The 60,948-nt window shown below is 36.7% G+C and overlaps 5 protein-coding genes, 1 long non-coding RNA gene and 1 pseudogene across 8 annotated transcripts; 3 read left to right on the top strand and 4 right to left on the bottom strand.

Moving 5' to 3' along the window:
- The first annotated feature begins 3,150 nt into the window (after positions 1–3,150).
- Positions 3,151–5,306, top strand: LOC143614213 (uncharacterized). Its single transcript, XR_013150257.1, has 2 exons — positions 3,151–3,268; positions 5,014–5,306. It is a non-coding gene; the product is annotated as an uncharacterized LOC143614213 (long non-coding RNA).
- A 1,262-nt stretch (positions 5,307–6,568) lies between these two features.
- LOC143614206 (ACD11 homolog protein-like) lies at positions 6,569–11,378 on the bottom strand. Of its 2 annotated transcripts, none has more exons than XM_077087708.1 (5): positions 11,197–11,378; positions 9,716–9,938; positions 7,978–8,150; positions 7,741–7,886; positions 6,569–6,860 (listed from the first exon to the last, which is right to left on the bottom strand). In XM_077087708.1, the coding sequence occupies exons 1-5, from the start codon at positions 11,229–11,231 to the stop codon at positions 6,754–6,756; spliced, it is 684 nt and encodes a 227-aa protein (XP_076943823.1). In that variant the 5' UTR covers positions 11,232–11,378; the 3' UTR covers positions 6,569–6,753. The 2 variants fall into 2 exon arrangements, with proteins under 2 accessions (XP_076943823.1, XP_076943822.1); XM_077087707.1 differs by having other exon boundaries at positions 9,716–9,941; positions 11,197–11,376.
- Positions 11,379–13,825: 2,447 nt separating this feature from the next.
- LOC143614211 (heat shock cognate 70 kDa protein-like) lies at positions 13,826–17,212 on the bottom strand (annotated as a pseudogene). Its single transcript, XR_013150256.1, has 2 exons — positions 16,371–17,212; positions 13,826–15,490 (listed from the first exon to the last, which is right to left on the bottom strand). The product of XR_013150256.1 is annotated as a heat shock cognate 70 kDa protein-like (transcript).
- Positions 17,213–17,317: 105 nt separating this feature from the next.
- Positions 17,318–22,661, bottom strand: LOC143614212 (protein NRT1/ PTR FAMILY 3.1-like). Its single transcript, XM_077087712.1, has 4 exons — positions 22,540–22,661; positions 21,560–21,777; positions 19,810–20,363; positions 17,318–18,310 (listed from the first exon to the last, which is right to left on the bottom strand). The coding sequence occupies exons 1-4, from the start codon at positions 22,616–22,618 to the stop codon at positions 17,422–17,424; spliced, it is 1,740 nt and encodes a 579-aa protein (XP_076943827.1). The 5' UTR covers positions 22,619–22,661; the 3' UTR covers positions 17,318–17,421.
- A 29,655-nt stretch (positions 22,662–52,316) lies between these two features.
- On the top strand, positions 52,317–54,329 carry LOC143614217 (uncharacterized). The gene is made up of 3 exons (XM_077087716.1): positions 52,317–52,335; positions 52,440–53,629; positions 53,679–54,329. The coding sequence occupies exons 1-3, from the start codon at positions 52,317–52,319 to the stop codon at positions 54,327–54,329; spliced, it is 1,860 nt and encodes a 619-aa protein (XP_076943831.1).
- A 160-nt stretch (positions 54,330–54,489) lies between these two features.
- Positions 54,490–54,813, top strand: LOC143614216 (uncharacterized). Its single transcript, XM_077087715.1, has one exon. The coding sequence runs from the start codon at positions 54,490–54,492 to the stop codon at positions 54,811–54,813; it is 324 nt and encodes a 107-aa protein (XP_076943830.1).
- A 5,435-nt stretch (positions 54,814–60,248) lies between these two features.
- LOC143614215 (uncharacterized) lies at positions 60,249–60,725 on the bottom strand. Its single transcript, XM_077087714.1, has one exon. The coding sequence runs from the start codon at positions 60,723–60,725 to the stop codon at positions 60,249–60,251; it is 477 nt and encodes a 158-aa protein (XP_076943829.1).
- Between the last annotated feature and the right edge of the window lie 223 nt (positions 60,726–60,948).

Genomic DNA, 60,948 nt, shown 5'->3' with positions numbered 1-60,948 from the left:
ACATGTAACCGGCACCGGCCAATTCACGTCGACTTACCGCCTCAACACATGCGACGATAACGCTCGGGCTTTACCATTACATGGGTTTTAACGACCTTCCCGGCACAACACGTCGGATAAATACTAGTATTAGATAAATTGGTTGATTTGCATCGTGTTATCTTATATTACAAGGTCTTGATGTTCAAACAAGTGCACATCAGCTATAAGCTACATGTCTATAGAGAAACGCATGAGTTCGTTGCACATATTATTTTTGGTGGTCTCATATGTATGTATGCATGTATTTCTTTTTTTAAAGTGTTTGTTTTAGGTAATCTAATGCACAATATATTAATGTGATGATATAGGTCAGTACCACGTTACCCACTTTAAACAATCATTGATCAAAGAAGAAAAATAATACGGAGTATCAATTATTATTAAGTATTAAACGACACAAACTACCTAAAATAGTTACGCGAGACGTAACAAGTAAAGTTAACACATCGACTCACATAAGCGGTTCACTACCACGTTTTATTATCACTATTTCGACTAATAAATTAATAATCGTACCACCTAATTGTGGCACATTGGCACAGAAAAGAACAAACTTATTAAAAATATCAAACTTTTAAACAGTTTGGTATATATGTAGGGGTGAGCATATTAACCGTCATAACCGCAAACCGAACCATAACCGACATAACCGAACCAATTTTTACCAATAACCGATAAAACCGATGGGTCGGTTTAATGAATTTTTCAGAACCACTAAATGTGGGTCGGTTTTGGTTAATGTTCATTCCAAACCCGTCATAACCGAACCACCCATTTATGTAACTGTTAATCGAGAAATAAGAGTTTGAAAATTAGAATTAGTGCATGAGCAGGATATTTTTACATATTTATTGGTTGCCATATTTATTCCAATGTTCCATAATTGTCGTTCTAAATTTTCATCTTTTTTTTTATCTAAATTAAATATTTTATATATAACACAAACCGAGCTACATCTGGATAATGGGTAAGCGAGCAACAAGTTGCGTCGTTATCCACTTTTGAATCGCAAAGCCTATTCTACTAAATATAAATCCTTGGTTCCTCGGGCTCTGCGAGTCACTGTGGACCACCTTCTGCACCCGCTCCAAGAAGCGAACCGCCTCGGGAGCTAGGGATCCAAAAGTCTTGAAGGCAAATGGAATGAACACGTGCTGATTCTTCAAACACGCTGTCTCATTCTTAGCAACCTTCCTAAATTCCGCTCTCAAAACCGCCTGTCCCAGTACGAAGCCACTGTCTCTCAGCCCCACCAACGGGGACACCCCAGTGAGGTCAACACACGCATGCTTACCCCTTGCCCATCCAAACACAAGAATATCCGCAGGCCGCATGGTAGATCTTCCTTCTCGCGGATCAGTCAAAAAGTTAACAGGTGCCTCTTTCTTGGCTGAGATCCCGGCACGTCTAAGCACATCCCATAAGACATCTCTAACCCAGTCATGACGATACTTGAATCCCGGCAATTCCTTACAGCGGAGGGCATGCTCACAAAATCTATCCAAATAAGCTTTTTTACAAATGTGGCATGATTCATCTGGAGGGAAAAGAGGAATCATAAGCCGGTATTTAAGGATGACTCTGTATTGAATTGCCGACATCCGTTGCCCAAGACCTTCAATGGGCACAACAGTCAAAAAATCCTGGGCATGAGCCCCCTTGAGACAAGCTAAAACTGCCTTTTGTCTCGGGGTCATATCGAATCGCTCCTCTAAATCATGTACGTGTTTACCATAAAGAGCACTCGCCAAGGTTTATTGAGGTTTCTTGGGGGCGGTCTCCTTATCAGTAAAATCGCCTATATCAAGGTCCGGGAAAGTTGTTCCAATATTACCAAGTGCAAAAGAATAGTCATGATCTACCCCCATAACACCAGCGTTTCGCAGGATGTGGTCCTGCAATTTCCACGCTGAGACCTGAAAGCCACAAAGGCATATGCGGAGACATCCTCAGCCGAGAAAATTCCTAAACCTCCGCAACGCATAGGGAAGGAAGCCAACCTCCACTGGAGGTCCCCAAAATGCGATCCTCCACACATAACAATATCTTCAATTGCCCCCCGCAGTCCCGCATCAAAGATGGACATAACCTCTTTAACATGTTTAGGTTGACAGGTCCGGAGCCCAAACACTAACTTAGCAACCCCCATGCACGAGCGCAACGAAAGGAGCTCACTTTGGGGGTCCCTCAGGTCCGGCAGGCGTTTCATAAGTTCAACCGCCCTCAAAGCTCTTTTAGTTGCCAAAGACCGAATAAACACTGCATCCCGACTAAACGCTCCCCCCAGGAGTTTAACTCCCGTCACAAGCCTGCTAATCTCTCCAGGGAATAAACCTGACACTTTCTTCGAATCATCACATGACGGCAAAAAAATCTCCTTTTTTCGAATATTAAGCCTAAGCCCTAGAGACGCCCCCTCTGAGCGAATAATACCCAGCGCTCTAGCGACCTCCTCAGCCTTACCAATGATAGTGCCATCGTCTAAATACCAAGCATGGAAGGGCAAGGAACAGGTCCCCTGCACCCTAATGATGAGCGGATGAAGGACCAACGCAAAAAGAAGAAGGCCAAGGGGGTCCCTTTGCTGCACCCCAGTAAAAACCCCAATTTTCATCCAAATTGTCATTTCAATTAGATTGTATATTCCATAAATTGCAGTAAAAAAAACGAAAATATATATGAATTTCACAATATAGTTAGCGACTATTCAGTGTTCACAATTATACAGAAGGATTGTTTACTTTAATCACGTTAACCGACCCATAACTGACTCGTTATAATCATAAAAACCGATTAACCGAAACCGCCATGCCAGATTAGTTATGATTATGGTTATCTATTAACCGCTATATCGGTTATGGTTATGGGTTTGACCAAAAACCGCCCCAAACCGATCCATACACACCTGGATACATATACAATACCCACTTATTTACCAATTCACCTTACAAACCAAAAACCCTAGCTATAAAAGGGTGTTTGGCTGAGCTTATTTTTTTTGCTTAAGCAAAAAAAATAAGCTCAGCCAAACACCCCCTAAATATTATCATTCTCCACTATTCCTTTATCATGCTTACCAAACTACACCAACCAACATCTTGAGAGAGACAAAGAGCCAGCCGGATCTCCGGCCAGCGGCTGTAACTGGCGCGTGGATGGTTCTACTATGTAGATCGGTGACCTTTGAAGCCATCTCAAGTAAGTGTGTTCATTTTGCTTCATATTGGTATAAACACACGCTTAAATATTTTTATTATATAGTTTTAAATTAGTTATATTATAAATTAAGTTGATGAAAATAATTGTTAAACAACCAAACAGTTAACGGACAAACATTGGTAAATTATAAATCTATAATGTATATAAACGAAAACATAAAATTCCTATGTGTCGTGATGTGGTCGCTCCCCTTTTTTTTGGAGTCACCAGATTTGCTTGATTTTTAAATGGAGGCTTCTCATGCATTTGACCCGAATTCATGGGTATAGGTCTTACCAAACCCAGATATTTCTTAAACGGGTTATAACATCTCCATAAATAAAACATTATTCTCACCAAATTATTGATGTAAAAATCCTATAAAATAGGATATACTAAAAATTAATATCTTATTTATTTTAACAAAGATATATATATTATTTAAATTAAAAAACCAATTCGATAATAAAAAAAATAAATGGGTCTTGGATCTCATTAAACCATAAGTATATTATTAACTTTCAAAAGTATACTGAGTACGATGATGATGATGATGATAATTAAAAAAACCAATTATATAGTAAAATAAATAAACGGGTCTTGGGTCTCATCAAAACCATATAGTTTTTAAACCGAGTTATAAATCTCATTTATTTGTCAAACAATTTATCATCAAACCATAAGTATATTATTAACTTTCATACAATAAAAAAATATAAATACAAAAAATAAATAAATATTAGAACAAATAATATAAAACAACCCCCGTAATACAGGGGATAAAAACTAGTAAAGTTATATTTATTTACGCGTCTAATTCTATTATTTATCTTAATGATGATTATTATTATTAGTAGTAGTAGTAGCAACACAAATAACGTCGTTACTCGTTAGTTAATGTTATTGATATTATTTTGCCAACTTATTTACAAACCCTACTACAAAACACATGGCACCTAAACTTAAGTTCTCGGCTATACCCACGTCCAAAACGAGCATAGACACCACCTCAGAACCACAAGATGTAAGGCTTAGTCTCGATGAGGACCATTTTGGTCATGTCATGCCATCCTTTTACCTAATAGGGATTGTTGTCGCGGTGGAGACGATCGCTGAGAACACAAAGAACGAAACCCCCTTCCGAAAGCAGTTTTACGCCTGACGGGAATGGACCAAAAAGGTCCTCATCGATACCAATCCTTACGTCTTCTGGTTTTGAGGTGGTGCCTAACAGATCTGGGCTTGGGTATACAGAACTTAGGTGCCATCTGTTTTGTAGTAGGGTTTTACTTTGCTACATTATATATACACTTACTTATCTTTACCTTAATTATTTCTTATTAATTGTTTGAGCTTTGCGTTTTAAGTTTGTTCTGCGGTTTGGCTATGTCTTTAGGTTGTTTGGTCCAGTTACTGTATAACAGTATGATTTAAGGTAACATAATTTGAAGAAATGGATGAAACTATAAGGAAGACATTAAACGACAATAATTATCTATTTGTTCAAAGTATGTTAATTTCACACAACACTAAAAGGACCTGATTAATTTGTTGTTTACTAAATTTGTAAACATAAACATTTTGCTTTCACTTGAATATGGTCTGCTTGGATATCTTTTTTAAATTCTCGGTAATTTTGTTGCTAAACTGTAATTAATTTACAATAAAAGCCGTGGTGATGTTTTCCGAATTGTAAGCTCTATAAAAACCAAGAAGCGCTTTCCCAAAGATGGTCAAGATGAAGTGATGTAGGTGGACGACAACGACAACAAGCGCTTTCCCAAAGATAGTCAAGATGAAGCAAATCAAAGCTGCCGTTTAATTTGAAGATAATATTCTTCGAATTGTATAGCGATTTCTTACCGCATACCATTGATCTCGACAGATCTGAGTGGAAGCGACAACATCATTCGAAAATCCAGCAGTTTGCATTTGAGTTATATGCTTAACCATCGTCGAGATTTAAAGCATGGTACTACAATAGTTGACAAAAATGTACAATAGTACAATGTATTATATAAACAAAATCTCAGGAAGTGTGATTACAAGAGGTTTTATAGGTTGTTTTTCTTATGAGTTATATGTGTTTTGTATCACAAATTTAGCATGCTATGGCCGCCTAGTATCGTTATTATATGCTAATTTTGCATAGAGTTATACAAAATCTAACGTATTTGTAAATTCCGGTTAGGGTTTTTCTGTTGAATAACTGGGTACTAATCGAGCCGATTAACCGGTCTATCCTGTTTTTATTATGTGAAGAATTAACCAATTATTGGTTTACCGGGTATCGCGCAAAATTATTTCTATAAGAAGATTATGCTCCATGCGAAATTAAAAGCAAATGCAATTAGTAACATCATAAATGGAATTAATTAAGTTTTTCATTGGTCATGAAGGTTAGTTTAAATCTAACCCATAAGAATATATGGCCCACAAATGTGATTCAAATCGAACTAAATCCATGGGAATAGATGGACTATATACCCAATTTAATAATAATCATTATGATATTTTTTAAGTTTTTTTTTTCTCTTAATTAGAATTCACAAAATTTGTGTTCACCGTATTGATTATCAGCAAACCTTTTTTTTATAATTATGATAATTTTTTTTTTTTTTTTTTTTGACAATTCACACCATATTGTTTCAATACAAGTTCGAGGGTTAGTTTATCAACGGTTACCGGTTATTCACCAGCCCATGAACACAAAAGGGTGCATATATTGTGACAGAGTTAGACACCGTAACCTTAATTACACGTAGGGGTGTGCGTGGTGCGGTTTTGAGCTAAACCAAACCAAAAATCAGAACTTCGGTTTTTGATTTTTTGAAACCGTTCGTTTTCGGTTTTTGCCATTTGAGCTTGAAAATTTAAGGCCGAAAAAAAAGTGGCAAAAAATATTTAAGTTACATATTTATTATATTCTTATAAATTAATTAAAATAAAAAATAACAAAACAAAAATTTAAGAATTAAGTTTGGTTCGGTTTTTACAAAAATATAAAACGAAACCATCGGTTCGGTTTTTTCGGTTTGAATTTTTCAATAAAAAAATAACAAAACAAAAATTTAAGAATTCGGTTTGGTTCGGTTTTTACAAACATAAAACGAAACCATCGGTTCGGTTTTTTCGGTTTGGATTTTTCAATTGTTCCGGTTCGTGCAAGAAACCGAAATAGCCAATCAGAAACCAGAACAATTGAAAAATCCATTGATAAAATCCATTGATTTTTCAGTTGTATAGATTTCTGATTGGCTGTTTCGGTTTCTTGCACACCCCTAAATTTACACGCGATCAAGAAGCAAAACATAGTATGAACAAAAGAAGCAATAACCAAAGCCATAAATACATATGGGTAATATGATTCCAAGAATGTCAAATTGTGATAGAAAATCTAGCTAATTCTAAAACAATTTACTAACCCTAGTAAAAAATGAGCAATATACAAAAAGAATAATAACAAACACACCTTGAAAGCATAAATAAACATAGAGATCTTGTATAACAACATTACCAATCCAATGTGATCCCCCTTGAAGTGTAAAGGTTATCAATATACTTTATAACCGGAAGTGACGTGCGTATATACCTTCTCATTTCATTCTCAGCCGATTCATCTGTAACACATCATAACTGTTATAACCGAAATGTAACCAAGATAACTGACGTAACTGAACCAAAACGACAGTTTGGTTTTATGTTTATTTTTTTTAAGAAAAACCTAAAACCAAAAAAACCGAAGATGATAACCGAAGGAAAACCTAATAAAAAAACCGACAATGCAGTTTTATCTTTTTTAAGAAAATCTAAAACCAAGAAAACCGAACATAAACTGAATAACTGATGGAACTAAACCCAATAAAAAAAACCGACAGTGCGGTTTTATGTTTCCTTAAAAAACTGATTTTTCGAGTCAGTTTCGGTTTTGCATCAACCAAAAACTGAATAAACCGAACCCAATAAAAACCGGCAGTGGGGTTTTATCTTTTTTCAAGAAAACCCTAAAACCGAAAAAACCGAACGTACACTGAATAACTGATGGAACCAAACCCAATAAAAAAACCGACAGTGCGGTTTTATGTTTCCTTAAAAATCTGATTTTTCGATTCAATTTCGGTTTTGCATCAACCAAAAACTGAAAAAAACCGAACCGATTGTAACAAAAAAAAAAGTAAAGAAAAACCAATATTAAGTAACTTACAAAACTTTAATAAGTGGTGTAGCCCAAAATTTTCATATTTAAATATGTAACAATCAATTAATCATTAACCCTAAATTTATTAACTCAGGCCATTTTTTGGCTCAAATTTTCAAGCCTAAATAGTAAAACCGAGAACTCAAAAACCTAACCACACCCATTGTCAACACCAAAAACCCTGAAATTGATCGGTTTTCAAAAGCCAAAAAATCAATTTTTTGATTTTTGGTTTCGTTTGAGCCCAAAACCGACCCATACACACCATCAATATTACATAAAAAGGAAGCTGATTAGCTTACCAGTTTCATTAAGATTCAACAAAAGTTGATCTCTAGTAGGAAGAGCACACATTCCAGCGGAAACCGCAGTCCTAACAGCCCATGTGTGATAAGGTGCACACACTTGTTTATAAGCAGATGAAGCAGCTTCTTTCAATGAGTAATCACTGCAACATTACAACACCACCATAATATTATTACATGAAAATAAAATATATTAATGTGTAGAACATGATGCTTAAATAAGTAAATGCATACTCTGTGGACAAAAAGTTCTGGAACAGCTCGCGGATGAGATCTAAACCTTGTCTGACTCTGCGAAGCTTGCGAGTCAGGCTTTCAGCTGCCTGCACGGTGTCGGTTTTCACATCGCAGTCGATTACTTTGCTTAAAGTGCCGTAAACAGTTGATGCATCCAAAAGATCATTAACCTGAAAGTAACAATAATGAATTCAAAAACTAAATACAGATGAGTAAACAGTGATCGTTAAACTAGCGTTTGTGGATTAATCAATTCAGATAAATTTGACGAAGAAACGAACAAACCTTGTATGAGTATTCCATTTTAGATCATTTGACTAATAGTTTTAGAGGTGTAAACGAGACGAGACAATTCAAAGCTCGATTTGTTTTAGTTTATGAGGACTCAAGCTCGAGCTCAGCTCGTTTAGAATTGCATTTCTAAAGCTCGAGCTCAACTCATAAGTAGTTTGTCAAGCTCGAGCTTGGCTTAGGCTCGACTCGGTTTTTATTTATTAATTACTTTATTTATATATTCTTATAATTATTTATAGATAAAGGACAGTATACAATAATCCTTAACGTACCTTAACGTACAAAAATACCTATATTCATGAAATTGATTCATGAAATCACAACTCAACATCTCGGAATCATCAATACATACCCAATTAATCATCGATTCACCGTAAAAAATAGATTTGGATCGTTAATCAATCATTTTTTTACTTTTCTTCACGAAACCTGTTTTGAGCGTATTATGATTTTCTTGAGCGTTTTTGTATTTTGTCTTTAAGTGTTTTGTTTTTGCCTTTTGAGCGTTTTGTTTTTGCCTTGAGTGTGATTCGCGTACGTTAAGGATTATTGTACATTAACCTGACTCATTATTTATATATATAATAATTATTATAAAGTATGCATAATATACTATGTATTATTTAATTAATTTTTTCATTGTTTATATATATATATATATATATAACCAATTAATTATATAAATACATAAAATAAAAATTATATAATTAAAAATATCGTTTAGGCTCGTGAACCAGTTCGACATCGATAAGTGAAGCCCCATATCAAGCTCATTTATTAAATAAGCCTTAATAAAGGCTCTCGATCCGAATTGTTAACGAGCCGATCGTCAAACTAGTGTTTGCGGATTAATCACGATTTTATTAACGAATTCAGATGAATTCGATGAAGAAACGAACAAAACTTGGATGTCTATTCCATTTTTAGCTAATTTGACTAATACTTCTAGGCGTATAAACGAGCCGATCCCGTGCTCGTTTTAGTTTTAGAGGGCTCGAGCTTGAGCTTGGCTCGTAAGTATTTTGTCAAGCTTGAGCTCGACTGGTTTAGAATTGCATTGCTCATGAGTTGTTTCTCAAGCTCGAGCTCAGGCTCGACTTGTGTATTATTTATTAATTAATTAATTTATATATTTTCACAATTATTTACATATATTAATAGTTATTATATAAAAAAATATCAAATAAAAATCATATTTTTAAAAAGCTCGTATGGGCTTTCGAGCCCGCTCAACATTGATAAGTGAAGCCCCATATCGAGCTAGTTATTAAATGAGCCTTAAAAAAGCTCTCGATCCGAGTTTTTAACGAGCCGATCAAGGATACAAAATCTAAATACAATTTCAATTATATCTTAATCCATCCTTACAATCACATTCAATGTAAATCAATCACAAAATCATTATAAAACCCATATGCATTCAATGAAGAGCATAACAAACCTTGGATGTGTATTCCATTTCAGCGAATTTGAAAGCGATTCCGAGTGATCCAAACAGTATAGAGATCAACGAACACGCCTCACAAAACGGTTTAAGATCAAGTTCAAACGAAGCATCCTTTATGTTGCCTGTTTTAATCGAATTCGATAACTCTTCGAATGCGTCTGCAATAAGAGAAAGAGCTGTTCCTTCTCCAGCATCTTCGAATTCATCGTCTTCAAAACTGCTGATCATAATATTTCACAGGTGAGCAAACGAGCCGCTCGTGAGGTACTCGAGATCGAAATTGATTAAAAAAAGATAAAAACTCGAAATGAGCCAAGCCGGAGCCTCAAATGATGCTTGTTTAGTTATCGAGTCTGATCTCGAGCTCTGTGTATTTTTTAAGTATGTGTGTGCATAGGTCGATTTGGTTCGGTTTTTAGGGTTTTTAAAACCGTTCGGTTCTAGTTTTTCAGAAATTAGTTTTGATTCATTTCGGTTTCGGCTTTTTTGGGTTGTATCATTTATTCATCTAGGCTTGAAACTTTTGGGCCGAAAATAAAAATCAGACAGAATAATGAATTTGTGCCTGTATCTTAATTTATCATAAATAACATATAAATTCAAAGTTAAAAATAAAAATCTATAAGTTAGGTTCGGTTCGGTTTGTTTTTTTCGGTTTTAGTTACACGCAGTGTTGCATAAATCCCGACTAGGCACCGATTAATCGCTAGTCCCCACCTCACTGATTAATTTTGGGCTAGTCGACCAATTAATCGGTCAATCGTCAAATCCGGCCAAAATGACGGTTTCCGGTGAGAATCCGACCAAAATCAGCTGTTTCCGATGAGATTCCGACCAAAATCAGCTGTTTTTGGTGAGATTCTAGCAAAAACCAACGGTTTCCAGCGAGATTCCAGCAAAAATCAGCGGTTTCCAATGAGATTCCGGCCAAAATATGTTTGTGTATGTATAAAACTGAAAATTACATACAAAAATATGTATGTGTATATATAAAACTGAAAATTATACATTAAAGTCCGATCCAATTAATCCCGATTAATCGCTACTCCACCCTACCGCCCGGCTAGCGACTAGCGATTTTTACAACACTAGTTACACGCAATACCGAAACAGAAAACCAAAAACCAAAAACCAAAAGTTCGGTTTTTTAAAGAACATAAAACAAAACCATCGGTTCTTGTTTCAGTTTTTCGAATTTGCACACAAGCTCGGGCAAGATTTGGCTCGTTTAAGATGTTGCGCACGAGCTCTAGCTCATTTAATGTTCTCCTCAACAAATAAATAATATTAAAGCCAAACCGAGTTAAGCTTGAACTTGAAAAAACGACTAACGCCAATCTCAAACATTAAAAAAAAAGCTCTAAACGAGCCGAGCTAGAACCTAGTCAAGCTTGGGCCCGGCTCGTTTACACAAAGTTAAACAAAATAATGATGAATAACATATTGAAATGGAGATTAATTAACAAAGAACTTACTTGTCAGATGTTGTGAAGTATGAAAAGATATCCATGGAATTTTGATATTGATGAGAAGTTGAAAATTGAGCCGTTTGAATAATAATAATATTATTATGTGATTGGTGTGGTGTATAAGGAAAATGGAAGACGTGTATATGAAGGTGGGTGGTAACAACTTTACAAGCCGGCCCAGAATATTATGGGGTAACCGCACGTCAGATTTGACTAATATTATATTCCACAATTATTAGAAGTTGTGTTGAAACTTGAAAGATCTTGTGTTTTTAAGTATTGACAAAATGAACCCTTGTAAATGTTATAACATTTGTTTTTGGTATGGGTGTAACATGTTTGGCTTGTGAAACTGAGTTGTTAGTGTTCAGTTTGTTGCAGAGACCATAAAGGTTGGATCATGAGTGATTTTTAAAGCTTGAGTTTGGATCGTTTTTTCATTAGTTGTTATTTATGTATATTAACAGTTTTATAAAGTGGCGAAGCTTTGAGATATACACCGAGTGAGTGGGTGGGTGGGGGGGGGGGGCTGAAAATTTTGGTAAAAACAAATAAATTTACATTATATATCAAAATTTTTAGTCAAAAAAGGATAAATTTATACTAGAGAGAAAAAAAACGGAGGGGGCTGAGGCCACCCTGATCTCAACTAAGCTACGCCCTTGGTTTGATATAACCGGAATATAATATCATTTAGATACTTTTACTATAAATATGTAACATGTATTGAAATATTAAATAAAAGTTATATAAATAATAGGCTTGTTTAACTGTGGGATCCTAGTAAAGCTTAACATGTGAGGCTCGAGCTCGTTTTATTTAAAGAGCTGCAATATAAACTGAAACTCATTTATCTTGGCTCGAGTGGAGATTTAAGTGATCTGATCTAGATTAGCTCGTGAGCAACTAGAATCATTTACCGGTGTCTTCATGTTCTTTTTGTGTGTGTGTGAGTGTTTTTTTAAGGTAACTAACATTAAAGAAAATTTGAATATTCATATACTCTTTAGAATTAAGATTTATAGACTATGATAATCACATAAGGGTTATCCTAATTAATTTTATTTCACTTTTCTATCTTTTGGACTAAATATAGTATCATTCAACTATGAGGTCCAAATATAAAATATACAAATAAAATTTATATTCATTATGTGGAGAATCTGCGTCTGTTTACTTTCACATTTTATGAGAATGGGATAACGTTAACTTTGGACCACTAGCCACATAAGTCTAGTTTCAAAACATAAAGGACTTATATTATATACACATATAAAACAATGGTATGTAATGTCTTTTCCTAAAATCATAAGGGCAATGGGTATCAATTATAGGGATTCTCATCATTTTGGCAGGCTGTGACAGTTGTTTTAGTTGAAACATATGCCACAAGAACATTATTTTCTCCAAAAGTATCTAAATTTAAATATCTTTTTAATTAAATTAAAAGTTTACTCAGATTAGTTGGTTTTTTAATAAACAATACGGTTTAATCAGTGGACAGATGATTATGGTCATATAAGATAATAAATCACATGTTATAAAATGATTAAAACCAGTTAGAATTTGAGAAATAATTTTGGAGTAATGATTGGGTTGAATACTTAAATGTAAAACAAGGTTATCTGATTTAATTGAAACTTTATACATGAATGAAATCGCACTTCCGCTCGGGTCGAGGCTGCCACTCGGCCCTAAGACGGATCAAAGAAGAGTGGGGAACCTCTTGCTGGTTTTTGGAATTCGACATCAGGAAGTTTGGACTTTAAGATTGATCTATATACCCAGGGGCGGATCCGTATAGAGCCCACTAAGTTCATTTGAACACGTTGAAGTAAACCTATAGCAGAGATTCAAGGTTGTGTATCGATAAACTCATTCTCTCTTAAATAAGTTCCCGAGTTACATTCATTATAAGGTTGGTTATTTGTATTTTTCGTTTGGTAAACCATCTTTATGTTATTAGCTACGGTTTTAAATGGCTAAAAAATGTTTCCACTCCAAACTTATACATTTCTAGTGACCTCGTAATTTTTATTGTGTATTTTTAAGTATCATATTGTTTTATTATGATATCGTGCTTATAATGTTTTATTACCGGACTCAAACATTTAACGTTCAGTAGTACGAAATTTGAACACCGAAGATGAAACAATAGAAAATAATCTTCAGTCCGCATTGCATAACATAATATGTAATGAAAAAAATAAGAATTAAATACATGAAAAACTATCTATGTGTTAGATGTGTGAAAATTCTGGGGTGGCCATATCATATTTCCATTGCTTTTGCTATTCTTACTGCATTTTATTTAATTTAAGTTATATACAACTTTGACACGATTTAAGTTAAGTAGCTCACCAGCAACTCATATCATGCATTTTATATTCTAGGAATACCCTGAAAAAATCTTGGATTCTTATCATCTTTATGTTGCCTCTTATATACCCTAGAAACCAAAGATAAGAAATTAACACACACATGATTAAAGTAAAAGAACAATTTTTTATGACTTACAAACCGTGATCAACTTGTTAGGTTTCTCGGTCACAACCGAAGGGATTGGGTGCGAACCACATCCTAATGACCGAGTAAATTTTGGGTTCTTAATATCTTATCAATGTTAGTATCTTATTGTTTGATACAAATAGATGTGTTGTTAATTAGATTATATACATCTTATCATGTATTTATAAAGCATATCCTAGTAAGCAAACTAAATGATTATTAGTAGCAAATGAAAGACCACTAGCATACTAATACATAGGTTACCAACAACCAAGTCAGAGAGACCAAATGAAACATCAAACATGGATTTCAATAATAACAAAAACAAAACCATTGCAAAAGATTGAATTGTTTGCACTTATTCATAAGTTTTTAGGTTTTAGTTTGATAGTAAAACCTTAAAACACACACACATCATTTATTATCTTTTCATAGCTTAATCCTTTTCGCCGTCTTCTCGATACCATCCTTCGACAAATCTCCACTCTTAGTAATCGTGATACTTCGTTTATCACCCGTGGACATCACCTCAGCCGAAACATTGATAATACCATTAGTATCAATGTTAAAGCAAACCTTAAGCTTTTCCACACCTTTAGGTGCCGCCGGGATGCGATGAAGAGTAAACGTGTCAAGAAAGATATTCTCGTTGACATCTTTTCCCTCGCCTTGATACACATCAATTATCACGGCTTCTTGGTAGTCATCGATAGTGGAATAAACCCGCTCCTTGATGACGGGTATGGGCGTGTTCCTAGGGATCAAAACATCCATTATCGTATTCGATTTTAGTGCAAGATTTTCTACTCTAATGCCAAGAGAAAGAGGTGTCACATCTAGTAATACCAAATCCTTAACCATTTTGTTCCCATAACCGCTTAAGTTAGCAGCCAAAACCGCAGCACCCTGAGCCACTGCTTCGTCCGCATGAATACTCTTGCAAAGTGGCTTCCCATCGAAAAACTCCATTAACATTTGTTGCACCTTAGGAATCCTCGTCGACCCACCAACGACCACCACTTCATGAACATCGCGTTTATCCATATTTCCGTCTCTCAAACAATTCTCCACATGCTTAATACACATGTAAATTTCGTCGTAAAATCAATTCCCTCGTGTAAACAATCGATTTCAATCGGAGTTTGCGTCGTTGAAGACAAATCCCTCTTTGCTTTCTCGCACACAATTTTCAACCTCATCATCGCTCTTGTGTTTTTACTAACGTCTTTCTTTTCTCGCTTTTTAAACATCTCAACGCAATGATTCACCATTAATTGGTCAAAATTCTCTCCGCCCAAATGAGTATCACCGCCCACAGCTTTCACGATAATAGCACCACCCTTGTTGATCTCGAGAAGCGACACATCAAAGGTTCCACCGCCTAAATCAAATACCATCACATTCTTCTTATTAACACTATTAACATCAACACTCTTATCTAGACCATAGGCGATAGCTGCTGACGTTGGCTCGTTGATCAAGCGCATGACGTTAAGCCCTGCCAATGCGCCAGCATCCATGGTCACCTGTCGTTGCTTGTCACTAAAGTATGCAGGGACGGTTATGACTGCGTTGATCACCGTTGTTCCAAGATACGCTTCGGCAGCTTCTTTCAAGTTTTTTAGAATCATTGAAGATATTTCTTCTGGTGAATGCTTCTTTTCTTCGGACTCGTGTTCAAATACAATGATCAGCTTCGCCCCTGGCCCTTCGCTTACCTTGACCGGTCTAGTACTAATGTCTTTTTGCACTACACCATCACTGAATCTTGTTCCCATTAAACGTTTCACATCTGCAAATTATCATTTGAAACAAAAAATACAACTTAAATGGTCAACAAATTAATATAGGGAAAATGACCATAGGACAAAGATGTTCCCGGCGCCGCCTGTTATTTCAAAACCGGGCGCCGGGTGGATTTTATAGGCGTTGAGTGGTTTTTTTCTAGGCGACTACTAGATTAATCTAGGCGCTGCCTAGTTTTTCAAATTTAAATCCTTTATATATTTTTTTTCATGAAATTGTTTATTATTATCATATTTGAATTTTTTTTTTCACAAAATCTGATATTATTAATATAAGATCCTTATTATTATTAAAAGATCATACAAAGTAAGTTATGAAAATCGTTTGGTTATTTTTTATATATGTAAGTATTCATATAGCATCAGATTCTTTTATAATATGAAAAAAAAAATCTTATTTCAATTGAAAACCAGCAACGCCTAAACTAATCTAGTAACCGCCTAGAATAAACCACCCGATGCCTAGAAAAATCACCCGGCGCCGGGAACATTTTTGTCACTTTCCCATTAATATTAATATAAAAATTTTTCCATAAAATTGTTTATAATATCATATTTGAATTCTTTTTTCATAAAATCTGATATTATTAAAATAAGATCCTTATTATTATTATTAAAAAAATTTACAACGTAAGTTATTAAAAATGTTTGGTTATTTTTATTAATATATGTAAGTATTCATATAGCATCAGATTTTTTTATAATATGAAAAAGAAATCTATTTTGAATTGAAAACCACGCCTAGATTAATCTAGTAACCGCCAAGAATAAACCACCCGATGCCTAGAGAAATCCACCCGGTGCCGGGAACATTTCAGTCATTTTTCCATTAATATTAATATAAGTTTTGATAATAAACCAACTTACCAAAAACAGTGTTTTTAGGGTTCCTAGTGCTTTGATTCTTAGCAGCCTCACCAACTAGAAGTTGCACTTCATCCCAAGCAACACATGAAGGAGTAATCCTGTTACCTTGTTGATTCGGAATGATTTTGACACGGTTGTGTTTATCAAACCAGGCTGCTACACAAGAATATGTTGTTCCAAGATCAATACCAACTGCTGTTCCTTCAACTCTCTTGGCCATTTTCTAACAAAATGAATATAATGAATTATAAATGTGTATGAAACTAAATGGTTATGTTAAGCTTTTCAAATTTCAAATATGTAAAGCAGTGGAAAAGGTAAGAGTTTCTTATTGTTCGGTTGGTTGTTGTTGTAGCATAAGGAAAGTATATCAGTAATTCTTTGGAGAAGATATGTAACAAAATTAATATTAATTCGGTAATGTACAACTTTTATTAATTAATAAACTGCTAACTTTTGATTATATTATCATTAGACTTCAAAAATAAAATTTGAACACAATCTTTAAGTTATCATGAATAGGTTTAGGGACCGGTACCGAAATCCCGATCTCGAAATCGCAACTTTTTTGTACCGGCACAGAAATATTCGGTTTGTTATCGGTTCGACGGTATTAAAGGCAAAATTCCGGAAATACTGGTACCGGTACCGTAGCGATACCGAAACTACAAACTTTGGTATCGACGGCACCGATTTCGATACCCAATCGGTATCAATACCGAATTTGGCCATCCCTAAATAGGTTACAACATGCATAACCTTATTAATTTTTTTTCAATATACATATATGACTTTTACAATTATAAAATTAAAATCCAAACAAAATATATAAATATTAGAAACAAATAATGTAAAAAAACCCTGTAATACGAGGGATAAAAACTAATAATATAATAAAACATTTATTAATAAGTTGGTAAGTTTTCATTGTGTAATTGTTATAAGATATAAATTCATAATCTTTAAGCCATCATGAATAGGTTACTCCATATATAACCTTATAAAATTTATTTCAACTATACATATATGACTTATGATAAAGTGATACAAATCAAACATTGTTTCCTAGCTCAATCTCATGATCTTGGTGACCATCTCTATGCACAACCTCAAGTGGCTTAAAAGTGTAAAACTTTGCACAAAGCAAGTAGTAAACTAAATTAACAACTTGCAACAATGTGATCATCCAATAAAAATACTCCAACTTTCCTTTATTTAAATTATCATCAGGCAACCAGTTTGATCCATCTGCCCCTTGGCTAAACTTATGCACCAAAGTCACCAAAAGTGTACTCATGTAATTCCCAGCCGAAATCGCCATCCAAAACAACGCAGCCGCCGTGCTCCTCATACTCTCGGGCGCTTGATCATACAAAAACTCTAGATGCCCGATCGCCATAAACGCTTCGGCTATCCCATGAAGACTATATTGAGGCACCAACCAGTAAACCATTATGGGAATTGTTTCATGCGGTTTATCAACCAAACCATGCGCTATAGCGACGTTTTTACGCTTTATTTCCATGAACCCGGCGATTAATGTAGCGAAGATCGATATAGTCAACCCGATGGCCATTCTACTAAGGAAAGAAACTCCTCTTTCCATCCCTGTGAACCTTTTCATGATGGGAACGAACATGCGGTCGTAAAACACAATGGTGGCTAGCATGGAGGTTAAGGTGAAGACGGACATGGACCCTGCGGGGATTTGGAAGGTTTTTGTGAGGTGTCGGTTCATGGTTTTCGCTTGTTGAAGGGAGAAAGTGTTTTGTTGGACATATGCTGTGAATAATATGATACCGGAAGCCCAGATCGGACCCATTCGGATTAAGGATTTGAGTTCCTCAACTCTGTGGACTGTGTTTAGTCTCCATAGGTTTGGTTTTGATTGGGATTTTGCTTGGTCTTTTTGTGTCACAATGGCAGCTTTGTCCAAGAACCTGAGTTACAATCACAAAATTAGATTTGTAAGTAGACCGAACTTTACACGAACGGTTAGATGAGAAGTTTGTTTATTTAATAAACAAACAAACATGACTAGAAATATCATTTACTTAATTAAATGAATGACCATAAAGAGTTGTGCCATTTATGTTTGTTCATTTAGTTTATGTTTCTTTAATGAGGGTGTGTAAACCGAAAAACCGAAAAATCCCCACCAAGAAAACCAAACCGAAACAAAAACTGACGGGTTGGTTTTATGTGTTTATAAAACCGAACCAATTGTTCGGTTTTGGTTTTCCATGTAATAAAAACCGAAAAAACCGAACCGAATCTAAAACCTAAAATTTAATTTTTTTATTATTTTAAGTAATTTATAAGAATTTAATAAATATGTAACTCTTATATTTTTGGTCAAATATATAACAGTCTATTAGTTAACTTTTTATTTATACTTAAATTAATTATTTTTTGCTAACTTTTTTTTTCAGCCTCAAATTTGCAAACTCAAGTGACAAAAACTGAAAAAACCGAAACCGAACCGAAACCAAATGAAAAACCGAAAAATCAAAACCAAAATAACCGAAACCGAACTGATTAAGAAAATCCAAAAACCGAAATTTTGGTTTTCAGCTTGGTTTTAGCCTAAAACCTTATTGAACCGCACCACGCACACCCTATCTTTAATGTTCTTTAAGGTCTGCTAGCATATGATTAAAAAGTTGAGTCCAATCTATATTGTTGTATACTTTAAAATATTAGATATTATTGACTCCTCTAATGTGACTCAAGATGATTTAGACACTAATTTGGTAGTGTTGTTTAACTCTAATTGGACTCCTAAAAAAACTCGCACTTTCTTGAGAAAAGCTTGTTCGAAGTTGACTCATTTGTGAGCGATCCAAGCCGCCTCGAATCGGTTTGTAAATAAGCCCGAGCCAAAGTAAGCTTGCTCGTCTGGCTTGTTTGAGTTAAATTCAAGTTTCAATACACACACATACATAATTAATAAAATCTTCATTATGTTAAAATATTACCCTTTGTTTTAAATACATAGTATTTAAAAATTACAAAATTAATTTTTAATACACGAGCTGAGCTGGCCTGACAACCCACAAGCTCTCTCAGGTTTTTTACGAGCCGAGCTAGAGCTCAATGTTTTAGCTCATTATAAAAAATGAACAGATGGGGCCCGGGCCCCGACTCTACTCTTCATTTACAACAACTTTTAATTGATGTTCACTTGTGTCAACACATGTTCGTCTGTATTCATTTATATTCTTTAGAATAATATTAACGAACAAACATAAAAAAAGACGAACACGTTCATTTTTTTAACGAAATAACACAAACAAGAAAATCCATTCATTTAAGTACTTTTCTTGCCCGTTCGTTTGTTCAGTTAAAGTTAAAACAACCCGATTCTTTTACATGCATGCAAAAGTGGCATGAACAAAAGGTGATACATAATAACATAAGAATAATATTATATACTTACTTCATTTGTTGAGTATGAAGAAGTCTCCCAGCAACAGAAATAGAAGCATCAATCTCATTATTCTCATAAAGCATCTTATCATCCAAAACCACCTTTCTCTTCTTATAAGCCGCCACACACACTTGCACCAACCGCGTAAACGGGCTACCCGACGGGTCCATATTTCTATACAAACGGTACCCAAGCACAAACGCAACAATCGATATAGCCATAGCTATAGACGGGACGCCAAGACCCCACCCCCACCCGACATAATCTTGAATATAAACAATTACCGTCACGGCCACAAGATTAGATGTCCCCATGCAAAAATAATACCAGTTGAAAAACTTCCATGTGCTAGCTTTTTGTTTTTCGTCGGTTTCGTCAAACTGGTCCGCCCCGAATGCCACCACACAGGGTCGGATCCCGCCTGACCCGATTGCGGTTAGTAAAAGGGATATGTATAATATTGCGAGTTGGCCCGAGTTGGCTTCTTGGCATACTTGTCCATCTTGGCATGGTGGTGGTCTTAAGTTTGGGAGTATTGCTGATATTGTTAGTGATATCATACCCTATATATAAGAATTGAAGGTTAAAAGAAAGACAGAATTACAAATTTTGTCCTTTTGACTAACTGGTATCCAAAAACCTCGTTAAGTCTTGGCATTTTAGGGCATTTAAGTCTTTTTACGCATAATATTTAAGTATTTATAATTAAATTAAAAACAAATTAAATATATCATTAGAAAAAGAAACTAAATTAAATATGTTAAACAAAAACCCCGTTAAGTCTTTGCATGTTTGGATTTAACCGAGTTTTTGGATGACAGTTAGTGTAAAGGACAAAAAACGAATGTATTTTGTCATATAAAGGACACCATCCGCAAATAAACTTTTTGAAGGACATGATCCATAAATCGTATATATTTAAGAGACAGAATTTGAAATTCTCTCTCAAAGAAATTATAGCTATGTTTCGGTCAACTTAAATTATAAAACGGGTTAAAATGGATCACTTTATAAGACTTGTTAAGTTAAAACGGGTTAATATGTGTCAGCGTCACCCATGACCATTGTTTGTCGTTGACAGTATAGTAATAAAAAAAGATATAGCAGGTGAAGCTGTTTTTGTACTTTATTTTTAAAAAGCGACTTATTTCAACCCAAGTTCATTTTGCTAAAAGAAAAAAACTTATTTTGGCCCAAACCAAGTTAGCATTTTTTTAAACAACCCGTTTGGTTAGGCTCATTCTGACCCGTTTCCTGATCTGACTGGCCCATTTGGCCAAGCTCACAACCAGTTACCAAGAAAAAGTCATGGATTGTGACACAAACCATGTTGAAAATTTTAAAACAGCCCGTTTTGCTCAGAACTCATTTTAACCCGTTACCTGACCTAACCGGCCCGTTTTGCCAGCTCAAAACCAGTTTCCAAGAAAAACTGCATAAATTTTGACCCGAACCAGATTAAAAATCTTAAAACGACCCGGTTTAGTCAGAACTTTTGTCTGGCCCGTTACTTGACCCGACTGGTCCGTTTCCCCAGGCTCACAGCCAGTAACCAAGAAAAACTGAATGAATTTTGACCCGAACCTAATATAACTTTTTTTAACACAAACTCTTTTGACCTAACTCGTTCTAACCCAACCGGCCCATTTTTCCACGCTCACAGCCCGTTACCAAGAAAAATCAAGTCAAAATTTTTTAAAACGGCCCGTTTTGCTTCTGACCAAGACAAACTACATGTACGAATTTAACGAAAACTTACAAGTTGATAAATAATGGAAGCAACCGTGATGGTCCAAAACCGACCTGCAAAAGAATCAGCGATAAAAGCCCCGGTCAAAGGCGTCAAACTAGAGGTACCGCCAAAGTTTGTCAACGTGTTAGCGGCTTTAGTCATCGGCATATTTAGTTGTGTTGTCAAATAACTGATCATATTGGTCTGAAAGCCCACCATAGCCAACTTCTCACACACCTCATTTGCTGCATAACATCAAAATATTAACCTTTAAACATCAACAACACATGCACCCTTTTTTGCATTTTATTAAAAAAGTTGAAGCAAAATATTATTATTATTATTATTATTATTTTATTATTATTATTATTATTATTATTATTATTATTATTATAACAATTTGAAACTTTGGTACCGCAAAGCGTTGATGGGACCACTTTGCAGCACCTTATTGGTGGTGTTTTGCACTTTTGTTTTTTTTAATTTGTTTGTTTTTTTTGTTGTAGTTTCGGTCTGTAACGAACGTAACGAAAACCGGCTGAATGCCAATTTTTTTATTTTTTGTTTTAGTTCATGTGTTGTAATGATCGTGACAGAAACTGACCGAATTCGCGTAAACTCAGTGCGCTTTGTTTTAGTTCCAATTCCGTAACGAATGTAATGAAAACCTACTGAATGTTAAATTTGTTTTAGTTCCAATATCGTAAAGAACACGACGAAACGACCAAATTTGAGTAGACTGACAACCTAAACACCAGGGTAGACAACAGTCGGGTTTTACCAATTATTAAGTTTTACCGACCGATGTCACCCCATTGGTCCAACTCTAACTAATTTTTTTTATGTTTTACTTTCAGTACAATAACGCACGTAACCAAAACCAACCGTCTCAACACTTGAGACCCACAACACTTGGTTTACCACCGCCTAGGTTTTACTAACATGTCCCGGCATAACACGCTGAGTTAAACACTAGTTAGTAATAAGTAGAAAAAAGAGTATTATACCAAATATGAAGGGCATGGTGATGAGTCCACCTTTGGGCTTTTTTCCATTTTCATGGTTTTTGTGTTGTCTCTCTTCCATTGTTGTGTATATAGTTATGAGTTATAGTTGCTAAAATGTGTACATATTTATAGTGGGTGGTGTAAGAAGTTAACTTTAGGATTTTGTCACTATTATTTTGTGGCCATAAATCTGTGTGAATGAAGAGCAAAATATAAAAATGTGCCAATATTTTGGATTTATTTGGTGGCTCATTTGATAGGTATAGGAATTTGATATTATCAACTTATCATTGTGGGTTCAAAATGTTTTAAGTTGTTATTGTTATTTGTCTTATATAAAGTAACAGAATACAAGGCTAAAACTTTTATAGCATATTATGTATACATATATTAGACAAAAGTGTATTATATAAAGGTTTTTAACATCAGGATAATTGAATAAATATTTTCATAAATTCAAGATGCATTTATGTTCATAAAGGAAAAAATCGAATTAAGAAAAATGGAAACCATAAACACATACGCAACGGGTAGTACATGTACATGTATTCGGTTACAGAATTAGGTATGCGAATAGTTATAAAATCTTTTGGTGATCAAGTATGGACGTGTGTTTATAGCTAGATTATTCAAAACCAATATTATACATATTTACTTGCATGTAAACCGAATATATTAATATATTATATAATTATAAAGATATAATAAATAGTATTTTAAATATATTAAAGTTGTTAAACACTTAGAAAAAAAATATTACCATTATACTTTCATTATTTGATATTATAACTTTTGGGATGAATTAAGATTGTTTTTTGTGTGACGGGAATTATAACAAGTAATTTGTATTCATTTAAGATCATAAACCCTAATACACGTAAAGAAACATGTGTATAATACGACCGTTAATTAATGAATAATCAGACATAAAATCAAGAATATCGAAAGCCATCTCAACCCTAACTTAGTGCCATCTTAGATTATATAGTGCATGTCATATTCACCTTCTAACTTTAAACGTATTAAATATAAACATTCAAAACATACACTTAATTGTATTTCGATTTTGATCGGTTAACTCATATGAATTGCTAGATTGGGCACTACGATAATATCAATATTGTCGGATTTACCTTGATTATTTATATTAAAACATGAAGAAAAATAATATAAATGTTTTAGTTAAAAGAATTTAAGTTCTTAGTTAAACATACAAGTAAATAATGATACATATATAGGCAGAACCAAAAGGGTCAAAAAGAGGTGTCTGCTTAACCCGATCATTGGAAACTTTAATATATTTTTTTTTTATAAAATGAAGTTTTCTAGATAAGTAGATATACATGAGTTTGACCAACTAAGAATAGTATTACCACTAACAAGATACATAGTTAGGTTAAAGGCAGTTTTGCTTTTACATCATAAATGTTAAAAGAATCTTTATCAATATAGATATTGTACAATGACATGCAAATGTAGTGCTTGTCAACACCTTTGAATAGTGCATGAGAGTCGACGTAACAACTTTCCAATACAAATGTTTTATTAAATTACATATAAATATTTCTGGGGCCATGCTAAAATAATAAACAAGAGATTTGATAGCAACTTATATATATATATATATAAATCATTTATTGTATTTTAAAATAATATCATGACTAATAATAAATTATTAAAATACGATAAATGACACATGTTTTAACTCTTAAACCATTTTCTTGACATTTTGTTATCGAGTCTTAATAAAAAGAAAAGACATTAAATTAATATGCATTGTTTGTTTGTTCTTGGTAGTATGTTAATAAAATGCCGCCATTTAAAAAAAAATATGCATTTTAAAAGTAAGAAAGTTTTAGAAGATAACAATAAAAATAAATATTTATGAGGAAGCACGTTCAGTGTTTCTGAGCGTTTTTGCATGCTCGGGGATGGTCTAACCATTTTGTAGGCCTATAATAAAACGGAAAGTCAAGTCATTGTTCGAATTTTATTGTTATAACGCTAAACAACTAATCACGAATACGTTTGTCATTTCAAATAACTTAAGAGTCATTTTCATCATTTAGTATGTTTTTTTTTATCTAAGTTGGACGCCCTATCCAAGTGTGGGCTTAGTTTACACCCCCTAGAGCCGGCCCTGTGCATGCTCTAGATAACTTGTATAACAACTTTTATGGGTTTGAAATATGTATGTTTTATGTGATACCAATCTAATTACTCAAACTCGTGTACCGGCATGTATCGAAACTCGTTATCCAGTTTTAAAAACCGAACCGTCAGATAACATGATAAGACGCCAGATACGATCTCCGACCCAGTTATGAAAACATTGGACACTAGAGCTAACAAGTAGTACAAAACTTAATCAAACTATTAGTGAGGTTGGCCGAAGATATTTGAGTTTGGTCTAAGAAGTGTGTACCTTATTTTGCCAGTTAAAAAGTGGACTGATAATATATTCTATGAGAATAAGTGTGTTTTCATGATAGAGCAATAACCTTTTTTAGTCACGATATTTTGCATTCCTTTTCTTTTAAAATAACAATTCTTTTACACCTAATAACCACCAAATCTTACACTTTGTAAGAAATTGAACCAACACCGATTTTGTGGGAAGCAAACACCAATTTTAGTGTTCATTATAACTAGTTTAATATATAGCTTTATAGCTTTAAGTTGGTTTAACCAGAAATAAATGCTCGAACGTCTTTTTTTTTTCTCGCATCATCAACAAAATATACAAAAATCACCATATGGGTGAACAAAGACTCGTGTTGTGACCGTTTTATTCGCATATATGACTACTTGTATTCTTATTTAAGGCATGACGTTTAGGCACATTTAAGCATCAACTTCATAACTCAAATAAACTAGTGAAACAAAGAAATTAGTATGCAACGCTGGTATTTTATCGACCAGGTTGATTCAAATATATCGTAGGTCTTTAAAATCACAGGATCAATAACTATTGTATCACTACCACTCATTGAAACAATTTTTTTTAATATGCCAAAATTGGTGTCCATTCTTCTAGTTTTTTGCTTGTTTGCAAAATTGTTGAAAATTTAATTTAATTTAAACTACATAACCGGATATTATACAGCATACACAACCAGTTTAAGTTATAGCATAAAATCCCTTTTCAAATTAATCATCTCGTGAACAATAGAGCTAACGCTAGACAGATCAATTTAGTTAAACGTGTTAGTAGATGAAGAGACACGGATCCACTCCCTGGGTATGGGTCCTGGATTCAGTGAGTCCACAGGGTACAATACGATAACTACTACCACGATATGAGTAAAACTCCCTATAGTCCAGTGACCGGAACCTGCTAAACAAACACCGTGCTATGACGTTTTCTAGGGTAAAACCCCCAGGTGTTACGTCAATGTTCCGTGACCCCGGAGCTGTGACTCGCTCAAGAGTACGGCCGGTTGTAGTCGTGATATGTGCAAAAACACTAAGACCCGGAGGTGCTTCTGTGTTAGTTACACGTGACTCAGTTGCAGGGGTTCCCGTCGGCCCTTCAGGAAGTTTACTCATATCAAACGAACCAAAAAACCAACGAAAACTATTGCTGTTCTAACTCAAATCATGGATGGCGCCAATGAAGAGACACCCAACCACTCCCTGGGTATGGGTCCTGGATCCAGTGAGTCCACAGGGTACAATACGATAACTACTACCACTATATGAGTAAAACTCCCTATAGTCCAGTGACCGGAACCTGCAAAACAAACACCGTGAGTCTCGTTACAGGAAGGACAAGTGGGGGGGGTCTTCCTGTAACCACCCTCCGGCGTGAGAATCAGTAACGTTCGTAATGAAGAAAATACTGAAGTACAGAGACTAAGTGTAGTCAGAATATATGTGAGTGAATGAATACCTAATACCGTTTGACAAGGTATTTATAGCCGAAGGATGATGAAAGATGATTGGGGCAGCTGTCCTCTTCTAGAAGATCTTTGATAACCGCCTGGACACGTGTCTTCTTGTGATAGGTTGGGCTATACGTCCCATGTGCATGGGTATAACAACCTGGACACGTGTCACCAGCTGATAGGGTGGATCGCACCCTGACCATGTGCACGGTTATAACAACCTGATCAGGTGTCCTTTGTTCATTGGTTAGTATGTCACGTATTCCCCAAGTAAGAATCATGAGTCTTTCTTCTAGAAAGTATTTGAATGGTGACAGCTGTCCTACTGGCACTGTCCTCCAGTTATTTATGCGGACATATGTCTTGTCCCGCGGACGACTTTTGAGGACGCCCGGATGCTTCCGCGCGTATAATGAGGACGTTCCTCCTCTATCTTGATATGTGGGTGATCCGTTTGTCCCGCGGGTGGCTTATAAGAGCATTCTCTGTGACCCGCGGGTGGTACTTAAGGGTATTTGGGTCTTTTTGGTACCCTACCTCTACAAGTCCCCCCAGTCCAGTGTTTCTTCCGTGTGAAGTCTTTATGCGGGTGAAATTCTGGACTTAATGTGTGTTGGGGATTTTTGTTATTCGAAAGTTAGGTAGAAAATATCTTCTGTTGCTATAGATAATCATGAAAAAGGACAAGTTGATCACTCACAGGCGCGTGAACAGGTGATGGAACGTTTTTTACGGCTGTCACTGTACCCGACTGTATAACTTTTTCTCTTTTTCGAATTTCCCGTGTGACGTGGCAATCACTGATTGGGTGATGTTTTTCTCTCTCTATTGTTCATATCCCATCGCATTAATTGCGATGGGTATAAATAAGGAGATACTCCTTCTTTTTGAAGTTTTATCGCTCTTTTGCTTTGATTATCTTCTTAATTTTTTCTTTGATAAAGCATTGAACTTTCTTGTATTCTCTCATCAAATCTTTCTAAGATGTCGAATGTTCAAACTGAGGTTGATGAGACAGAAGTGTCGTGGTACTATTCTGATTACGAGAAGTTGCTAGAGACTTATGGCATTCCACCGGAGTGGGGGCCAGAGTTCCCTGCTCCTGGATCCATAGCCAGTTTCCCACCGCCTGGGAAAATGGCTTTGTATGCCGATTTATTTTGTTCACGGGAATTTTCATCTTCCTATAACAAAATTTTTGCAGAGATTGTTAACTGCGTATGGGATCTACTTATCCCAATTGCATCCTCGTGCTATGATGTGGATTCGTCACTATGAATTTGTGTGCATAGCACGTGACATGATGCCACATGTTGACCGATTCCCTGTGTTTTATCGTCTTGCTAACCGTAATGGTTGGTATACATGTCAAGGGCTTTCCGATCGAAGTATCGGATATGAAGTTGAAAAAGGGTCCAAGGACTGGCGGAACAAGTATTTTTGGATTTCTGAGGACGTGGTGCCGTTAGATATGGTTCGCCGCCCAGTAAATTCCGCCCTTCCTGACGTTGTTACCGTTGCTCATGAGGGCCAAGAATGGTACCGTGTACTCACAATGGAACCGACACCCATGCGAGCCTTACCGGAAGAAGCTCTAGTGTGGGCGGGCATGAGCCGTTTGTGGCCAACAGAACTTATGGAGCCCATTTTTGTAGACTTGAATAAGCGTAAGTTTCCGTTTATTGTCTCTTTGCTTGCTTGAATATTTTGATAATTTGTTTTCTATCTTTTTTCAGGCCGAAGCTCTATGTTCAATGCCCTTTTTGAAAACAGGGGTTGTGTCCGCAAAAGTATCCGCGAGGCGGGGGACCAACCTATTCTTGAGAAAACTAAGTCCCAGTTTTTGTTTCCAAAGAAAGTTCGGGCTGAACCTGTGACTTCTAACGCCACCTTTGAAACAGGTGCGTACACTCTAAATCCTCCTCCCCTTACTGCTGTTACTTCCGAAGGAATGCTTGCCATCCTTTCATCAAGCGATGATGATGGGGATGTGCCTCAGTTTTCTGCTTCGGAAGAAGAAGAGGACTCTAATGAGGGTGCTTCTGAATTTTCCTCTGTCTCATCTTTATTAGCAGAATTTGAGAAGAAGAGAGCTTTCCTTGCTTCTCAGATGGGTCATACGAGTGTGAAGACTGCGGATTCTGAGGCGGGACCATCAAGGAAAAAATGGAAGATACACCGTCCCAAGAAGCCATGGTATAGCCTTGTTGACCGTATTGACATTGTTGAAGATACATGTTAGCCTTTAAATATTGTATTCCTTGTGTTAGTATTTTGCTAAGTATAAATTTTGTTGTGTAGATCCGTTGATCTTCAGTGAGGATATATCGGAGAAGTTGTCCACACCAACTCCTCAAACTGAAAAGCCATCATCCCCTTTTTCAAGGGGAGGGGCGGAGGATAAACCATCTACTCCGCCTGATGCTGCTTACGTGGAGGATCGTCCAACCTCCCCATTGGTTGAAGTTACTGCAGACGAGAGGATGCCGACTCTTCCAACTGATGTTTCAACGGGGGGGTCCGGACGATCAGTCCGGCCGTGATATCCGTTTTGATTATTTGTTTCAAGGTGGGGGTGGTAGTGGTGATCAGCAAGACAGTCCTACTGCTGAGGAGGAGCATATTCAGACTGACGAGCTTCCACGTCAACCTCCTTCTCAACAGTAGGGGTGTGCACGGTACGGTTCGGTTCGGTTTTTAGGTGAAACCGAAACCGAAACCGAAAATTTGGTTTTTTCAAATATACAAACCGATCGGTTTCGGTTCGGTTATATTCGGTTTTTTTTTTTAAATAATTTTTTTATTGACATTGCAAAAAAAATTCAAAATAATGAAAATGCATATTAGATTCAAAACACAAAAATAGGCATTTGTCACATGGAACCAAACGAATACAAACTTGAAAGAGTACTAGAGTTTAAATTTAACAAAGTTCTTAACAAAAAAAACACTAAAAGTTTAGTTCCAATCTTCATTCTTTTCTTCATATGCTTCATCTTCAAAGTTACTCCCAATCTTCATCAACGGTAGATCCTTTTGGTGTATTGTTTCCGGTCATAACATCTAAAAACAACACATATATTTGTATTAATATTTAAGTAAAAACTAAAGTATCAAAACACATTAAAAAATAAACATTATTACCAATTTCTATGTTCTCCAACTTTTCAATCAAAGTCTCTAATTGTTGATCATACACATTTGAATCGTGCAAATCCGTTGGTGAATACCGTAACCAATCTTGAGTACAAATCAATGCCTCGGCGGTCTTAGGGTTAAGAGAGCTCCTATACTTATCAATGACCCTACCACCGGTACTAAAAGCCGATTCCGATGCAACGGTTGACATACATGCTTAGTAATTTGAGATAGAATAGGGAATTTAACCGAATTTATCTTCCACCACCCTAAAACATCAAATTCTTCCTCTCTTTTTTTGGTCCCATCACGCAAATATATTTCTACCTCATTATCATCAACAACCCCTTGTTCATCTTGTTCCTTTAAATACTTTAAATAAGCTTTTTCCAAATCATCATCATCATCATCTTCATTATCATCAACCAAACTAGGTGTGGAAGATGATGTATTCTTTCGCTCTTTTGTTTTCTCAATTTTTGACTTATAATGACGATACAACTCCATTAACGTTTCCTTCACTTTATCTTTGACTTCATAAATTCTAAAAGAATCTTTACCATACATCAAACTTAGAAAAACCAAGATGCTTCATCTTATTTCGAGGATCTAAAACCGGTGCAACATATAACAAGACATTCATATTGTCCAAGTTATCCCAATACTTGTCAAATTTTGTCTTCGTAGACTAACCCATTTCCCTCTCATTCTTTTCGGCATGTAAAGACATTTTTGTTATACTTGAATGCATTTTGCAAAGCTCAACAAATAAAAAATTTGCGGTCACATACTTAGACCCCGAAATCTTCTTTGTCACATTAAAAAAACCTTCAAAAACTCTATAAATAGCCTATTAAAACAAATCATTAAAATAAATCACTTTTAAACTCAAAATATATAATAATATTATTAAAAAAATAAAAACAAAATTAATAAACAATATTACCTCGCATTCTCCCAATCATTTTCATCGGGTGCTCCCAAAACTTTATCACCTTTCTTTCGTTTTTTTGTAGTTGTTTCTCCATCCGCAACTTCACTATCAAAATATAATCTATAATTGAAATCCACCTCTTCAAGTCTATTAACAAAATAAGACATAACATATTAGTATTAAACAAACAATAATATGATATAATTATCAACAATAATAAGAAATAATAAGTACCTATCAAACGCCCTTGAAAACTTGTGTGCCGTTTCCAACATTAAAAATGTTGAATTCCATCGAGTATCTACATCGAGACATGGTTTCCTTTTGCAATCAATCTTTTCTTTCTCAACAAAATCTTTGAAGTTTTGAAACCTAGAAGGAGATGATCTTATATATCTTACCGCTTCGAATCCGAGCTATGGAAGCAGCTTGTTCTTCCAAACCATCCTTTACTACAAGATTTATAACATGAGCATTACATCTCATATGCAAATACTTGCAATCTAGCACCGAATGAGGACCCTTGAGCATTTTTTTCAAATACCTAATTGCACCATCATTTGATGAAGCATTATCAACGGTCACCGTAAATATTCTATCTATCCCCCACTCTTGTAAACAACGATAAACTAACTTTCCAATGGTCTCACCTTTGTGATTTGAAATTTGGCAAAAGTTGAGAATTTTCTTCCTCAAAACCCAATTTTCATCTATCCAATGTGCAGTAAGACACATATAATTATAATTTTGAACCGATGTCCATGTGTCAGTGGTAAGAGATACGGTTTGTTCTTTTAAAAGACATTTTAGCTTCTTTTTTTCTTCTTCATATGTTGTCAAACCATCCCTAGCAATCGTCCATCTAGAAGGAAACTTAAACATTGAATTCAACTCCCACACAAATTCTCTAAGCCCTTGATTGTCAACCACACTAAATGGAAGGTTATCTATTATGATCATCCGAACAAAAGCCTTTCTACATCGATCTTGATTAAAAGTGTGAGTAGTCAAACTACCCTTCTCTTCCCCTGAATTTTTAGGCTTAAAACGTACTGTAGACTGTTTCTTATCTACCTTTTTGTAAAGCGGCGAAGTCCGACAATATAGCCTCAAATGATTCCACATACCACTCGTACCATTTAATTTTGAAGTTGACTTAATAAACTTCTTACAATAATGACATTTGGAATAACCGGTTTCCTTATTTTTTGTAAAGTGTAACCACACATACGACATTTTACCATCAACCCCCTCTTGCTCCACGGTTTGTTCACTAACAACCGGTTCGTTCAAGTTTTCTTCATCAACATCAATAACCGGTGCATCTTTTTTATTCATATTTGGAGTCTCACTACAAGAATTCTCCATCTATTTTTACACAAAATAAATATTAATAATTACTCATATATACAAATGAAAAGCTAACAAATCTAGAAATAAAAAATGTTTTGAGGACGTTTTGAACTATAGACCTCTTTTACAAAATAAATTTGAGACGGAAGAAAACTTATTTTAGACCCATATAGCCACTGTATAAACAGTTCAACACTCAACTTTTTTCTATATGTGAACCAGTTCAACACTCAGCTTTTATGTCCACCCATATAGCCTACTGTATAATCAAGATTAACCTTCAAATATCACTTGTTTAGTCATTAAACCTTGAGACAACTTTAAACTGAGCTTGCTTAAAACTTTCAACAAGATTAAAGCATACAAAACCATACAAATCTCAGTTTTTTTTAAAGCATACAAATCAAACTAAAGCATAAAAATCTGGAAATTAGTGTAAACATACAAAACCATAACATATAATGGCCATTAACATCATCAATGAACCTCAACAGATCGACTAAACTCAATGAACACTACATGTTTGGCTAACCTGAAACTGACGATTCGGTAAGTGATGGTGCGTGCGAAGGGCGTGGCTGGTGGTGGCGGCTTCCGGATGGTTGTGGTGGCTGTCGGAGGTGGTGGTGGCTGCCGGCGGATGTTGGTGGTTGAGAGGGTGACGGCTGAGAGCCTGAGAGGGTGAGGGTGTGGTTGTGTCTGTATTGTATTATTGTTATATTATTGTTAGTTTATTAGGTTAAAAGAAGTCAAATATTATTATATGTTAATGGGCCACACTTGTATATGTTAAAGAAAGACTTGGGCTAAACAAATTAATTATTCTAGTGGGTCCTAAAACAATACGGTTCGGTTCGGTTATACATCGGTTCGGTTCGGTTCGGTTAATATTTCGGTTCGGCTTTTCGGTTCGGTTCGGTTTTTTTCGGTATTTTAGAAATGGGTAACCGAACCGAAACCGAAATTTCGGTTTTTCAAAAAATCAAAAAAAAAACCGTCGGTTAATGTTTCGGTTCGGTTTTTTCGGTTAATTCGGTTTCGGTTTGGTTTTTTCGGTTTTCTGCTCACCCCTACTCAATAGTCTTCTTCCACCCCGGCTCGCATGAAACCCTCGGGTTCCCGTTATTACGGGGATACAGGCTTGGGTGACAAACACGAGTTGTTTGTCCCTCCATGGGGCATTACCAATGGTTCTCGGTTTTCCCAACCGAGAACTTGTATGGAATTTGTTGAACATTGCGCACCCCCTGCTGAGATGGCATATCAGCGTGATATTTCCCGCCACTACCTTCATACAAATGTTGCTTATCATTTGGCTAATGCCTTAGCCGGTAGCCAAGAGGTCTTAAGTGAGTGGCGTACTCTAGGCGGGAAAGTGGGGGAAGCTCGTCGGGCGGCTGAGATTGCCAGGAAGGAGGCTGAGGAGCATCGCGTTGCTGCCCAAACCGCCAAATGCAAACAATCTGATGCGGAAATCTCCTTGAAAAACGAGCAGGATCGCAATGCTGAGGCTGCCCGGCGACGGAAAGATGCTTGTGAAAAGCAAAACTCCCTTCTTGAGGCTGCTCGAGCTAAAGCTCAGGGGAAAGAGATGAATTGGCTCGTGCTCAAGAAGTTAACTCTTCATTAGAAAACCAAGTGGCCCTTCAAGGCGTACGGATTCATGATCTTGAAGTAGAGCTAAAGTTGCAGAAGGAGCAAGCCAAACTTAAGGATCAGAGTGCTGCTGAAATTCAGACTGCTTATAATTCTCTCCTTCAAGCCCATGAGGAAGCTACTGCGGAAGCTAAAGAGTTTCGAGCGCGGGCAGAACGCGCGGAGCAGGAACGTCAATGGTTCCTTACTCGGGGAGTTGATGCTGTAAGTAATACTTTTATCCTTTGTTGTTTTACTCACGCCTTTTGATATTGGGAACTTATGTTTTTGTCTTACCAGGTCGTCCGCCATATCAAAGGAAGCAAGGAGCTGACTGACAGTTTTTCTAATGTGATGGCTGCTTCCTCGTCACTCGGGCGTGTTACGGGTTTTCATGAAGGGATGAACTATGCCAGGAGTAACTGCTCCTTTAAATATCATCCGCTTTATGGCGTAAACGTCAAACAAGACCGTACCGACCGGGTTAAGGAGCATGACACGTTAGTCTTCCCTCTACAGGATATGCTTCCGGAATTTTCTTCCGCATATGACGGTGTACAACTTTTGAAGAGCTATCTTGGGGAAGAATATGAAGATGACTCTTCGGAAGATACGTCTGTGAAGGCTCCGGAGGACCCGTCCGCCTCAAACCCTTAGGATAGATTTACCATTTCTATAACTTGTAAATTTTTCCTTTTCCTTCTTGTAATTTTTTGGATCATTAATGAGGAGCATTTCTTTTATCTTTTATGGATATTCTACCCTTTTGATGAAAATATCTATAGGAAATGTTTTTGATATTTTATATCTCTTGAGAACATTTTTCTGAAATCTTCGACTTTTTTGAAGCGTAAAGTTTAAATAACTATGATGGCGTGGTGGAGAGAGATGCCTATTGAGAACAACTGATAGGACGTTCATGACGCTTTTGACAGCCTGTCTTCATTATCTTGAATTTCCCGCCTGACGTGTCAGTCATCTGGCGGTCCGCGGTTTCTCTCTCTTCTGGCAATTTATGAATCGCATTAACTGCGATGGGTATAAATACGACCCTTGTGGTTTCCATTTAAACTTTATCACTTTCATATTTCTTCAAACACTTGAAGACTTTTTAATACTCTTTGAAATTTCTTACCTTTCTGAAACATCTTCATCTTTCTGTTATTCAGATGACTAAAGAAAAGAAAAGTACTCCCACTATCAGCGAGGTTTCCGTTGGCCTTAAAGAAGAAGACTATAATGATGTTGTTAACGTGTACGGGTTGGCGACGGAGTGGGAACCGAAACTTCCTTCTAGTGGCTCTATTGCTACTAACCCACCTCCAAAGAAAATGGCTGTATACATAGACCACTTTACCATGGGGAACTTCCGGATTCCGATTACTAAATTTGTCCAATCGGTCTTAACAACTTATAGGGTTCATCTTTCCCAGATCCATCCCTTCGGGATGTTAAGGATGCGACACTTCGAATTCTGTTGCCAGACTCGCAACCTTGACCCATCTGTTGGCATGTTTGCCGTTTTTTACAGGATGACCTTCCGTGATGGGTGGTATAGCTTCGCGACTGTGGAGAAGAGGGTTATAGGCACGGAATGGCTCCGTAGCCTCCATGGCTGGAAACCTAAATTTTTCTGGATCCGAGAGGATGTTATTCCTTTCGCGATGCATAAGCGGAAGGCAAAAGAGGCTATGCCAGTGGTTGTGGCTTCCGCCCATGAAGATCAGGCATGGTATCAAACGCTGATCTCCATACCGACTCCCATGCGCCCAATCCATGATGGGGCAATGGTGAGTGCGAGGATGAGCCGATTGTGGCCATTTCCAACTCTGGAACCGTATTATGAGGAGACCGATAAGAGTAAGTTTGTTGTTATCTCTGTTTTGTCCTTAAGAGTTTTCTAATTTGTTTCCTTGTTTTGTGCAGGTGAAGGTTCTGCCTTTAGCACCTTGTTGGATCGCAAGGGGGGAATGATGGTGCGCCGCCCAATCGATAAAATGGATGCGTCCTTTCTTGAGCGCACCCGTTATAACTTCGTGTTTCCCACAGCTTTCCGCCCGGAACCCAAAATGTCTGAGGCGATGTATGCTAAAGGTGAGGCATACGTTAAAGAATGCATCCAGAAAGGTGAGGACATTTTGAAACCCAAACCTGTGACTGCTCTTAATTCTAGCGAGGAGTCATCACTTTGCGAAGAAGTTTATTCAACTGATGCTAATAAAGCTCTGAGCTCTACTGCAGGTCTTACCCGCCAACGAGCCGCGACTAATCAGGCACCAAGCCCTGAGAACGTTGATGTTACTGCGGAATTTGAGGGTCCAGGACCTGATGACGCTGCTGCTGAGGGTAAACGTCCGGTTGTCGACGTGGGTGTTTCCAAGGCGGCGGGTAAGCGCAAGGTTAATCCTGTGAAGATTGTCTAAAAGAAGAAAAAATCCAAGAAAACCACTTCTTCCGCCTTGGAAGCCGGTTTAGAACAACTTGATGCGGAGTACCCTTCTCTAGGTATGTAAATTTTGTCTCTACTCTTTATTTATTTTGAGTTTGATAATTTCTAACCCCTTGTTAACACTTTTCAGTGAACCTGGATAACCTTTCTGAGGGTATTTCTGGTTTGAAGGATTCACCTCTTCGTCCGCCACCGCCACCTCCTAATACTGCTGAGGATCCGGTCATTGTGACGGATGATTCTCCGCTGAAGAAGGAAATTGATACGACCCATCCTGCCGGGAAGTCGCCTTCTCATACTATTCACCACTTTAGGAATCAAGGGGGTAATAGTACCTTCCCTTATGCTTCTCAAACTTCTCCTACTGCTGAGGAGGAAGACCCCACCACGCATTAGCCTACCTGGTCCTTGCGTCGGGATTCTACATTCCGCGACGTGGATACATGTTTTGAATTTTTGGAGGAGTGTCTTCCTCATGGTGAAAAGGAGAGACGTCGCCTTAGTATTCGCCAAGAATTACTAAACTCCCATTCTTATTATTTGGCGAATACTATGTCCACTACTCATGAGATAACCAGAGATTGGTTGGCGATGAATGAGGAATGGGATGAACTGGCGGCTTCTGCTTCTGATGCTAAAGAAGAAGCTCTTAAAGCTATAAACGAAGCTAGGGAGGCAAGCCAGGCCCTGGAGGCGGAAAAGGCTGCTCGGTCCACTGCTGAGGAAGCCAGGGCTATTCTCCAAAAACAATTGGAAGAACAAGCCAAATTAGTGGAAGCACTCCAGGCTGAATCAGCGGCCAAGGACAAGCGTTTATCTGATCTTAACACCAAGAGCCGGAACCAATCCTTGGACTGTGCTCAGCACAAAATGGAGCTTGTCCGGGCCAAGGCGGACCAAAAATGGCTATTGGCGGAAGCTATTCCCAAGGTATGTGCCTTATTCTCATCATAAATGTTCCAAGTACTTTTAGAGTTACTTATGTGTAACTGTTCTATCAGGTCATTGCCGATGTTCGGGCTAGTGATGAGCTTGGGAATTGTGTTGCTATCCTCTTGAAGGCTTCTAAACAAGCTGGCCGCCAACTGGGTTTCCAAGAAGGCTACCAGTTTGGCTCAACTTCCCGGCTTCCTGAAGAATATCTTAGCTGGTCAAGATACTGATGCCATCCTTAAGCAGAAATCAAAGGATTTCGACTCGTTGAAATTCTCTTTGACTGATCAGATATCCGAACTTGCTGATAAGGAAGACAGTATCCAGCAGCTAAAGACTCTTCTCGAGCTTTATGAGGAAGAAGAAGAAGAGGAAGATGCAGGACATGAAGATGTCGCGCCATAGATAGATTTTCCTCTTTTTTTTTTAACTACGCTCCTCCATCTTTTTGTAATCCCTTTATGTATGAATAAAGAAGGCTTTTTTATTGCATCCGTCACACTTTGTTTATATATATTTTTTTTATATAATATAAGTGTTTTCAGAGGATCTTCTTTGTGTACAAATAAAGGATTATGTGACAATACAAGTCTCAAATGACTGAAATGAAAATTTTTATAACTGAGGCATAATCCGAATTACAAGAAATGAAATTACAAAGTTTTTAACATCTAGTTAAGCACGCAGGCCAAAAGACAAACCGCTAAATGTAACATTTCTTCAGTTGGGCCCCATTCCAAGTTTTAGGGATCTCCGCCCCATCCAACCTTTCCAGTGTATAGGCACCTTTAGACAGAACTTTCTGGATTCTATAAGGTCCTTCCCATGTAGGGGCCAACTTGCCCGGAGGCTCTTGCCCAGAGGCTTCGTTATTGCGGCAGACATAGTCTCCCGCATCTAATTCACATCTTTAAACCCGCGAGTCATAATATTTTTGCAACTGTCGTTTGTAATTATGCTCGCGGATAGATGCCATTTCCCTCCTTTCCTCGAGGAGGTCAAGGTTCATCCGGAGCTCATGATCATTATCTTCGATCATAAGGACTCTAGCGGATGGGATCCCAATCTCGGCGGGAATCATGACTTCTGTGCCATATGTTAAACTGAAGGGGGTTTCGGAATTACTGGAATTCCTTTGAGTGCGGAAGGCCCATAGTACATGGGGAAATTCGTCCACCCATCCCGTTCGTTTTGTTCCCAGCCTCATTTTGATTCCTTCTTTGATCGTCCGATTTGTTCTTTCGACTTGACCATTCGCTTGCGGGTGGGCTACAGAGGTGAAGATTTGAGAAATGTGTAACTCTTTTAACCATTCTTGCAACCCACTGTCCGCGAATTGTGTCCTCTTGTCACTAACGAGCTCTAGAGGGAGGCCAAAACGGCATATGATGAATTCCCACAAGAATTTCTTAACACTCGCTGCTGTTATAGAAGCAACTGGTTTGGCCTCCACCCATTTTGTAAAGTAGTCGATGGCTACTATTAGGAACTTGATACGTCCGGGGGCTTCAGGGAAAGGTCCCATTATGTCAACTGCCAATTTCTGGAACGGCCAAGCTGAAGTGACTGGGACTAACTCGTTTTTTGGTCGAAGCGTGTTAGGAGCATGGCGTTGACATGAATCACACTTTCTGATTTCATGTACAGCATCCATATGCATCCCTGGCCAGTAATACCCAGCATTCATTACCTTTGCTACAACCATCCGCGGACCCGCGTGAAGACCACAAATGCCTTCATGAACCTCTCTGATTAAGTAATTCGCGTCCTCAGCATCCACACATCGAAGTAGTGGTCCGAGGAAGGAACGTCGGTACAAAACACCATCAAGAATCTGATAGTTCAAGGCTTTGTGCTTTATCTTCCGGGCCGCAACTTTTCCTTCCGGAAGTGCTCCAGATGACAAGTATGCCATAACGGGTGTCATCCAGGATTCTACTCCTGTTTGGATCACCAAAACCTGATGTTGCGGAACAGACGGGCGATCTAATACTTCAATGCGGATGTCCTTGGCGAAGTGTTCGAAGTTCGTTGAAGCCAATTTACTGAGAGCATCCGCTGATTTGTTTTCACTTCTCTTTATATGAATGACTTTGCAAGAAGAGAACTGAAGCATCAAATCCTTTGCCTGTGACACATATGAAGCCACGATATCGTTTTTTGCTTCGTATGTACCATTTATTTGTCCCGCAATCAGCATGGAATCTACTCGGGCTTCTAAATGTTTAACTCCGAGCTTTTTGGCTATCCGCAAGCCTGCCAAGAAAGCTTCATATTCTGCCTTGTTGTTGGTACTTTTGAAGTCCAGCTTTATGGCATATGTAAACTCATGGCCTTCGGGATTGACCAGCCTGAGGCCTGCGCCACATCCCTCATTGCTTGAAGCTCCATCCGTGAATAAGGGCCAAATTTGTACCAATTCCGGAGGTGCTTGGGGTTGTTGCTCGATTAAACATTATTTTTCTTTGTGATGCGGAACTCCTGTCATGAAGTCCGCCAACACCTGCCCTTTGATTGCTGGCCTAGGTTTGTATTCTATTGCATGTTCACCTAGTTCGATGGCCCATTTGGCCAGTCGGCCAGATAATTCGGGCTTACTGAGAACATTTTTGAGCTTGTATCCGGTTAAAACATTGATGGGGTGCCCTTGAAAGTACCTGCGAAGGTGTCGGGCAGCATAGACCAGTGCCAAAACAAGTTTTTCAAGCATGGAGTATCTTATTTCCGGGTCCAATAGTGTTCTGCTGACGTAGTAGATCAGTGTTTGAATATTCTTTCGATCTGTCAGGAGGACGGCCCCGATGGAAATGTCTGACGCTGATAGGTATAATGTTAACGGTTACCCCGCACAGGGTGCTGTTAACGTGGGCAGCTCCATCAAACGTTTTTTAACTTCCAAAAAAGCTTGTTCTGCTTCCGCAGTCCAATTGAAATGTGCTTTCTTAAGGCAATTTCTTAGTGTTGAGATAAATGGGTGAGATTTGGCTGCATGGTTTGCCAAGAATCGATTCATAGCAACCAAACACCCATTGAGTGTCTGAACTTCCTTGAGGGAGGACGGGGAAGGCATGCGGGCTATGGCTTGAACTTTATCTGGATTAGCTTTGAAGCCTGCATCCGTGACAATCACACCCAGAAACTTTCCCTCTTCCATTCCGAATGAACACTTGGCTGGATTTAACTTCATGTTAATACCTTTCAATGTTTCGAAAGTCTCTTCAATATCTCTCAGCATCTGATCTTCCTCAACACTTTTGTTTATAAAATCGTCCATATACACCTCTAAGTTTCGACCAATTTGACCATTAAATTCTATGTCCATCAATCGTTGATACGTGTCTCCCGCATTTTTTAATCCGAAAGGCATCATTTTGTAACAAAAGGTGCCTTGATCGGTACGAAATGCTGTTTTGTCCTCATCACCCGCTGCCATGCGGATCTGATGGTAGCCTTTGTAAGCATCTAAGAAGCACTTGAATTTGAATGGTGCCACAGCATCAACTTTGAGATCTATTTCGGGTAAAGGATAACAATCCTTGGGACATGCTTTATTTAGGTCCTTGAAATTGATACACATTCTCTATGCCCCATTGCTTTTGGGGACGATAACTGGGTTGGCGACCCAAGTTTGGTAACGAATTGGACGAATGATCCCTGCCTGCAAGAGGTCCTGGACTTGTTCATTCATTGCTTTTGTTTGTTCCAGACCCATCTTACGTTGTTTTTGAACAATTGGCGTAAACAACTGGTTTACCCTTAGTTTGTGTTCCGATATGTTCCGCGGGACACCCATCATGTCCGCCTCGTTGCCATGTGAAAACATCGACATTCTTTGATAATAACTGTTTCAAGAAAGTCTGCACTATCTCGGAGATAGCAGGTCCAATTGTTACAGTTTGATCAGGGAAATCTTTGTTCAAGACCCACTTTTCCGGTTCAGTTCTCAAAGTTTGTTTTAGGATCTTGCTGGGCTTTGAGCTCTCGGTTGCAAAGCAGTGCCTATTAACATGAATTATTGCGATGCCAGTACAAGTTTGGACTCCCACTGCACCGTGTGTCGTGGACGGATGAGCATTGAAATCACCAATCGCTTCTCGCCCAAGGATAATGTCATGTTTTGATGTTGCCGGCAAAACCAGAAATTCGACCTCCTCGGTCCTCGAATGAATTCCATCGCTCAGGGTGACTGGAAATGAAATTACACCCCGCGAATGCATTATTTCTCCTCTGAATCCCGACATTGGAGCATGAATAGGTTTCAATCTTTTTTTATCTTCTTCGTCAAGCTGATCAAAGCATTGTTCATACATGATATCTGATGTGCTGCGGTGTCGAAGAAGACGTAATGAGAACGATAGTGCCTGAAGAAAGCAGTGATGATCAGGGGATTCTTACTGTTCGGACCCCCTTTAATTCGAGGGAAGATCACTGGCTCATTCTTCCATTCTTCATCATCAGACTCTTTTCTTTTATTCCCTGTATGAAACTCTCCTTGTATCATGTGAACGTTCAAATCTTTGATTTGCTTCTTACTCAGGCCTTGGATGTCCCGAACAGGTGCTTTTCCATTGTCCGGTTTTCCATTTTTTACCAAGTGTTTTAGCTTTCCAGATTTCACAGCCGTTTCGATTTCATTTTTCAATGTTCTACATTCATTCGTATTATGACCAATGTCGTCATGATACGAACAGTGCTTGGTAGCATCCAAGAATGATCTTCTCGTTAGTGGCTGTGGCTTTCTAAATTTTATATTCTCTGTAGTGAGAATTTCAGCGGGAGTCTTTGAAAGAGGAGTCCAATTGTTGGGACTTCGGTTTGCGGGTCCCGCTTTGTTCTTGTTGCCTATGAGGGATCTTGCATCAAATGGTTTTGATGCTTCCGCACTTGGCCGAAGCCTTGACCATATAGGGCCTTTCCCCTGTCTATTAGATCTCGGATTTTGAAATTCAACTTTAAATTTTTGTTTCGGGTTACCATTTCTCAATGTTTTCTCAGTACTAGCATACACCTTTGCCGCAGTCATCAGGTCGTCCCACTCCTTTGGCATTCCATCTCTGCCTGTAAGTGTGCGGACTAAATCATCACATTTGACGTTTTTGCGGAAGGCACCGCGAAGCATGTCTTTACTGATTCCGCCAATGTTCAAGCTCTCGTCGTTGAACCTGGTAATAAAATCTTCTATGGACTCGTTATCACGGCGGACGACGTCCAAAATTTCTGACTGGTCTCGCGTATGTTTTTTCTGCTGGCTGAAGTGTTGGGAAAATTTTTTCACCAGATCGTCCCAGCTAGAAATTTCACCGCTAGGTAATTTTTCAAACCACTCTCTTGCTGCCCCTGTTAGTGTCAATGCGAACATATGACACCAATAAGGCAGCGTCCAACCACTAACACCACCTATCGCAATAAAGTTCTGGAGATGATCACTTGGATCAGTCGTACCATTATACTTACCCACCGATGTAGGTATCTTAGCATTAACGGGAAAGGGTGATGTGGCAATACTTGCTATGAATTTGGATTTTTTGGCGAAAGCCGCGGGGCGGTATGGTTTAGTAAAGTCTCGTTCCCCATTGCTATGGTATTCGGTATGGCGGACAGTGTCATGCGGGCGGCTGCTTTTTGGCTGAGAACTCATCCTACTGTCTCCGGTATATACTGTAATCTCCCGGGTGGTAGGATGAATCGTAATCATCAAACTCATCTAAATAAGATGGCATCCGCATATTTATGCGAGGACGAGGACGTAGCCTCGGAAGTTCGCCAAACTCTAGTTCCGTCTGTTGACTGTAACGGGTTTGACTTCCTCGCACTGTTGGTGGAGGAGAAGGAGATCCCCTAAGGGATTCCTCATAATCCAAAGTGCGGGCGTGAAGTTGCTCGTTACGCTTTCTACGCTTGTATTCAGCCACCAAACTTTGTTGTTGCACTTGTAGCCATTCTTCAGGAGTCAAGGCTCCTCTGGATCTGGAATTACGTTTATGAGATCTCGCCACGTCAGAGTCGCCTGAATCATCTTCCAGATCCAACACTGACCGCTTTCGGCGAGTTTCTTCCGTAATCCGTCTGAGATTACCCAAATTAGAACCTTCCGGTGCCGAGGCCCGTCCCATATCTGAGGGGTGGGACCGGTTGGTGCTATGACGTTTTCTAGGGTAAAACCCCCAGGTGTTACGTCAATGTTCCGTGACCCCGGAGCTGTGACTCGCTCAAGAGTACGGCCGCTTGGAGTCGTGATATGTGCAAAAACACTAAGACCCGGAGGTGCTTCTGTGTTAGTTACACGTGACTCAGTTGCAGGGGTTCCCGTTGGCCCTTCAGGAAGTTTACTCATATCAAACGAACCAAAAAACCAACGAAAACTATTGCTGTTCTAACTCAAATCATGGATGGCGCCAATGAAGAGACACCCAACCACTCCCTGGGTATGGGTCCTGGATCCAGTGAGTCCACAGGGTACAATACGATAACTACTACCACTATATGAGTAAAACTCCCTATAGTCCAGTGACCGGAACCTGCAAAACAAACACCGTGAGTCTCGTTACAGGAAGGACAAGTGGGGGGGTCTTCCTGTAACCACCCTCCGGCGTGAAAATCAATAACGTTCGTAATGAAGAAAATACTGAAGTACAGAGACTAAGTGTAGCCAGAATATATGTGAGTGAACGAATACCTCATACCGTTTGACAAGGTATTTATAGCCGAAGGATGATGGAAGATGATTGAGGCAGCTGTCCTCTTCTAAAAGATCTTTGATAACCGCCTGGACACGTGTCTTCTTGTGATAGGTTGGGCTATACGTCCCATGTGCATGGGTATAACAATCTGGACACGTGTCACCAGCTGATAGGATGGATCGCACCCTGACCATGTGCACGGTTATAACAACCTGGCCAGGTGTCCTTTGTTCATTGGTTAGTATGTCACGTATTCCCCAAGTAAGAATCATGAGCCTTTCTTCTAGAAAGTATTTGAATGGTGACAGCTGTCCTACTGGCACTGTCTTCCAGTTATTTATGCGGACATATGTCTTGTCTCGCGGACGACTTTAGAGGACGCCCGGATGCTTCCGCGCGTATTATGAGGATGTTCCTCCTCTATCTTGATATGCGGGTGATCCGTTTGTCCCGCGAGTGGCTTATAAGAGCATTCTCTGTGACCCGCGGAGTGTACTTAAGGATATTTGGGTCTTTTTGGTACCCTACCTCTATAGTAGATTCATAAGAAACTAACCATAAGCTGTTCTAAGCTAAACAGTTTTATATTAAGTGACGTGGCAAAACTGAAGTCCAAGAAAATAGAATACCAGTATATCACATAACAAATTTTATACACTATGGACGGTTTAAACTATTGTAAAATAGTCAATAGTTTAGTCCCATTACCCTATTTCTTGGTTGAACTAATCCGAGGTTAGATACATCATTAGCCAATCAATAAACGTTTCTTCAATAATCCAAAATCACTCAATCATTGCAATTAACAAATATAAAGGTTAGTGTCTAGGGGGGGTCATTATGTCTATATTGATTGGACTGAATTAATCATTGATGATAATATTTATAGATTAATAATGAAATATGCATTATATCATAAGTTGTACAAGAAAATTTGCAAACCTTAAATCTATTAAATAAACATAATGATTCGAACAATAATATATAAACCACTTAATTATAAATCTATAGAAAGACATTCAAAAGAAGAAATTATTATGTGTTTAACTGAATCTAAAAGTCTAACAAAGAGAGCATCTAGACAGTGGGATCATAGTGGGTTGGTATACAACCTTTTTTTTGTAATCCCATGCACATGATCGTGTAGCATACCCGTCTAGTTTGCAGGGTTCATTCACAAGTATGTTAATGATCGGTTAGATATCAGTCACCTGAACCTGATCTTAAACTCACCACGAACTAACTTGAAATAACAAATAGTTAGTTACACTTTTAGCATTTCTATAATTTTGGTTAAAGTAAATTGTCCTCGTGTTATGTACTTAACCCTAAGCTAGCTTCCGTTAGACCCGAAAAAAATTTGTGACAATATATTAACATAAACGATAATCCGTGTTGTTCTTGAAGCTGAGGATAAAAATTACAAAATGAAATAAAACTGTCGAACAATTGTAAGTTTTTTAAAAATAACTTTATAAAACCTGTATTAACAAACAGCTAAAAGGGAAAACGAAAATCAAAATTACATCACCAAATACGGGGTTTTTAACCAATCAATGAAACTTATTCTAGTCTTAGGATACCTACTAGAATACCATAAAAATGAATAATTAACAATCTCATCAAAGATAGAATCACGTTTATTTACGCTTGTAGTGAAGATCATGATGTTTCTATGCTTCTAAATCACCGAGCAAGTAGTCATGATAATAACATCCATAATCAGTCTTCTTTAATTACTAATGGTAATACTATCGATACAAAAAAGCCAAATCTGAAAAAGCCAAAGACGCAGGAAAAGTCACCTCAAGCTAACGAGCCTGTATAATTTAATAATTTTAAATTTCTAACGATTGAAATAATGTTTATCCTATTTTTCAACATTATATTTATGAGATTGGTTTTAAAATAATAAAAATTGATTTTGCAAATCTCATACCAACATGTTTTGGATTTTAGAACTTTTTTGGCTAAGGATTTTTCTGTCATTCTCATCTCAAACAAACACAAACTCAAATGCTGATCTTGTCAATAAGATACGTGTGAACCACAGTCAAGTCTTCCATTATTTCAATGTCTAAAAGAAAAAATAAAGACTTAGTGGGGTGGGCTAACAATATGGTGGTGAATGGTGATAGTGGTCCGGTGCATGTTGATTTGGGACAGCTGTTGTATTCAACTGGCTTATCAAAAAGACAGAATTCAAATATGACTCAAAGTCTTTCTAGTTTCAATCATTTATTTATAATTTTATCATTTTTATTTATATATTGTATCATGATTATTATGCAATCAAGATAAGGGATGAACACATCCAAATGTATGCATGCGTTAGGGACAAATTAGTGTTGCAGACTGGTCGGGAATTGGCACTCTTTCTAGTAAAAAGATAAAACTACTTGAATCACACGAGTATATAATAATAATAATAAGGAAAATTGGTTTTAAATAATCCCAACTAAGTCATATTGGTAAATAACAGTCCCAACTTCACACTTGTCTGGTGACAGTCCAAAATAAATGTGTATTTATTTCTAACGGTCCGTGACTAACGAAGGACTAACCCCGTTAGTCTGATGATGATGTGGCATGCATACGTGTCAAAATCGTGCTTATATGTCAAATACGTGACAAGATCGAGCTTACGTGGCAGATTACACCATCAACATTACCATTACACCACTCTCTAATCACTCTCTCTATCTCTCTCTTCTCTTCTCCCTCTTTACTCCAGTAATTCCACCACCACCACTTACCACCTGCCGCCACCAGCACCTACCATCAAACCCTAATCCTATTAATCTTCATCGTCTGCTTCTTTTTCTAGGGTTAGGGTTTATATGGCTCGAGAATTGGGGATCTAACTTGATTATTTTGCGGCGGAGATAGTGGTGACGGAAGAGTGTACGGTGGCGTACATCACGACAGGTGGATATGTGGCTGTGTGTGGAGGCAGTGAAGGATGAGACGGCGAGATCTTGTTCGCGATCTCCGGCGGTGGCGTTGTTAGAATTGGTGGTAGTGAATTGAGATATGAGGGTGGAGTAAAATGTTTAAAGGTTTTGTAATGAAATTACAATGGGTCTTGGAATTTTTCAGAGGATTAGAAGATGATATAAGGTCTTGATGGAGCTACGTGAGGGTTTTGTGGTTATGTTCAATATTTGGGAAAGAACAGATTGATTTTGAAGATGATGGGAATGTGTAATTTTTGGGATGAATAATTAAAAGAGAGAGAGATTATTTTGTTTTCTTAATAATACTTAAAAGATGATAGAGAGTTCATCGCCACATAATCGTGCCACATAAGAGTTTTTTAACAGCTGAGATGGCCACATCATCATCGGACTAACGGAGTTAGTCCTCCGTTAGTCGTGGACCGTTAGAAACAAATACACCTTTAGTTTGGACTGTCACAAGACAAGTATGAATTTGGGACTGTTATTTACCAATAGGGTATAGTTGGGATTATTTAAAACCAATTTTCCTAATAATAATACATATACTTACAAAGTTGCAAGCAATATTATTTAGTTTCTATCTAAATATTTAAAAAACAGACTACGAAAGTTGCATCACCTTGAAAGACTAGGAGTCCAGTGGCGGAGCCACATACTATCCATCAGGTTCGGCCGAACCCAGTTTTTTTGTTTTATATATAGCATATAGTGTTGAATTAACGAGCGAACTCATTCTTTTTCAGTGAGCGAACTCATTATCATTTGAAAAAAAATATTCGAACCCATTGGTTATAGAAAATTTAGTCAAAGATTTTATTAGTTGACGAGTCTATGGATGTTTCCGGAAAGAAACAAATGACTTTGCTGGCTGCTACAGAAATATGTGGATAAATTGGAACTTGTTATAGAACGCTTTATTGCTTTAGTTCATGTAATGGATACGCCATCTCTTAAACATGCTATTGATGAATTGTTTGCTAGCTGTAATTTAAGTTTGACTAATGACCGACCCGACCTAATATAATTTGAGTTTGACAGTAATTTGTGATATTGATATTGCATTTTATTTATCTGACCGAATGACTGAACTAACCCGACTCATCCAAGCCCGAAAACTCAACACCGAAAAAAACTGAGCACCAAAAAATCCCGAACCCATAGGAATATTTTATGGCTCCTCCACTGACTAGGACAGTTCACGAGTCAACTCTAGTTGAGGCAGGGTCAAGCTTAAACTTAGGTTGTCTATAAACATAGTTGAGCCGACTCGTTTACACCCAAGCCAATCTAATTTGTTTACAACCGAGTCAGTTTCAAACGAGCTGTTTCCGATTTTTAAAAGCGAGTATAGAGATTTAGGGGGTGTTTGTTTTTTCTTCAAACATCTTCAAGGAGCTAATGTCTGCAGGCGCGCAGACATTACCCTTGAAGACTGTTTGTTTTTTTTCTTAAAACAGATCTGAAGTTATCTTCTTTCATCTTAAAAGAAAAGCAAGGAAATCTTGCTTAAAACATCTTCACAAAAAAACCCTACTCTTCTCCCTTTGCAGCCACCCTCTCATCCACTGCTCCTACCACCGTCCGCCAACACCACCACCCACCGTACGCCGCCACCACCACCCCCGTACCCCGCCGCCACCGTCCACCACCATCCACCGCCACCACCACCACCACCGTCCACCACCCACCATCCATCACCACCACCGTCCACCACCCACCATCCATCACCACCACCGTCCGCCACCACCACCACCATCCATCACCGCCACCACCACCATCCATCACCCACCACCACCACCATCCATCACCGCCACCACCACCACCATCCATCACCGCCACCACCACCGTCCACCACCCACCATCCATCACCACCACCGTCCACCACCCACCATCCATCACCACCACCGTCCGCCACCACCACCACCATCCATCACCACCACCGTCCACCACCCACCATCCATCACCACCACCATCCATCACCACCACCACCATCCATCACCGCCACCACCACCATCCATCACCCACCACCACCACCATCCATCACCACCACCGTCCACCACCAACCAAAACCATCCATCACCACCACCCATTGTCCACCACCACCATCCACCGCCACTACCCACCGTCCGCCGCCACTACCACCATCCACCACCACCACCTTCCACCACCCACCAAAACCAAATCGGCATGGCAAGCAAAGACTAAAAACTAGATGTAACTTGAATAAATGACTTCTATCTTGTGAGATAAGTTTGACAGTTATGCAGACAGTATCAGCTTATAAAAACAAACAGTCTTATATTTTCAGCTTGCAGATCTTCAGACCACATCTTCAGTTGCAGACATGAAAACAGATGAAATCAGCTTGCAGACAGTTTATGTCTGCAAAAACAAACAGCACCTTAGGTTATTTGTACACCCATGCATGTGACTATCTTTTTTCATATATTTTTCATCTTAATTTGTAATTTTGTATTTCACTAAATATTCTTTTCAAAGAGAGAAAAACATGGTTGAAGCATCCATGTTGAAGCTAAACTTGTGAGACGTCAATTTGACGGAAAATAAATTCTATAAATTGGTATCTTGAACGGAATTAAAACCTTTTTTATGTGGTTTCTATAATAAGTAATTATATATTGATGTTTGATATTGTTATAAATGTTAAGTCATATTCGTGTACGTTTAATTGAACTACAAAATAACATATCACTACTTATTCTTTTTGGGCCTTTAAAGTTTAAACCATGCCCTAATAACTAGAGGTGCATAAAAAACTCGAACTCGAAACCGGACCCGAAATAAAAACCCGGAATCGGTTTTTTTAATACCCAAACCCGTACCCGACACTACCAGAAGGGTGCGGATAGGGTACGCATTTTGACACTAAAACCCGAACTGGACCCGATTTGTACTCGGTAATACCCGAAAACCTGAACCGGTTCCATACCCAGAACCGGGTTTTCCCAATACCCGAAACCGGTTATTTCAAATACCCGATGTATACCCGAAAAATACCTTAAAAATACCCAAAAAATACCCTTACAAAGTGAAAACTTTTAAAAAATCCAATCTATACCTGAGAAAAAACTCGAAAAAACCCGTAATAGGGTATTTAAATACCCTATTATTGGGTTTTTTCAATACCCAATAATAGGGTATTTAAATACCCGGTTTTAGAATACCCGGTTCTATACACAACCCGAACCCGATGCATAGGGTAAGGTTTTTAGAGACAATACCCGACCCGATTATTACCATTACCCGGCCATACCCGTACCCGGTCATACCCGTACCCGGTCATACCCGAACCCGGTCATACCCGAACCCATGTATTTTAAAAACCCGATTTATGCACCTCTACTAATAACCCGTATCAAGATGAAATGATTTATAATTTGTTTTTGATATTTTCCCAAACATTTAATAGTAGAGGTGCACGAATTGAGTTTTTCAAATACCCAGGTTCGGATATGACCCGGTATTGGAAAATTGGGTATTGGCAATACCCGGGTCGGGTGGGTCCGGGTATCGTCTTTAAAAACCATACCATATATATCAGGTTCGGGTATAGAACCGGTATTCTAAGCCGGGTATTTGAATACTCTGTTATCGGGTATTGAAAAAAACCTATTTTGGAGTTTTTTCAGGCTTTTTTCATGTATTTTTTCAAATATATAATGAATTTTTTAAAGAGTAAACATCCTTTAGGATTATTTTTCCGGGTATTTTTTTTTCATCTCTACTCCCTAGTTCTACTTTTAAAATTATGCATATGTTTTCTTTTCAATTTTAAATACTATTCTTTATATGTTACCTTTTACTAAGTTTATTTTATATTATTTGAGTTTATTTTACATGACAAAGATGGGTTTGGAGTTTTGGATTACCCCGGTTTTCCTTTTATTGTTGTGGGCTAAGTTTGCTAGTTGGGTTTGAAACATATGTGGGCTTGGTGTGATGTTTAGCTTTGTTCTTCGACTTCATGAATTGTAAATTTTTATTTGGAGAGTAGTAATACGATTTGTGTTGTTGATATATGAGACAGTCAGTATGACTGACCTATTTTATTTATATATTATTTACAGTTTTTCTTTTATATATTTTTGATATTATTCTTACAAACTTTGCATATGCTAAGCGTTTATATGTAGTGGGGAATAGATGGGTATACAAAAGTACAACTGTACAAGTATCCTTTGTGTTGAAAATATAGTAGTTAACTTAACAAAAAAACAAGTGATGGAAAAAAGAAAAGAAACAATAAAGATGTACAATATCAAGTTTATGATAAGGATGATATTAAGAAGGTATGCAACTTGCCCAAACCAGCGGAATAAAAGTCTATATCTATACTATAGCCCACACTTGTTCTTTTAGGCCCTTTTCATTAACTCTTCTGATGGGCTTTGGCTACTTACCAAAAACACAAAGATCAAAATGTAAGTAAAAAAACATTTAAAAGGCTAAAATTATCAAATTAAGTACTAATTTTGTATTAAATAAACTTATTATAGATGATTAAAGGTTCAAAACAAAGTTCAATATTAATAATAACTAACTTCATGTGTTTACATTTCAACAAAACAAACATGTATTACTATTTATTGTTTAAAATAATATATTGATAAATAGCCATTTTAACTAATTTTGTTTTGTTGTTATACATAAAAAATCATAGCATTTGAAAAGTTCAGGATAACTGTTAATGTACTAATTATGTTATGATGAGACTATATAAGTTAACTCTCCTAACCAGAAAAGGGAATACTCTTATATTTTTTCAAAGATTTTTGACTAGTTTTATTTTCTATCTTTATTGATAACACGTGATTAATAAAACCAAGTTCAATTAAAACTTTATATGCATGTGCGGATATCTGACATGAGATGGGTGTGACTCAAAATTTACGGGTTTGTGTTAGGTATAAACAAGGTTGGGCCAGTTTTGGGTCGAGCCCCACAAACACATTTAGCTAAACAATTTTATATATCCCGTTAAAAATTTAAAAAAGTAATTACTTTTTATATAATTATTTTGTTGTGCAAAGTTGTATTATTAAATGGTTAATATGTAAAAAGACATAAAGTAAGATATCTAGTTATATGGGTTGTGTTCATATCAACTCGTAAAAACTCTTTTGTATACGTTCGATTTGTTTATAAGTTATAACCTTCGTTATCCTACTAGTACTTACCGCTAGGGGCGGATTTATATAGGAGGTTGGGGGTGCACGGGAACCCCCCGAGTTTCGAAATTATAGTGTAATTCTATATATAAAATATGAAGTGCACCCCCTTATAAAATTGAAGTGCACCACCCTACTAAACTAAAAAAATGGTGGAGTGGTTAAAACACTTTAAGCTATAGGTGATGTCCCATGTTCGAGGCTTTATTGGGCCGGGTTTTTTTTTTTTGATTTTTTTTACCTTTTATAAGACATGTGTTTTAATATTTTAGGGTTTTACTTGCAAAAATTATCAGCCGCTACCCTACAGGCCTACAGAGCACGAGGACGAACGGCAACGACTTGCTACATATATCTATCCTTTGGCTCTTTTCCACGGTTTGTAATATTAATGTATTAATATTGTTTTCAATTATATATTATCTACATGTTCTTTGCCATATTTTTATGTTTACATGTAGACTATTTAACCCAGCCATGTGTTTTAAGTTATTTAACTTTGAAATCAGTAATACTAGAAGCTTTTGAGTGTATCATTATTTGTGTTGTTCTTACATATTCATTGATTGTGTTCACCAACAAACAAACAATTATTTCATGAAAATTTTATAATAATAACATGAGCCATATTGGGTATTGTATGTAGCAGGTGCCATGAAAGTCCTTATATGGATTGGTTATTTATTAGCAATTATTGATTTGTTTTGATAGTTGATTTTTGCTATTTGAATTTGATTTGTAGGTATTACTAATATGAATATCAAGAGATATTTTCAAACTGAACCATCAAACCTTGGGTCATCATCTTCAAGTAGTAAACCGTCAAAAGTAGATTTGGATGATCTTCCATGGGATCCTTCCGAAATGCAACCGATTTCATCTTATCACCCAAGTCAAAAAGATGAAATAAGACGAACATATCAACTTAGAGGTCCATGTCAACCAACCGGACATGATTTTCCACAAACAAATTATGGTAGTAAATTAAGACGCTTTAATGTGGAATGGTACACAGGTGAATTTGGAAATTGGTTGGAATATAGTGTCAAAGCAGATAAAGCGTATTGCTTGCATTGTTACTTGTTTAAGGAGTGTGGACAAAACGATGTATTTTTGAGTGAAGGGGTGCGATGTTGGAATAAGGCTCGGGAGAAATTTAGTGGTCATGTTGGTAAATGCAATAGTTTTCACAACAAAGCACGTAAAAAGGGAGAAGACTTACTTAACCAAGCTCAATCTATACCTGTGGCCCTTGATAAAGGAACTGATATACAAAAAAAACAATATAGAATCCGATTACATGCTTCGGCTAGACTTACTAAAGCATTGTTGAATGGTTCGTTAGCTTTTCGTGGTCATGATGAGTCTGAAGAATCTCTCTATAGAGGAAATTTTATAGAGTTCTTAAAAGTGTTTGGAGAACTAAATGAAGAAATTGGTAAAGTTATATTAAGTAACGCTCCCGGGAATAACCAAATGACATCTCCATCAATCCAAAAAGAACTTTGTAATTGTTTTGCAGAAGAAGTATTAAAGAAGATATTTGAAGAACTTGGTGATGATGTATTTTCCATATTAGTTGATGAATCGAGAGATATTTCTAAAAGGGAACAAATGGCCGTGGTTTTAAAATATGTTGATAAATTGGGATTTGTGAAGGAGCGGTTTATTGGCCTTGTTCATGTTATGAAAACAACCGCGTTATCTCTTAAATCTGCAATTGATAAACTATTTGCTCGCCACAATTTGAGTATTGGTAGGGTTAGAGGCCAAGGATATGATGGAGCAAGCAACATGTCCGGTGAGTTTTATGGTTTGAAAGCTTTGATTTTAAAAGAAAATCCTTCCGCATATTTTGTTCATTGTTTTGCTCATCAAGTTCAACTTGTTGTTGTGGCCCTTGCAACCAAACATCATGAAATTTTCAAAATTGTATAAAGAAGTGTCAAATTTAGTAAATGTTGTTGGTGCATCTTGTAAGCGAATAGATTTGATAAGAGAAAGTCAAAGAGTAAGATTGGGATTGAATCCGGAAGTTGAAACTGGGAGTGGAAAGAATCAAGAATTGTCACTTGCAAGAGTCGGGGATACACGTTGGAGTTCTCATGAAAAAACAATTCATCGTTTGCTTACTTTATTTCCTAGTGTTATTGACGTGCTGGAATATATAGAAAATTCGAGAGAGATTTCTGCTCACAAAAGTGAAGCACATGGACTTCAATTATACATGAAAACTTTTAGTTTTGTATTCTATTTACATTTGATGAAATACATCTTGGGTGTTACTAACACCTTGTGTGAAGCACTTCAAAATAAAGACCAAGATATGTTAAATGCTATTAAGTTAGTTAAGTTAACTAGTGAAGGCCTAAAAAGTTATCGACTTGAAGGCTTTGACTCGCTTTTGGAAGATGTCACGTCCTTTTGTGCCAAATATGATATTGAAGTGGTTGATATGAAAGCTGAGTGTTTTGACCCAAAAAATCGAAGAAGGAAGACCGGCATCACCAATCGTGACCATTATGTGGTTAATAATTTCAACACGGTTCTCGACTCGCTTTTTGGAAGATGTCACGTCCTTTTTGTGCCAAATATGATATTGAAGAGCTTGGAAACCGTTTCAACGAGGTAACCACTAACTTGCTTATGTGTATGAGTTCTTTGAGCCCGTCTTATAATTTTAGTGCTTTTGATAAACTAAACTTGTTAAAGTTGGCCGAGATGTATCCGTATGATTTTGATTTGATGAAAAAGACAAGCTTATATATGAACTTGGCCACTACATCGCTAATATGAAAGAAGATAAGCGGTTTGCCAACTTGAATGGGGTAGGTGATCTTGCCAAAATGATGGTGAAAACTAGATTGCACATTGATTATCCGTTGGTCTATCGTTTGATAAAGTTATCATTAGTTTTGTCGGTTGCAACGGCAAGTGTTGAAAGATGTTTTTCTTCAATGAAGATTGTGAAAACTGATTTGCGTAATAGGATGGGTGATGGATACATGAACGATTCATGCATTTGTTACATAGAAAGGGAATTCCTCCAACAAGTTTCAGTCGAAGATGTAATGCAACGATTTCAAAAGATGAAGACTCTAAGGGAACAACTTTAGGTATGCTTTTTTTCAATTTGTTAAGACCATTATATTTATATTTTGTGTTTTTATTTTGCAATGACGTTGTCTTTTTTATGTTTCAATGACGATGTCTTTTTATTTTGCAATGGTGATGTCTTTTATATTTCAATATCGTATTTTTATTATGTGATAAACCGTACCCGAACCGAACCATCAACCGACCCAAACCGTCAAACCGGCCAGAATTTTTTATATCTGGCTCCATGAAATTGGAACATCAAAAAATTATGCACCCCTTGAAAAAAAAATCCTAAATCCGCCACTGCTTACCGCGAGAAATTTATGACTCGAAGACAAAAGTTAAAGGTGAAGGTGATACATGTGAAGATGATCAATAGGTTATTTAATGTGTGACAAAAAACAAATCACGTTGTTGCTTTAACAGATTTGATAATATCCTGAAGGAGTTAATATTTATAGTATTTTTTCATTAGTCTATCTTGTATTATTATTAAAAACGTACATAACACATGATCAAGGAGCTTTATTATATCTTGCGTTTTACGTGAAAACAATTACTTGGTATACATGTCATGTTAGGTTCTCAAATGCATTATGCATCCAATTTAAAAATATGTAACTATTAATACGGATATGTGCATTAAATCAACCCTAATGCAGCCGGCAGCAGTTCAAAAATAATAATAATAAACTTATGATAATAAAATAACAGTAATATTATAATAATAATAATAATAATGTTATCACTACTTTGATAGTGGTGAAAAGGAGGTTTTCATTTCATTTATCACCATTCTAACTATTCGTCACATCATCGTTATTTTAGCTTTTCCTTCATCTTTTATAACTTAGACAGTGTATAGTATATGGAGCCTCTATGGAGATGTTTTACGTCATGTGACGCCATGTCATCACAGGGGCATTTTGACAAAAAAGGGTGTAAACCAATTATTACCTTATTATTATTAAGAATCAAAAACAAATGATAACTCACCAATCACTTTACCCCCTCCCTCCCATTTGGCGCTTCCCACACCGCGCTCATCACCAAATTTTAACCGACAGCGCCCCGGGGGCAGTGTTCCTGGGTGATTTAGGGCTTTCTGGGTGAGCAAAACGCCCCACTACAGCCGGTCTTATCAATCAACTTTTATGTGTTATACTCCATTTTCCATCGTTTAATTTATGTTATTTTAAAACAATCAATCAATTGCTACTTTATGTTCCTATACTATCTTAATAAAAAAACCATGTGAGTATGTGACAATAACTGATACTCCGTATACATGTTGAGAGATGTGTTTCTTTATAAATGTTTTTGTGGTGTTTAAATCATCTGAAAGCTTTCAAAGATGACATGACTACTCACTACATGCGTGGTTTTTGTAATGAAAGGTAGTTGTCTAATTTTTAATTCCACAATCTATTTTAAATCAAACCTGTGGATGCTATAGAAATTATGTTCTATACAAATATAAGTGGTTGAATTTGTGCTGTATTTATTCATCTCATAATGTATTTTAAATTTCCATTATTTTCTTTTCTTTAATTTTTTTGAGTATTGACGTTCTTGTATTTGTTTGCCTTTCAAACATGTGAAATAGCATGCAGAGTTGTAAACTACTAAACCACCAGGCATATTGTTATAATCTTATAGACATGTGGCTTATAACTTATTAATACAACAATGAATATAAAAAAATAAAAGAATAAAGTAATAAAATAAACGCACCATTCTAATGGATTAGATATAATGTTATATGGGGCGGAATCAGGGGATGGTTAAGAGGATCCATTGACTGGTCACTAAAATTTGTCAATATTTTATATATAAAAGCCTGGGTATTTTGAAAGAAAAATTTTAGGTGAACCCTTTAGCTGGGTTCATAAGAGAAAAGAACCTTATGATAACGTACCCTCAAAAATATTCTGGTTTCGTAACATGCATCAAAACCCATTACAACATAAAACTAAACCAAGAAGTTGGACACATCAAAACTCATTAAAAGTTGAACTATGTCTTCAACGGATTAAATTCTATATATACAAATGAAGCTTTTATATAGTAAAAATAACTAACATCAAAATAAAGAGTAAATATTACATGATTTTATGATATGATGTTCTTTAAGAAAGCTCTAAACTACATTAGAAACTCTATTCTTACATTATTATCTTACACATTTTTTTTAATTATTGTAATTATCCAGCTTAAAAAAAGCCTTTTACAAAAAATATATAGCGTTTGATTTAACTTCAAAAGTTTTTTTAAAATTTATTTAATTATTCTTTTTTTCCAATTGAGGACCCTATGCCAAACATAACAGCAACAAGTTTGGTGCACCCACATTTGTTTTGTTTTCAACCCTTTAATTTTTTTTTAGAATTAGAAAAGCAGTCATTTTCTAATAAGAATTAAAATAAACAGTGTTAACAAATAAGAATAAAAAAAAGTTTAGACATGGATTAATTTTAAACTGTTGACTCTTCCACGATGGTTTCTTTTTCCTATACATATATTTTTTATTTTTAACGGCTAATTTCGTTATAACACAATCGGGCCCGCTAACACCTCAAAATCCAACCATTTTCTCCGATCTATCTTTAACTTTCTCGAACAAGCCTTTAATGTAAAAACTAAGAGATTTGATTTGAATCGATACCTTTTGGTTTCTTTATTTCTTCCTAAAGGGGTTTGGCTGGTTTGCTACATGTTAACAAAATAATATACATATAGTAAATGATCAATTTTCTTTTCATATATCAAAACTAAAAATGGTATAACAAAAAGTTTCATTAGAAACATATTTTGTATGTGCTAATCTTTGTCTTCCTATAACAATATATTAAGCTTTATGAGTTTATGTGTTAAACTTTATAAATTTTAACATTTGTTATAGAAATAATTAGCTTTTTATAGTATACATAAAAAAATTATTATTTTATATGTATAATGTGCAGAAAGGGTTAATTTATTGGATTTTATATATGAAGCGAAACATGTTGCTTGTTTAATTTCATTAATTTTCTTTTATAGTTTGATTGCTCGTGTTTTGTTTTGTTTGTTTAGTTGTACATTTTGAGATTTTGTCGCTTGTAAGTTACCTCTTTTTCTTTAATAAATTAGGCATTTCTAAATAAATGAAGCGAATATTAAAACCGATATGTGCTTACTAATTAAGAACATTTAGGAAAAGGGACGGAATCAAGGAATATTAGACTTTGTGTTCTTATTACGATAAGGAGTTTTGATTATATTCTAAGGGTGTGTTTAGGACTGCTTATTTAAATTAAAAATGACTTTTTGTTAAAATAACTTGTTAAATTACGATTTTTTTTAAAAAAAATTTTTAAAAATGTTTGGATTAGCTTATATGTTGGTGAAAACCAAAATGACTAAAAATGACACTCATTTTTAACAAGAGTGTAATGCGTTTGAATGGTTAGAGATGTGTAATAGGTAAATCAAACCTATTAATTTAATAAGTTACATATTCTTAACATTTCAAAACCCTTTTATTTTGCCTTCTCCATAAGTTAAAATTAATAAGGCCTTATAGTTACCAAATACCTTATATCTCTTATTAAATTTTTAAAAAGTTTATAAGTTATAAGTTGATGCAAATAAGGAATCCCAAACACTAAATCAAACCAAATAAGTATCAATATTTTAATATCGTGTATATATATGATGTTATTATTATTCTTGTGTGTTAAATTAATAGGAAAATATTTAATTGATTATTATGAGAGTGGACAGACTGGAAGGGACTTCATGAAAAGAGCCGGGTTTGGGTGGGAATACCGTCCTCATAGACTCGGAAGAGTTTTTTTATATAAGCAAACTTTGGCATAATCCTCGGTTTCTCCTGTGTTTTTTTTTTCTTTACTTATTTTTGGCATAAATTATTGGATCTTGGAACCGAGAAAGCACGACTATCCACCGTGATAAATAAAATACAGATCCTCACATTTAAAAGCAGGTCCGGCTCTGAGACGCCAAAAATATTTTTGGGCCAAAGACGAAAATGTTTTTGGGCCTCAAGTAAAATGAGTATTTTGTTAGCTTTAAACAATTGAATTTTAAATGGTCATACTTACTTATGATTTGAGTTGAGTAAAAAAGTTTTATATAAAAATAAGCTTAAACATGTTCCAAATAGGACTATAACCCACAACCTTTGGTTGAGAGTAATACCTCTTTGCCACTAAGCCAAACTAGTTATTATGTAATTGGGTTAAAATATTAAATATACATCTTGTTATTCATAAAAATACATATAAATTTTTTAAACAAAAAAATTTCGGGCCTAACGGGGTGTCGGGCCGGGGGCCGTCGACCACCCCGCCCTCCCTAATGGTCGGCCCTATATAAAAGGAGGCTTTTTTAAATGAAATAAGCAACAAATGTAAAATATGATATCTAGTACAAATAATTAAAGTAATTACAGTTTCAAACTATGGTATTATGTTATAAAATGTAATATAGTGTAATAATAATTGCTTTAGTTTAAAAGTTATATTATAACAAAACCATGTGTAGTGTTTGATACCCTTATGAGGTGTTTTGCGTCATGTGATACCACATCACTTATGAGCTTTCTTGGCTAAAAGGAGTGTAAGATGTAACTCGCTTCAAATCATTACCTCATTATTATTTTATTATCATATTTAAAAAAACAAATAAACAAGCCCAATAATCACCTTTCACATCACCCATCCCTCCCGACGCTTTGCGGGTCCCACTCTAAATCGCCCAAAGCATCCTGGGGACGGTGTTCTCGTGCTTTGGGGGCGCATTGAGGGTGAAAATCGCCCCCTACACATGGTCTAATTACATTAGTGTTACAACAATTATACTAGTTATTTGTATTCTTTTTATGATTAAAGTAATTTGTATTTATCCAAACACTATAAAATATAATATAAAGTTTAGAATTTTTTTAGGTATTCACCTCTCTCATTTGAACAAAATAATTGTTTAAATAATTCAATTCAATTCAACAAGCCTTTGTCTAATGAAGGAATGGTATCAAAGTTTCGACAAAACTTATTCTTTCAATTGGTGAGGGACTAATTCCATTATTGACAATAACTTAAAAAAATAGGAAACTTAAAAAAATCTAATTAAATTCAAACTCTTGCATAACAAAGTAACAAAAATTAGATTAAAACAGTATTTAACTCTAATAAAAACAAGTTTTAGACCATGATCCTTAAACTTTTTAATAATGCCAACAATAGCCCTCGAATATGATAAATCAACACTTCAAATTCAAAATGAAAATACGAGGATATCATATTACCATAGTCCATGTATTGATAATTTGAAATGCTTCGTTGGTTTATAAATCATAAACGCCGTCATTCGTGCGTTAACCTACGTCTATATATATTTTTCGAAATTTACAATATCCTAACGGAATTAACCGAAAAAACATCTTGACACGTCACTGCGCCGGCAAGGTTTCTGGCCGCCACGTTAAGTCAGTCGTCCCAAAACCTAAATCCGTGTGATCAAACAACCCATCTAACGCCACGTCATCACCATTATTATAACTAAAACTATTAATATTATTATTATCACCACCATCATAAACATATTCATACTCGAACGAGTCATAACTCGGGAACGAGTCATCCAACCCCCACAACTCACTGAGTTCAACCGACTCAGCCAAACCTCGTGTACTTGTATCCGTGGGTGGTAACCCGAGTTCATCATCAGAGGCTTCTAATAAAAACCCGAGTTCTGGTGCCGGAGATATTTCGTCTTGGAACGTTTTAATGAACGAGTCAAGGTCATGACTCAGTGAGTCAGACACCGAGTCATCGAGTATATCTAAAAGAACTCTTTTGGCTTCGACTGAGTCAGGTGACTCGTCCGAGTCAATACGGACTCGTTTCTTAGAACTCAGTGAGTCCATTAATAAATATTAAAAAGAGAGATGAAGGGTATTTTGGGAATAAAGAAATGTTGGGGAGACAAAGGATGCTTGTGAAGTGGCAAAGGAGAGTTGAGGGCTTTTATAGGAGGGACAAAAGTTTGATTTTAATTTTGATGTTTTTTTTTATGTTTAATGTTTTATTATTATATTATTTGTTATTATTATTTTATGTGTGTCTATCACGAGACACGAAAGATGGGGA

Source organism: Bidens hawaiensis, unplaced genomic scaffold (assembly GCF_021521415.1).
Source record: "Bidens hawaiensis isolate Kalapana, Puna unplaced genomic scaffold, B.hawaiensis_p1.1 tig00039203_1, whole genome shotgun sequence".
In the NCBI taxonomy this organism is placed as follows: domain Eukaryota; kingdom Viridiplantae; phylum Streptophyta; class Magnoliopsida; order Asterales; family Asteraceae; genus Bidens; species Bidens hawaiensis.
This window is presented reverse-complemented; position numbering and strand designations above follow the sequence as displayed.

Coding starts and splice junctions, on each gene's coding strand:
- LOC143614206 (XM_077087707.1), bottom strand. CDS start 11,231: ATGGATATCTTTTCATACTTCACAACATCTGACAA. Junction 9,942..11,196: donor TACTTCACAACATCTGACAA/GTAAGTTCTTTG, acceptor TATTATGATCAG/CAGTTTTGAAGACGATGAAT. Junction 7,887..7,977: donor CAGAACTTTTTGTCCACAGA/GTATGCATTTAC, acceptor GTAATGTTGCAG/TGATTACTCATTGAAAGAAG.
- LOC143614217 (XM_077087716.1), top strand. Junction 53,630..53,678: donor ATCATGAAATTTTCAAAATT/GTATAAAGAAGT, acceptor GCATCTTGTAAG/CGAATAGATTTGATAAGAGA.
- LOC143614216 (XM_077087715.1), top strand. CDS start 54,490: ATGAAAGAAGATAAGCGGTTTGCCAACTTGAATGGGGTAGGTGATCTT.
- LOC143614212 (XM_077087712.1), bottom strand. CDS start 22,618: ATGGAAGAGAGACAACACAAAAACCATGAAAATGGAAAAAAGCCCAAA. Junction 21,778..22,539: donor CACCATGCCCTTCATATTTG/GTATAATACTCT, acceptor GATGTTATGCAG/CAAATGAGGTGTGTGAGAAG. Junction 20,364..21,559: donor CTTCCATTATTTATCAACTT/GTAAGTTTTCGT, acceptor TCTTATATATAG/GGTATGATATCACTAACAAT.
- LOC143614215 (XM_077087714.1), bottom strand. CDS start 60,725: ATGGACTCACTGAGTTCTAAGAAACGAGTCCGTATTGACTCGGACGAG.